This window comes from Piliocolobus tephrosceles, chromosome 2, assembly GCF_002776525.5.
Source record: "Piliocolobus tephrosceles isolate RC106 chromosome 2, ASM277652v3, whole genome shotgun sequence".
NCBI classification, from domain to species: domain Eukaryota; kingdom Metazoa; phylum Chordata; class Mammalia; order Primates; family Cercopithecidae; genus Piliocolobus; species Piliocolobus tephrosceles.
In genome coordinates this window covers 160,349,625-160,408,550 of record NC_045435.1, presented here as the reverse complement: position 1 = coordinate 160,408,550, position 58,926 = coordinate 160,349,625, and the positions used below count along the sequence as shown (strand labels likewise).

General features: G+C 41.5%; 1 protein-coding gene and 1 long non-coding RNA gene across 4 annotated transcripts; one reads left to right on the top strand and one right to left on the bottom strand.

Moving 5' to 3' along the window:
• Nucleotides 1–1,635: 1,635 nt before the first annotated feature.
• LOC111523343 lies at nt 1,636–3,039 on the top strand. The gene is made up of 2 exons (XR_002725505.1): nt 1,636–2,103; nt 2,768–3,039. It is a non-coding gene; the product is annotated as an uncharacterized LOC111523343 (long non-coding RNA).
• Nucleotides 3,040–17,292: 14,253 nt separating this feature from the next.
• CLDN18 (claudin 18) lies at nt 17,293–52,667 on the bottom strand. 3 transcript variants are annotated; one of them, XM_023187860.1, is made up of 5 exons: nt 52,320–52,667; nt 27,481–27,645; nt 26,255–26,372; nt 21,032–21,142; nt 17,293–19,971 (listed from the first exon to the last, which is right to left on the bottom strand). In XM_023187860.1, the coding sequence occupies exons 1-5, from the start codon at nt 52,537–52,539 to the stop codon at nt 19,800–19,802; spliced, it is 786 nt and encodes a 261-aa protein (XP_023043628.1). In that variant the 5' UTR covers nt 52,540–52,667; the 3' UTR covers nt 17,293–19,799. The 3 variants fall into 3 exon arrangements, with proteins under 3 accessions (XP_023043628.1, XP_023043629.1, XP_023043630.1); XM_023187861.1 differs by lacking the exon at nt 52,320–52,667 and adding an exon at nt 40,578–41,017; XM_023187862.1 differs by lacking the exons at nt 26,255–26,372; nt 52,320–52,667 and adding an exon at nt 40,578–40,800.
• Between the last annotated feature and the right edge of the window lie 6,259 nt (nt 52,668–58,926).

Below are 58,926 nucleotides of genomic sequence, written 5' to 3'. Positions count from 1 at the left end.
ACCTCTTACCTCCACCATCAACATCACTGCCATCATTTCACTACCACCACCACCACCACCACCACAACCACCACCTCCACCACTACCACTACCACCTCCACATCCACCACCATCACTACCATCACTCCAGTATCACCATCACCACCTCTATCACCACCACAACCACCACCTTCCACTACAACCACTTCCACCTTCACCACCACGGCTATTACCACCTCCTCTACTACCTCTATTACCATTATTACCACCTTCTTACCACCACCACCATCACTACCACCACCTCCACAAACACCATCTCCATGTATTTATCCAAGTAATCTGAACATTGTTGCCTATTTGTGAAAGTAGCTTCCATTGTAGAATGGGTGAAAGAAACTGAGGATGGAGGTCAGGAGCTCCAATTAAAATCCTGGCAGCCACAAACTTGTTTCATGACTTTGGGAAAGTCATGGAACCTTTTGTTTTTTCATCTGTGAAGTGAGGAGGCTGGCAGAGTCAGTCCCCTAGACTTACCGTATATATAATTCCATGAATGCTGCAGGCTTTAGAAATTCACTTTTACCTTTAAAAAGGTTAGTCAATTTACTAATTATAACCTGAAAGTCTTTTTGATATTTAAAAAATCCTCTTGCTTTTTCTTTGTTCTTTGAAAATTTAGAGCTGCCTCATTTTATAATGCCTGAAGCCTATATTTATAATCAGCATCTATTTCATGGTTCCGAGCCGTTTTTCACATAATTGTCTTTTTTTTTTTTTTTTTTTTTGCTTTAGAATTAGTTCTTTTGTGGCTAATGTATAGCAGAAACAAAATGACTTTTGAAAAAGCCCTTCAGGAATTACGGGGTTCACAGCTATATCATTAGGGGCCCACACAGCTCTGTGACAGAGCTGGGTCTTAGAAGGGGAAGGCCCTGTTCTGGGAGACAGAGGCAGGGGGTGGTGCAGATCTGCAGTGGGTGTAGATGGTGATTTGAGAGTGGCCTGGAAGAAGCCAGAAAACCGTCCTCTGGACTTCAGAGAGGAGAGGGATCAGGTGAGTCCAGGGAGGTCGGCAGGGGGCAGTAGATCACAGAGCACAGGGAGGATGCGCGCGGAGGGTGCAGGTGACAGCTCTGTTGCTATGTGGGGCACTCTGGGACCTCTGGCAGGGAACGTCACCTTACCTAAGACCCACAGATTAGTAGATCTAGGTGCATTTGGGCTTCACATGTCCTGCTGGTGATATTATTGCTTACTTGTGATGCTGAGTCACATGTCAGCCTCCTGTGGATGCTGGCTTCCAAGGACTCCCTCAAATCTTGTTGCTGTGCTTTGTTGTTAAGAACAAATACAAATCCTACCCAGAGTATGCAGAGAATCTGAATGATAATGTTCTGGTCTTGTTAAATTTGCCATTTGAAATTTCATAATGGAAATGTAGCATGACACATCTACAAACCATGTCTTCTCTTTGACTTTTTAGGCCTTAACCCCCACATTCCTAGAATGTGATTTCTTTCAATGTTGACATACCCCTGCCTTCCACACACAGCCACTTGCAGGCTGGGTAGGCAAAAGGCCTGTGAATGGAGTGAGAAGAGTAAAGTATGTCCATTGTGCAAGGCATGACCAAACATTTTCCACCATGGCTTAAAACTAAAGCTGGAGAGCATGATGTCACCATGTCAGCTGGAGGCAAGAAAGGACATTGGTTGGAAGGGACCACTGGTGTTGCAGAGCAACAGTCTTGAAGGCTCTCGGAGGATATGGCTGAGACCACCCCCAGAGGCCTGCTTCATATGTGGCATGCAGCCCATGAGGGGTGGGGAGACTGCCCTGGGAGTCAGAGTTGGGCACGCACAAGGTGAATGATGCCTGCTGCCATTGGATGTCATAGACCTGAGGCAGCACTGTGAACAGAACATGGAAGGGTGAGAGTGGATGCGTGGGTCCACACATGTGACAATGGGCTTTTGATAGCCCAGAGTTCTGAACTTATTCTGTGAAAAATGTGAGTGAGAGTCACCCTAAGTCAGAACCTCAGCACCATTTTAGGCACCCATACCCTAGGATCCACATCCTGGGATTCGTACTCTGGGATCCACACCTTGGGATCTCACCCGGGTAAGCTCACCTCCCCTTTGTGTTTCCCAAGCCACAAGTGAGTGGTGCTGCCATGGGGTTCTCCATCTGAGGTATGTCTACCTGGGGTATCAATTTTATTTGAATATCCGAGGGGATAAAAGTTAAACATTTTAACTGGTAAATAATTTTAACCTTAAACAATTACAACAGATATAGATATATGTTGGAGCAGAATACAACATGCACAAGACTTCATACTTAGAGCTGTCCATTTGAGTCCTGGCCCTGCTGACCTTGCAAGGACATAGGCTATTTCTTCTACGTGTTTTTTAAAAATTTATTATTATTATTAACATCTAATTCATATAACATAACTTCAGCACATAATAAGTTCACAGAGTAAGGTATACAATTCAGTAGTTTTCAGTATACTCATAACGTTGTGTAACTATCCCCACTGTTCCCCTGTGTTTGAGGGGTCCTTTCATGGAAAGGTTCTGCCTTTCCATGTCCAGGAAAGGGCAGGTCCAGAAGTGCTGCCTGCCTGTACCATTCTGCCTCCATAGTAGAATTTGCAGCATCAGTGACAGGAGATAGGGAAAAACCTTTATTAGGGGAGGACTGGGTGTCATGGGGTTGCATTTTCAACTCCTATCAAGTCCTTCCACTTAGGCAACTCTCCTTCTTTCTATATGGGAAACAGATCATTGCTTCGCGTGAGAGCTTGAGTATTCATGCTGTGCTGTGTGGATTATCACCCGAAGAAGCAAGGATGGAGCTTTCCTGCCTTCGACACCACTGACTCACAAAGGACAGCTTAGAAACTGTGAAGACTCCTGAGAGACTGGAAGGGGCTGGACTTGCTTTTAATCAGGTTTCAATGCAGAGACAGGTGTCCTGTCAATTCCCTTATTCAGAGACACATTTGTTGTGGCATTAATAAACAAAGTCAGCATTCCCTGGAGACCAACAAAAGCCTGATCCAATGTGAGTTTGTGCCTTTCTGTAAAGATTTGTGGTGGGATTCCAGGCAGTATAAATAATGGTCTTCTACTCACTGCAGATACCATGGCTATTCCTGGGGGCCAGATCCTTGGTTATGTTTTTGTTTTAAATCACATTTTATGCAAATTCACAGGCAGGCTCAAACAATGGTGAGTCCTCTTGTTATTCCTGGCCAGTACTCAGCTGAAGGAAGATTCAGGAGTAGGAAAGCAAGTCTCTGAACTTGCCTCTGCTTTGAGATTTTTTTTTTTTATCTTGCAGACACTCCTGAGATTTTTGCGACAACCATATACCTTCTCAGAGCCATATAGTAATATCTTGCTAGCTTAGATCCTAAATTTCATAATACACACCCATTGCAAGTTCCAATAATTCACTGTATCAGAAAATAGCTGCTGCCTCTTTGAGAAATGGTAATTTTTTTACATAGCTCTGAATAACATAGCTATTCTTTATAGACCACATACTATGTGCTGGATGCTTTACTCATTATCTTTAATCCTCACAACAACCTTGCAAGGTAGGTATTAGCCTCTGTTGACTGGGCTGCTGAGGCTAAGATAGGTTAATAACTGACCTGCTTTCATACACTGGGCTAGGAAGTCCTCTGCCTCAAAATTTCCCAAGACATCCTCCCCAGCTTGTGAACCATACTTCTCAATTGGTCTCATGTCAGGAGAATTGAAACATGGGCTTTGAGTCAGACAGACACGATTCAGATCTCAGCACCAGTAACCACTAGATGAATGACCGGGCAAGTCATGTAACCGCCACAGGCCTCAGTTTCCTCAGCTGTAACTGTGGTAAAGATGCTTTGGGAGGTAGTTATGGGAATGGAATGAGATGAACGCTTCCAAGTCACCAGAATGGCATATTAGCACATTGCATAGCAGACCAGAATCTCGACAAAGATCCTTCTCTTTTCTTCCTTATTCATCTTTATACCTGTTGTGGCACCTGGCACAAAATAGGTACTCAAAGAAATATTTGTGGAAGTAAATTCAAAGGATTCTCCATGACCTTGTTTCATAGGGACGTCATGAAGTGAGACCCTCTCCAAAAGCTCCCTGGAAGAACAAAAGAAGTTTTGAAGCATGTCAAAGCTACTCATGGTTACAATCTTTAGGATGAGGCAGACAGACAAAAATAATGCTGAAAATAACAATAGTACTAACATTCTGAAGTAAAATTTACTAGGTGGAGTGCTGTTGCTCTTCAAGAAACAGCAGTAGTTGAGGATTGTCAAGTACCCTGAAGCACAAGGGACAATAAATGTGACAAGAACAGCTCCTGGGTTTTGGGGATTGTTCAACAATGATTAGATTGGTTAATTTAAACCAATCTAAAGTGGACTAAAAAGTGCACTTTTGTATGTGTATCCTTGCTTAAGAGTAGAGAAAATAAAATGTAAGATTTTTGAATATGTAACGTGGAGTGTTAGAGTGAATGCATCTTCACTGATGCAGGGAGTATTTGGCCTAGGTCCATCTCAGAAAGGAATTCAAGAGGGCAAACATGTGGCCTGTGTACTGCTGGTTCCCAGTCAGTTCCATGACCGGCATTGCCAGTTGATCATGACAGTCTTCCATTCCTGAGTCCTTCTCAGTATCGTCAGTTGGAATTGGCTTGAGTTGGCATTTAAGATTTAAGATCAAACAATTTGTTGTCCCTGGCTCCAAAAAGGACCACTTTTGTGTACATTTAGTACCCGATATTCAAAGACTCCCTTCCTCCTCGGGAAGCTTCCTTTGGTCTCCTGACATGGCCAGGTCATGGCACCAAAGTTACTAGCACCTTTCACTACACCACAGAGATTTTAGCGAAACAGCCATATATATTTTTATTTATTTATTTATTTTAAACTACTTTTTGCAATGTGTATGCCCTGGAACTCAGACGTGAGTCTATGCACACTAGTTTACAGGACAATAGAATTATCTCTCATCCCTACTCAAGCTTGTTCTTTTTCACTTTTTTTTCTCATGAGATGGGACTTCCCAGGACATTGTTCATTCCTTGTGTTTTCCAAGTCCACAAAACCCCCATGACACAGTAGATATTTCTGTGGGAGTTGGACCTACACGTGATCTTTGATGGAGGACTGGTGTGGGTGTCCATGTTTTGATTCAGATGCATTGGCTTTAAGTAATAGTAAATCCCAACTGAAATTGACTTAAACAATAAAGAAACTTACCACACATAAGGTTGGGCGCGGTGGCTCATGCCTGTAATCCCAGCACTTTGGGAGGCTGAGGCGAGTAGATCACCTGAGGTCAGGAGTTCAAGACCAGCCTGGCCAACAAGGTGAAACCTGTCTCTACTAAAAATACAAAAACTAGCTGGGCATGGTGGCATGTGCCTGTATTCCCAGCTGCTTGGAAAGCTGAGGCAGGAGAATGGCTTGAACCCGGAAGGTGGAGGTTGCAGTGACTCAAGATCATGCCACTGCACTCCAGCCTAGATGTCAGAGTAAGATTCTGCCTCAAAAAAAAAAAAAAAAAAAAAAGAAAACTTACCACACATTATAAAAAGTTCAGAGGCGGGGTGTTGTCAGGTGAGGAACATAAAGTAGAGCTCTGGCTCCATTTCCCCAGGCTTCTTTTGTTCTGCCTTCATCCATGTTGGTTCATCTTTGGGCTGCAGTACTTCCAATGTATCACATGTAGTCATGAGAATGCTTAGATGGAGGAAGAAGGTGTGCACCTGTGTGTGTGTGTGTGTGTGTGTGTCTGTGTATGTTTCCAAGGATGGAGCTGCCTCTTTTGTTGTCTCCTCATTAAGAGTGAAGAAGTTTTCCCTTCAATGAAGAAATGCTGGACTCTTTCCTTTTGAACCACTAGTCAAAACTGGGTCATGTGCTCTTACAAAGCTCACCATAGTCTTGCCATATGATGTAGCCATCATTTTCCTTGGTATTTACACAAAGGAATTGAAAACTTACATCCATACAAAATCCCACACACAGATGTTTATACCAGATTTGTTCTTAGCTGCCAAAACTTGGAAGCAACCAAGATGTCCTTCAGTAGGTGAATGGATAAATAATTGTAGTACATCCAGACAATGGAATGCTATTCAGTACTAAAGAGAAATAAGTTATCAAGCCATGAAAAGACATGAATAAATTGTAAATGCATATTATGAACTGGAAGTAGCTAGTCTGAAAAGGCTACATAGGGTATGATCCCACTTATATGACATTCTGGAAAAGGCAAAACTATGGAGACAGTAAAAAGATCAGTGGTTGCCAGAGGTTGGGGGAAAGGCAGAGCATAGAAGATTTTTATGGCAATGAAGCCACTCTGTAGGATACTACAATGGTGGATATGTGTCATCACACATTTGTCCAAACCCATAGAATGTACAGTGACAAGAGCAAATCCTGTAAATTTTGGGGGATAAATGTAGGTTCATCAGTTGTAACAAAGGTACCACTCTGTGGGGGCTGTTGAAAATGGGGGACTCTATGTACCTGCATTTATGTGGGAAATCTCTGTACTTTCCTTTCAATTTTGCTGTAAGCTTAAACTGCTTTAAAAAAATAAAGACTTAAAAAAAAAGAAACAAGGTCATGTGCTCCATCCCCTACACCAATCACTGGTAAGGAGAATGGGACACCATGACTTAGGCAAATCAGAATATACCCCTTGAGCTGAGGATAGCACCATAGGAGGGAGGGATTGATTTACAATATTATTAAGAAAAAAGTGATAGTGATGGTGGAATGGATGTTGAGTAGGCAAGCCAACAGTTCTTGCTCCACAGGGAAAGAGCTGATTGGATCAGAGGTGGACTCTTGAGACAGGGGATCTCTCTTCAGAGGGGGTGACAAACATTTCACTGGCTAGTCGTCAATAAGATTTTCTCTTTAGAGAGAATTTAAACTAAGAGAAACATAGACTCTGCTTAGGCAGTAGTAGATGCTTTAACTAGAAGTTCACACAGAATTGAATCTGGGTGGGGCAACCATTGTTAGTTGATGAGTAAGCACTTTGCAGGAACAATCAGAATCCTGGAGTGGGTTTTCTGTTCCTTGCATATGAAAATACTTGACCAAGGTATTCATAGATGTATGCGTCTTAGGGTGAGCACAGCTTACATTTAATCTGGGCCCTCTGCTCACCCAGTGTATGTATCTTTGCAGTTCTCAAACTAATGAAGCCATTTCAGATGGGTAAATAATACTAAAACTAAGATGATGACTGCTATTCAAGGCCCACCTGCTCTTGAGTGTCTGGATGGAATCCTCAGTGAAATTTGTATCGGATTCCCCACCTAACAAGGTCAACAGGATCTCCAGTTCTTTAGGTCTGACCCTTTTTTGCTAGGAGAATCCTGAGTGGCTTACATATTCGGAGCATGATGACAGCTGGAATTTCCAGTCTTTTCTATGCTGGTCCCATGAAGGCTTTGATCAGTTGCTGTTGCTACTCTTTATCTTGTCCTTACTTTGGAATGATGATTTAGCTGGGTGTAAAATTCTAGCTTGACAGTCGTCTTCCTTCTGATCTTTGAAGAAATGATTACAAAGTCTTCTGTCATTTTTTTGGTACTGATGTCAGTCTCATTGCCATGGGTATGTAATACATACTTTTTTTCTTATTTTAAGATGTTATTTTTATTGTTGATATTCTCCATTTTCACTAAAGTGTAGCTAAGCATGGTTTAATACTTCTCAGAAGACAGAGTGTTTTCAATACTAGAACGTATGTTTTCAAGTCTAGAGACATTTCTTCTCCTTATTCTGACTGTTCTCCTTTCTTGCAACCTGAATTAAATGCATGTTGAGAAGTTCCCCATCCTGTGTATTATGTCTCCAAAGCCTTTTCAGTCATCATGTTTTTTTCCTTCTCATATTGGGTCATTTCTTTGACTTGCTCTCCTCAGTCACTATTGCTGTGTCTAGTCCACTGTTTAACTTACCTGTGTTTCTTGTATCAGTGTCTATATTTTAGATTTCCAGCATTTTTATTTGGTTTATTTTAAAATCCCACATGTTCCTCCATCCCCCCCACCACACCTTCTTTAGTTTTTTGGACATTTTACATATGCTTATTTTACAGTTTCTTTTAGATTTTTCTATTAGCTATAGATATTGAGATGGGATTTCTCTTGGTTATTACCTTGGGTAGCTTTCTCATCATGTTTTTTTTTTTTTTTTTCACATGCTCTCTAATTCTTGATAGTGAGCTTATCTTTAGTGAGAGGTGTTTTTGTATGGGGAGCTCGTGCATGTCCTGGGGTGTGGATGCATCCATAAGGAGTGCCTACTATGGGACTCAACAGTTTCACCTACTGCAGTCTAATTTTTTCCCTTTATTTCTTTAATTTTTAAAAAATTTGCTACATGGTTCGTAGATATTATATTGTAATAGCAACGTTTCTTCATGTTTTTGCAAAATAGATATTTAATACATATTTGTTGACTAAATGAATACAACTGAATCTTGAAAATATATTAAATGTATGAAACCCAATTTGGAGAATAATAACTGAAGTGCCAGTTCTACTGTTCACAGAAAGAAGAATTAGCTTCTATGAAGAAAAAAAGAATGTTAAGGGGTTGCATGTAAGTGAGGTGACTCATGTTCAGCCTGGTTTTGGAGTTTCCATTTCACTGAAACATGAATCAGGGCAGAGCAGAAGAACTGAAGGGCAGTCAGCTACAGGATCTCACAATAGTGTCTTTACACTCATTGTCTATCCCATCCTACTCTGCAAACCGTACCCTCACTAGCTGCTCTGGGATTAAGTTGTCCACTGCAGGGGCCATAATAATTTCCTTGGGAGAATCTGGCCTAAAGACAACTGCTTTGGAAAATATTTTTCTTTCACATCCTGGAGGAAAATATGCCTGAAGGGAGAGGAGAGTTGAACTATTTGCCATCAATGATGATGACTAATAGATAACTCTGTAATCCTTTTTTAAAAATAGGTGTTAGGTGATTAAATGCAAACAGAGTAGTCTTAGTTTCATTTCTTTTAAAATCTTATCTCTGTACAACTTTCATATATACACACAGTGTCCCTGTTAACCATCCTAGTGTGAAAAAGTTATTTTAGCAGATATTTTTAATCAATCAACTCAATGTACTTGGCATAAAATTACATTTTTTTGCCATTATTCTTCCAGGAGTCTAGAAGTCTCTCATTTTTTAGCACATTCTGATTGAGAACCAAGGATTTTGAAATTTCCTTTATTCTTACCAATACTCAATTCATCCATAAACACAAAACAGAGGGACACACATATCACACAAAATATTCAATGTTAGCACACATAAAAAGAGAGGTCAAAACATAAAAACAAATGTCTAACAAACTGATAGGTTGGGAAGAAATATGAAGTGCACGTATCTTTTTTTTTTTTTTTTTTAGATGATACTACCTCCTAGTATGAGGCAAGACATTCAGAGAATGACCATTGATGAATTCTTTGTTGTTGGTACTGGCTTTGCTTATTATCTAGAGACCCACTAAGAGATGCCTTTGAGATATGCCGATTATGAGGGAATTCTCATCCTGAAACTTTTCGCCTCTACATTAAATATGTACAAAGTAACATTTTCAAAAATATTTTTTCAATTCAGTTTACAAAGTTAAGATTTTCCTGCTTTAGTATTGGGTTTACAGACTGCCAAGACTTACCTATTGCTGTTACCTACTTAATTCTACTGTCTTTCCTCTTTGTATGTACAGCAATATGTGCTTCTATAGGTGGATTCATACTCCCAGTTATGTGAGACAGTAGGAACGCTGACAGCTGCCCGGAACCGCTGTGATGGTGGAAAGCGAGGTGCAATGCCTGACTGCCTCAGATACTCAGGCTTTGAGTCTTGCTTTATACATCTAGTGATATCCAATGTCCTATTCAACAAGGTCTATTTCTGATGCTCTTTATGTCTTCCTGGAGATCCTACTTTTCATCTAGTAGCATTTTCCCTCAGATTGAAGAACTCTTTTAACATTTTTTTTATAGTGAAGATTTTCTGGCAATGAATCTTCATGGTTTCCTTTTATCTGCAAACTATATTTTGCATTCGTTCTTCAAGTGTATTTGTACATTTTTTTTTTCTGTCAGCCCCTAAAAAGTACCACTGTCTTCTGGCCTCAGTTGTTTCTTTTTTGATATTATCCTTCAAGTCCCTGAGGTTCTGTTTTTGCTAAAAATTTTTTTCTCTATTTTTGGATAACTTCTAATGATCTATCTTCAAGTTAACTGATGATTTCCTCTGTTATCTCCACATTGCTAAGTTCATACATTTTTAAATTTTAGATTTTGTATTTTTAGTTTCAGAAGTTCTGTTTTCAAGAATAGTTTCTATTTCTCTGTGAGATCTCTTGTCTTTTTAGTCATTATGAGCATATTTTCTTGTATGTATTTGAGCATAGTTGTAATAGTTGCTTTAAAAGTCCTCATCTGCTAATTCCAATATCTGGGTTATCTTGGGGTCAGGTCTCCATTGATCACCTTTTCTCTTAAAAATAGGCCATGTCACGCACATGTCAGATAATTTTGTATTGCATCCTGGATATTGTGAATATTATGTTTCAGACTCTAGTATAGTCTTCCAAAGAGTATTGATTTTTTTGTTTGTTTGTTTGCTGGAGAAGACAACTAATTTCCTTGTACTCATACAGCAAACTTTGTGTCTTGGGGACATCTAAGGTCTCCATTCAACTTTGGATCCTAAGTCAGCTGTTTGTAGTCAGCCCTATACTTGCATGGCTTAGGGTTTAGCTAGAGACTCAGGGAGGGTTTTTTATAGAAAACTGGGATCTTCTCCCCCAAGTCTCTTTTTTCTAAGATATTTTGCTCACCTTATAGTGGCTATAGTTGCCCTGAACTCTGTCTCATGGTTCTTCAGGCCAGAAAGACTTCAGATTTTCTAACAGATTTTAGGTACTTCATGCCACCTGACTTTGGCTTGTCCTTGGGCCAGAAGCCTCAAAAACAGAAATTTTCTTTATGCCTTTCCTCTCTTTTAAATGTCAACTACCCTTCAGAATATGTCTGACTTTGTTCACTCTCTAGTGGCTTCAAGTAGTTACTTTTTGTATTTTGTACAGAGTTTATATTTGTTATCTGCAGGAAGGTTAGCCTGGTAGGAGCTTACTAAGCCATACTGGAAGCTGGAAGCTGAGTTCCTCCTGCCTAGGTTTTGTGTTAATTTCTGTGAAGGTTTGGTGTGTTACCAAAGAGGCCATGAAGGTCATTTGATGCCAGCCCTCCAATGAATTCCTTTTTGGGTTCTCTCTACTCCATTAGCTGTACCCTTCTGCAGATGGATGGGGTGTGGCCTGTTCGCACAAAAGCTACTGGTGGGAGGGTTCTGCCAGCTGTCATAAGAAGACATAGTTACGTTCACTCACTGCTGACTTTTAAAATATCTCTGTCTGCATTCTGACTCCCCCACCCCTCAACTTTTTTTTTTTTTTGCAGCAAGACATTTCTGTTTTTCTTACTCTCTCTTAATTATGACTTAATTCTTAAGACTTGGGCAAACACCTCCAGTATCATGAGGGGCGTGCTGCCTGGCAGGGCGGCCTGTGCCCGCTGTGATACTTTATTCACCCTTCAGCCAGACTTCATTCTCCTTACCAGAGGCATTGCCGTGGCAACCTCCCTCCTCTGGGCAATAAGTATGGGCGGCAAAGTCCTACATGCTTAATATGTTTGATATTTTACTTTTCAAAACATTCTTTGGGGAAATTCAAGTTGGCCTGTCGAACAAAATAAATAAGCTTTTTATTGTCAACAAGGGCTAAGGGCGGCAGCTTTGATAACAGGGAAAGCTTGAACAGGTCAAAAACTCGAAACCAGAGTGAGCAGGTCACATCCAGTTCCACTTGAGATGAGAAAGGAATGGGAAACCTCTCAGTGCTGATGGAAACTGACTCAGATCCCAGATGCTGCTGGGGAAGCTCTAGCCTAAGGTGGCTGCTGGGATGAAGTGAGCCCTGGTCCAAACCCAACCTTGTAATGTTTGTGTAGCTGCCACCACTGGAGGGAACAGGTATTTCTCCTACAGACAGTCCACCTTGGAGGTACTGGGGCTTTCCTTTCTTTTCTGGGTGGCATCACACCAGAGTCCTCTTTACCCTGGAAGCCCTTAAGAGTGCACACACATCACAGAGCCCACTGAGAGCTTTGCAGAGGCTGAGGGACCGGGTAGCCCAATGTCCTCCCCTATCTCTGCCATCTGTCTATGCACTAGTTACAGACACAGGCTCTTATTGGGCATTTTTAAAAATTTTGAGTGTTAAAAAAATAAAAATTTACTGTAAATTAAGTATTATGCTTCTTGGCTTCATTGGCAAATTTTTTTTCTTTAAAGTAGATTTATATGAGTGTCTCCCTATATTTTGCTCATTTGTTTTTTCTTCTTCCTTTCCTCTGTCTCTCTCCCTTTTTTCTTCCATCCATTTAAAAAAATGTAGTTATGAATTTATTTTGCCCATTTAATGAGATTTTCTCTGGCATATTAGAAACAGAGTGAGATGTGGAGTCAGACAAACCCTGGTTGGAATCCACACGTTTCTATTTATTAGCTATATAGACTTGGCATAGCTGTCCTGGTTTGTTCAGGGCTGAGAGGTTTTTCTGGAACACAGGATTTTCAGTGCTGAACCTGGGACAGTCCTGGACAAACTGGGATGGTTGGTCACCTTACTTGGACAAGATACTTAGCCTCCCTGAGCCTTGGTTTCTTCACCTGTGAGCTGGGGATAATAATACCTGTCTCATTGGGGCTATTTTGAGGGTTGGAAATAGTGTAAGAAAAGGGCCTGAAACTATGTCTGGGACATTGTAGATTCTCAATAATGATAATGATAATGATAATGACAGCAATATTAACATTAATAATCATCTGTATTTTTTAAAGGCTCAGAGTGATTTTTTCTGCCATCAATGCTTTTCTCTTTTTTCCTAATGTTTTTTCAAGGAGAAAAAGTTTATTTTGTTTTCTTCATTTTTACATAAGCCTGGGTATTATGGTTTGAATGTTTGTCCCCTCCAAAACTCATGTTGAAACTTAATTCCCAATGTGGAAATAATGAGGAGTGGGGCCTTTTAGAGACCTTCACTCTCATGAATGGATTAATCCATTCATAGATTAATATATTAGTGAGTTAATGGATTAGTGGGTTATCACCGGAGTGGTACTGGTGGCTTTATAAGAAGAGGAAGAGAGACTTGAGCTAGCACACTTAGCTCCCTCACCACATGATGCCCTGAACTCCTTTGGGACTCTGCAGAGCTCCCCATCAGCAAGAAGGGCTTCACCAGATGCAGCCCCTTGACCTGGACTTTCCAGCCTCCAGTATTGTAAAAAATTTATTTTGTTTCTTTATAAATTACCCACTTTCAGGTATTCTGTGATAAGTAACAGAAAATGACTAAAACTGGGTTCCTGAAGCTTTGCTATGTCCAACTAAAAAACAATAGCTGCTGAATTTTCCCTGATGCCTAATGTTTCTGAGTAGAATCCAGTGATAACACTGGTTGAGATTATCTTTTAGAAACCTCGAAAAACTCATCAAGGACCCAAAAGTCTTCTTCTTTAAAGACAGGCTGCTCTGTGCATAGCTCATACAGAGCCCCTTCCTTATCAGATGCAGGGCTGATGAGTTCCAGGTGATAAACATTTGCGGACTCAGGGTCTGGTCTGGATATTTCCCCACACAGGTGGATCTGGTTGGCTCAGAGCACCTGCGAACATTAGGCCACCCATCCTGAAGCAAGCCCATCCTGCTCTTTCTGGATGGCCCTTCTAGTCAGGAAAAGAAGTTGGAAACTGAGAAGGCCAGTGGATCGGAGGAGATGAGGTCTGCGTGTCCTTGTGGAGCAAGCAAGAGGCTAACCTGGTATGGACTCTAGTCTTTGTTCTGGTTCCTCTGATATGCCTGTGCAAAGGCCTTGAGCATGTCATTTCTCCTTTCTGGTCCTTGTTCACAACAGAGGTATGGGCCTCTGCTTTCCTATCTTCAGAGATGAGTAGAAGTGAGTAAATGGGGAAATGATTGCCAATTGCCAAAGGGTCTCGAGAGGAGAAGAAAAGCTAAAGCAACATAGTGTGAGGTCAGTTTCTGGGCTCATGACCATTTTAATTTATTGGTTCAGAGTAAACAGAGAACTCTACTCAGCCATGACTTAATAACTTCCTCCTTCCAAGCTGCCTGAGATGGTTATGTCTCCAGGTAATGAGCTATATCTGCTCCTGTGGACTTCATGTCTGGGTGTTGTTTTCTATTTTTTAATTCTTCAGTTTTTAGTTTTATTTTTTTTCTCTAGATATAAAATGAAGCTATTCTCATTGAAGACAGTTTGAAAAGTACTGTAAAGTACAAATAAAAAACTATCATCATTATATCTCCAATCAGAAGCAACTACTTAAAATATTTTGGAATATATTTCTTTCCAGGATGTTTTTCAATACACCGTTAAATAGACTTAATGTTAGAAAAATATTATAATAATTTTAATGACTATATAATAGCTTACTTATATATAAAGACTATTAAAAATTTTCCCCTCATTAGATTTTTAGGTTGATCTAGTTACATTATTTTAACAATTGATATATACCTTTGAGCATAAGTATTTATAATTATTTCCTTAGGAGAAATTTAAAGAAGGAGCATTGCTGGATTAAGGAAGAAATATTTCCAGCTTTCTTCCATATTACATTTAATTCTACCTTTATGTTACCCTGAAAATCTAAGTTAGAAGACAGGACAAAGTACTGTATTTTCTATGTATGGAATTTGTATGATCCTTGGTCTGCAAGTAGGACCCACCCACCCCTTGAAGTTTCTCTGAAGAAGAAGTCTATGCTTTCTTTTAGCTACCCACTGTGGCAGGGGTGACTAAGATTTCATCTTATTTGTTATTAGGGAGTAGCTGCATTTAGTATTGAATATTGTGGTGGTATGGATACTAAAAGCCATCACTGATAGACACTTTTTGGGGTATCTAAATTAAATACCCTTACTCCAGAATAGAATTTGGACATATTCAAAACATTTTAACGACATTTTGTCTCTACAATATATTATAGTATCTTACATATTGGATATTAAACCACAAGGAAACTTTTTGCTTATAGTCATCTCTTAAGGGTCTCATGTGCTCATTTCACATTTATTTGGGCTGTTTTGAAGAGTATACCCCTTCCCTTTCTAGCTGTGGGTTGGGAAGTATGAAAAATCAGCCTAACTTTAGCTGAAGGAATGGAATTGTTCAAAAACAGTTCTGAGGCATATGTAAATACTCAAGAGTAGAAAAATCAAAGAAGTGATGGTCCCTGATGAGGCTCTGAAAATCAAACTGACTGTGTGGTAAATGTGTGTATGTGTGAGTGTGAGTGTGTGTGTGATCCTTGAGTGTTTAGGAGTGCTGGGCCACTAGTAGGGTGAGATCAGCATTGTTGGAGGGTTAAAGTATATAAAGCACTAGGTACAGTACTGCTTATCATGAGGACTCAGTACAGAAGTCAGATAATAAAAATATGTTAGTGAATCATTGTAATCGATCCTGAAGGTCACATAATTGGTTGGCAATGCAGTTAGAACCCGAAATCCAGGTTTTTGATTCCAAGCCCAGTGCTGTCTCCAGTGGAACACATCAGCTCAGAGACATCAGGCATTTTGGCAAAAATTGTGGCCATTGCAGTAGGCAACCCTGGATACAGTTGACTGTGGAGGCAAGAAGGGGCTGGATACTACCTAAGTAAAAGGTAAAAGAACTGGGGACTCCCAGGGATTTTTATGAGTAACAGTGCTGAGTCATATTTTGAGCCTGTACTCCATGGCTTGGTTTGTCCATTTCTGTCTTTGCACAAGGAGACTTCAAAATGCCCCTAAATTTTAGAAAATTTAAATTTCAATTTCTCAAAATTACATCACTCAGGACAGCTTTCTACTGATGATTTTTATAATCTCACTTGTTTAAAACTGAATGTAAAGTGTTTTCTTTTTGCCTTTTTTTTTTTTTTAAGTTTTTAGGTTTTAATTATCAGCTTTCTTTGAGAACCAAAGTAATCTCTCAGATCCTTCCTTTCTGCACTATATACTGTTTGGTCAGTCAGAGAAGCTTAGAAGTTATATCTCTGAAACTTGCTCTGCAGTTTCAACCAAAAGAAGAAAATAATGAGGCAAAGCAATGAGTTTGCCTGATTTTTTAAGGACCCTGGGTTGTTAGAATACAAATCTTCATGGCATATGACAAATCTCCATGTTTTGACTGGGTGACCCAGGCTTCACCAAACTAGATACCACTGCTCTGGCTATTGGAAGAGGTTTAGGGATGGGTACATTACTCAAATAATCTAGGGTATTTTGTTAGAATTTTTCTCCTATGGATAGAAGGAAAGAGATGCCTCCATTTGGCTAGGTTTCCCATAGCTGAAACATGGCTTTATGGCTAGAAATATAAGCAGCCAACACAACAACTCACAATCTTCTTGAGAAGCAAACCAACAGAGAAGAAAGCAGAACTGAGATATGGGCAGAGAAAACTAGAGTCTTAATCATAACCCTTGATTCAGCTGTGTCTGAAGCCAACCCTGGCCTCAGATATCCCAGTTACATAAACATTGCCCTCTTTGTCTTAAAGTTGTGCTGCTTGGTTTTCTGTCACTTAAGTGGGTCCTTTACTTGTATTATTCCATTATCCTTATCATCCCTATTTTACAGATAAGGAAACGGAGACGCAGAAAGCTGAAGGGCTTTGCTCAAGCTAACATAGCTGGGAAGTAGTATGACCTGGATTTGATGTTGGGCTGTTCTGACTATATAGCTTATGCTGTTTTTGTAGCTTGATACTGCCTCAGTTTATTGAGCTGGTCAACCCAATCCTTGGCAGCATCAAGAGGGCAGGCATTGGCTCTCTTGTTTTACTGGCCCACAAACAGGCCAATGACGTTAGACACTTCGGGCTGGTGCGCTTAGGGTCAGACAGGCTAAACTGGATCCTTGGACCCCATGCTGCATGCCTGGTTGCTCTGGGAACTCGTTTTCATTAAGGCTTCCAAACTTGCAGAAACCACAAACTGGTCTGGACCAACACCTAGCTGTCCTCTAGGTAGCTAGGCTGCTACTGAGCAGAAACAGATTCTGAAAGCAGAAAAACTCCCATGAAGATGCATCCGGCATTGAGGTGCTGGGACTTCCCACCTCCACTTCCCAAAACTTATGAAAACAGAGCAGAAGCTATTCAACTGTAGGACAACAGTGTTTTTAATATTTAAGTAACAAAACATTCAGGTTAACACTCAATGCATATACAATAAGATAGAGCAACAACAACAAAATTACAAAGCACGATCTAACTATATGGAGACTTTCAAACAATTAAGTGTTGGATGGAGAATGTGCTTATTAAAAACCCAGCTGAGCCACATCGCACTTCCTGAGACCTGACCAGGGACTTTCTGGTGGTAGGAGGGAGAGCTCATTGTGCCCCGTGGCCTTCAGCTCAAATGGATGCTCTTCAACTCAAATCCAGAGAGCACTTAACAATCCCCATGCTCTAGATTGCCCAACCCTCCTCCTTGCTTTTCTTTTTTCTTTGGTTGACTTGTCTGCTCATCCTTTACCCAAACTGAAGGCAGTGAGTTCCACAGATATCTCCTCTGGTTTGGTCTAAATGTTGCTGTCTCAGTGACAAGGGCCTCTGAGTTCACTGCTCTGACTCTTGATGAACACAACTTGTTATTATTTAATGGGGCATAATCCGTTCTTTCTCCAGACATAGTCTATTCAGCCTGAAGACCCTTATGAGTATTCACCAATCCCCTTGGAGGTCACTTTCGTATGTACTATTGATGTGAGGACTTTACTCTCAAATAGTAACCTAATGGCCAAGTTCCCCTGCACCAATGCTGCTCTGGGTAGTTTTTAGAGACTGCTCTTACCTCAGTTTCCTAGGGGGTCTGTCTGGCTTTGGAACTGGGATGGAATTCTAATGTTCTGAAAGGAATTTAGACTTTCTGCTCAAAAGGGCAGTGATGTAAGCTCAGGGAAGGTGTGTGGTTGCAAAGAACTTTCAGTTTTGCCCAAACATCTGACAGTCCAACCACTGTAGGTGAATTCAGAGAAAGGAACAGCTCTCAGTAACAAAACTGACCAGTTTTGATGGCACACGCCTGTGGTCCCAGCTACTTGGGAGGCCAGGGTAGGAGAACTGCTTGAGTGCAGGAGTTTGAGGCCAGCCTGGAAAGTAAGACCCCATGTCTAAACAAAGCAAAACAAAGCAAAACCAACCACAGTGCCAGGAAAGTGCTACTGCCAACTGGCAGTGGCTTGTAACCATGCAAATGTGGATATGTGTCACTCGGAAACATAATATTTAATTCAGGCTCAACATTTTATTTTATTTTTTAAAGAATTGGTTTTAACCTACTTCCTAGGACTTGCTGTATTCCATTATTTATTTTTTATTTTTTAGACAGGATCTCACTATGTCACCTGGCTGGAGTGCAGTGGCCTGATCACGGTTCACTGCAGCCCCAGCCTCCCAGGCTCAAGTGATCCTCTCATCTCAGCCTCCCAGGATGCTGGGACTACAGGTGTATGCCACCATGACTGGCCGATTTTTTCTCTGTATTTTGTAGAGACAGGGTTTCTCCACATTGTCCAGGCTGGTCTTGAACTTCTGGGCTCAAGTGATCCTTCCTCCTCAGCCTCCCAAAGTGCTGGGATTACAGGCATGAACCACTGTGCCCAGACAATATTTAGTTTTTACATAGCTTACACTTATTATCATGTATAATCAGAGTCATAGAAACCTCAAAGGGAGAGAATTAGGATCAGTGAACTTTTCATGGAATTTGTACTTAAGCGTGACTTTACAAAGTACCATATAGACAATGTCAAAGCAATTATTTTTTCATTTCCTTCTATCCACATGTAGGGGTGAGGCTAATTCATAGAGATAGTGTATCATTTTACTAAAATATTATTTATTTTAACTATATTTAGGACTTAGATTAAAAAAAAAATTTCTCATTCATCTAGGGACAATTTCTGACCCGTGACAGAAAGAGGACTCCAGTGGAGAGCTCAGGAAACTCCTAGAAAGGTCTTGCTGGAATAATAAGATGCCAACAGCAGTAGAAAGGCTTGGTTGCCTCAAACTGAAGATCACTTTGGTTTGGTAACGTTTAAGATCACAGCATAAGAAAACCCAGATCATGGGCTGGAGAGATTGCAAATATCTTGCTCTTATTGTTTCTTCTTCAGTAAGTGTTTATTAGTAGCCAAGTTAGGGGTGGGGAGGCAAAAGTCAAACAGCAGAAAATAATGTCTTTCGATCTACTCTTTTTCCTTTCAGAAGTTTTCTTGGGGATAAGCTGGGAACTAGATCATCAATGGGTTTATTAACTAGGAGGAAGAGGGGGGAGTCTGTCTAAATCATTAAAATGTGAGACAGAGATTAAAACCACATTCTCTCATCAGAGTAGAAAGTTATATTTAAAAAAAGAAATAGAGGATTGAAAATGTGAGCTATAGCCTCTAATTCATAAATGATACCTCAGCTGTTTTATGATGGAATATTTAGAGACAGAGACATGAGGCTAAGACCACTTGGCCTCTCCAAAGATGAAATCAAGGCTTTTCTAACTTCCAGCTGTGAGTCAAAAGCAATAAGTCAAGATGGAATCTCCTTGTTTTTTGGGTGAGCTCTCTGGGAGTTTCCTCTGCCCGTGCTGAGAGGTCTTGGAGCATTACACATAGTCGTGCTTGGAAGGATAAGATTGTACCTCGTCCTCTGTGTGGGCACCCCCATCGTATATCTTCTTGTTTTTGGTGTTGGACCCAAAGCCAGTGCTGGCCTTAAAGCCTCCAGGCTTGTAGGCAACACTGTGGCCCGAGGCATGATAAGAAACGGCTTTGTAGCTGAAAGAAAAATAAACATTCCAAGATTGTAGATGTCTTTGTCAGGAGGACCAACCTCCTATTTACCCTAAACTGTCTCAGGCTTGGCACTGAAAGTACAGTGTCCCTGGAAACCCATCAGTCCGGGGCAAACCAGGATAGTTAGTAACCCTGGTTTTTGGTACACTGGTTTTTCTGCCTCTGCAGTGGAACAGAAATTCTTGCATGTTAGAGCTTTGCTGAGCCAAGAACAAAATCTCCTGAGAATAAAATAATTGTGATTCCAAATGGACATTTTTGGATGGTGGAGAGAGGTATCCCCAAATCCTCAGTAACTAATGAGTTCCCTCTGTTAATCAAATAAAAATAAAGTTGAACCAGAAACAATGTCCAGGGGAACATTTTGCATCAAAGGATCATAGAATTTGTGAGCTGGAAGGTACCTACGTTCAGCCCATTGCCTCAAGCTGCTCATTTCATGGATGAGGTGATAGAGGCACACAGAGAGCAAATAACCTGCTGGAGGTCACAGGGCTGGTCAGCAGCAGAACCACACTGGAATCCAGCTCTCCTCACACAGTTCAATGTGGGGAGTTACAGCAGAGTTTCTCAGCAGCAGCACTGTTGACGGTTTGGAACAGATGCTTCTTTGTTGTGGGACAGTTCTGTGCACTGTAGGGTGTTTAGTAGCATCCCTGTCCTCTACCTGCCAGAGGCCAGTATCACTTTCCCCCACCCTCCCAAAATTGTAACAATTAAAAATGTCTTCACATGTTGCCAAATATCCCCTGGGGGGCAAATTGCTCCTAGTTGAGAACCATGGAGTTACAAAACAATCTCAGAAGGAACCAAGAGGGATGGATTTTTCTTTCAAATAGGATCACATTTAAATCAATCTAGGCTGAAATATTCCCATTCTGTCCTTTAGGTTCCCCCTAAAAGAGAAGGTTTGATAATCCTTAAGTCAAATAAAGTTCTTCCATATACCTAGATTAATTTTGTTTTCTTGGCTGCAAGTTATAAATTAAAATAGACCCTGAACAAATAAAACGTCTGGTTGCAGCGGAACAGGGAGACTCACTTGGTTTCTTCTGGTGCCAGGCCCCGGCAGGCGATGCACATCATCACACCCCCAACTAGTGTGAGGCCTCCAGCAACCCAGCCCACGAACAGAGCCGCGCCAAATGTGTACCTGGGTGGGGAGACGGTGGCTGTCAATATGGTTGACTCGACTCTCCAGGCTCCGCCCACTGCACCTGGCTGTGCCTGTTCTTTCTGTCCCCACTTTTGGATTCCACATCCATCCCTGCCCATGCCCCTGAACACACACTCCTGTGGGTCACAGCCAACTGATCAGGTACCCTGGAGAGTAGAATTGGGACTAAAACTAGGGGGCAAAACAGCAGGGGATTCCAGCATCGCTCAACCATAATATTATAAATCTTATCTCTGTGAAACATCTCAAGAAATCTTCTCCTCTCTACTGGCAAAAGAAAGTGTCTTGAAGGTTTGGTAAGAGAAATTTGAGAGATATAAAATCAATCCCGACTGGACACGGTGGTTCACGCCTGTAATCCTAGCACTTTGGGAGGCCAAGGTTCAGCTGAGGTCGGGAGTTCAAGAGCAGCCTGGCCAACATGGTGAAACCCTGTCTCTACTGAAAATACAAAAATTAGCTGGGTGTGGTGGTGTACATCTCTCATCCCAGCTACTCAGGAGGTTAAGGTATGAGAACTGCTTGAACCTGGGAGGTGGAGGTTGCAGTGAGCTGAGATTGTGCCATTGCACTCCAGCCTGGGCAACAGATCGAGACTCTGACCAAAAAAAAAAAAAAAAAAAAAAAAAAAAAAAAAAAAAATCAATCTCAAATTATTATTTCTGAAGGAATTTTAGTTCCTTGAGTTCTCAGTATGGGCCAATAAGCAGTCATCTTAACTTATCTCAAATAACCCTTACAACCATCCATGCAGGCAGAGCTATTACCTTCAGAAGGAACTAAGTTGAAGTGACTATCCCTTCTTTTATTGATGTCTTTACTCATTTGTTCAACAAGTCTTTATTGAGCTCCTACAATGTACAGAGCCCTGCCCTGGTACTGGGACACTGGGCGAACAAGGTAGACAGAGACGCTGTGCTCATGGTGCTTCTGTTCCAGCTCACAAGAGAATTCTAACTTGGGGTGGTCTGACTCCAAAGTTGGTGCCCTTCGCCTGGGGGGTCTTCCTCCAATGGGACTCAGTTACATCGGATCAGGATTGAGAACAAAATCTCCTGAGAATAAAATAATTGTGATCTCAAATGGACATTTTTGGATGGTGGAGAGCAGTATCCTTCTTCAAGTGACCAAAAACTGTTAGGATGTCAGTGCACATTTTAATGCCAGTGGATAACTTGATTTCCAGCTCCACGAGCTCTGCAGAAAAGGAGAGCTCAGCATGGAAAAGGAGTGCCTCTCCTTGGAAGTTTCCCTTTGCATTCCCCAAAGAGCACAGGGACTGTTTGTAGAACTCTATGAATTACTAATATGTTTAAAGTCTACGACACAAGCTAAGAACATTATACCAACAATAGGAAGACAAGTAATATGTGTGCAGACCTCTGCAACCTAAGAAAATACAATACTTTAGATGTGCTTTAAAAGCACACACATTAGCTGGGTGTGGTGGCTCACGCCTGTAATCCCAACACTTTGGGAGGCCAAGGCAGGCAGATCGCCTGAGGTTGGGAGTTCGAGACCTACCTGGCCAGCATGGTGAAACCCTGTCTCTACTAAAAATACAAAAATTAGCTGGGCATGGTGGCAGGTGCCTGTAATCCCAGCTACTTGGGAAGTTGAGGCAGGAGAACTGCTTGAACCCAGGAGGTGGAGGTTGCAGTGAGCCGAGATGGCACTATTGCACTCCAGCCTGGGCAACAGTCTCAAAAAAAAAAAAAAAAAAAAAAAAGCACACACATTTAGCAGGATTAAAGTAAACAATGTAAGCTTCATGACGAAGTATAGTATTAATATGTAGAGCAAAACTGGTTGACTGAGTTCAGTCCTTGAAAAAGTTCTGGGAGAAAATTTACCTATAGGCTATTTTTATTTCCTTGGACTGGGAAAAAGACAGAAATTTGGTTTAAGGGCTTCTGCCTTGGCACGAAGAGCCCTGCCCCGTCATCCTACCCGGTGTGGCTGGGGACTGAACAGCAGATCTTTTCCTGGGGTGCTTCCTGGGGTGATTTCCTGGTGACAGCCCTGGTCCGTGGGCCCTGACACAGACAGAGCCCCTGTGCTTGATACCCCTATGGATGGTTGAGTGATTGCTTAATGCTAATAATGATAACAACAATTGCTACCATGTATTAAGCCCTTACTGATACAGTGATAAGTGCTTTTTACCACTGTCTTGTTTAATTTTCCCAACAATCACTGTGATAGTATCTGTCACTTGCATTTTACAGACGAAGAGATTGAAGCTCAGCGAGGCTAAGGAACTTCTCCAATGACCCAGGAAGGACACGATATTGTCAGGATTCAAATTCAGGTCACTTTGCCTTCAAAGCGCTCATTGTTAATGAATCTTCTGGGCATGAGGGACGAAGTCCTTTTCCTCAACTTAGATACTCTGGGTCAAGGTTAGCAAACCTAAATACTTACCTGGGACAGGCAAGAAACTTAAATGAGTGAAGTGAGCTACATAGAAGAACATAATTTTGTTTTCTCAACTGTAATATATGGAAAAAATCCCTATAAGCATGAGTTGGGCTATTCGGGCAGAGTGGGGATTGTGGTAAACCGGACAGAATGAGTCCTAGCCAGAAGGGCAGCTGCCTCTCTGCTGCAGAGATGGAGGTCATATGAGAATGAGGGCCCAGGGCAATGCTGCCAGATCTTCTGATTTTTTACACAAAGCTGGAAAAACAGAGTATGTGTATGTGTGTGGGGGGTGAAGTCTCCTTGTCGTAGGCCCTAGTGGTGCTCTACCATTTAACCGTTTCTGTGGGTCTCTTCCCCTGCTTGTGTATTCTTTGCTTTTACCTGCTGGCCCCTGTGGCTGCCTCTGGAAATCTAGCTTTGGTTTAGCCACTGAAGCCACTCTGCCCACAGGGACTGACTGGCACCAAGGTATGAAAGCTCAGCTCTTTAGTTTGGGGTCGAGACAACTCTGGCATCTAATTCGCACTGCACAGCTCTCCTCAGGATCAGGCTGAGTCCCAGGGCTTCACCTGAAATCATGCCCGTGCTTGGCTTCCCTTCCTTCCCGGCCCTGCTTCCCTCACCCACTAACCCATCTCCCTTTTCTTAATGAACTCTGGCACTGGGATCCTCTTCTCAGGATCTGTTTCTGAGGAACCCAGTTCTTAACCCTTCTAATTTTTTTTTTTTTTTTTTTTGAGACGAAGTCTTGCTCTGTTGTCCAGGCCGGAGTGCAGTGGCGTGATCTCGGCTCACTGCAACCTCTGCCTCCCAGGTTCAAGGGATTCTCCTGCCTCAGTCTCTCAAGTAGCTGGGACTACAGGTGCCCACCACCACGCCCAGCTAATTTTGTATTTTCAGTAGAGACGGAGTTTCACCATATTGACCAGGCTGGTCTCGAATTCCTGACCTTGTGTTCTGCCCACCTCATCCTCCCAAAGTGCTGGGATTACAGGCGTGAGCCACCGCTCCTGGTCTAACCCTTCTAATTTTTAAAAGTTGGTGATTGGTTTAGATTATAAAATGAAATGTTTTATACAAAATACCTTGCAGACTGTGTACAGTGTGAGGGCAGGCAGTTTGCAGCTCTAGTCTGGGGCTTAGGCTCTGCCATTGTTACATACAACATGGCAATAATAGAGTCGGGGAACAGGAGAAGGAGGGGGGTCCCAGGACCAAGTGGGGCACGGGAACCAAAGCTCCATCAAGGTGACTGCCAAGGTCTTTCTTGGCAGCTGGGCTGTCTTGTAAGACTTCTGGGTGGAGAAAATGAGAAGACAAAAGAAAGGGAAAGACAGCTGCCCATCCATGGAGGGAGAAGTTCAGGAGGCCTTCTATAGTCTTAATTCCAGGACTGAAGCTCCCTGCCCACAAGACAGGGGCCGGTGCTGGGGAGATGGTGTGAGAGAGTGATGGCAGGTGTTAGTGCTAAGTGCAAAGTGGCTGGTAGATGGCTCCTCTGGGCAAGCGCAATGACCCCAGGTACCCAAATGCTCTGGGAAAGGTGGGCTCTTGTAAGTAGCCTGAGCAATCATTCTGGTTTGCCCATGATGGAGGAGTTTCCCAGAATGTGGAACTTGCAGTGCTAAACCTGGGAAAGTCTCAGGCAGACTGGCATGAGTTGGTCAACCTACTTCTAAGTTGCACCTGTAATTAAGAGACCATGAGAGGAACATAGAGTAGGATTGGGGGAGTTTTTGGGGATCGCTTCCTTTACATTCTTGAAATAAAGCAGAAAAATGAATGGGGATTGGAGTTCCAGGGAGCCAGAGGGTAATGGATTTATCACACCCTCACTCTCCGTCTGTCCCTCGTGTTAGTGTGGCTGGAAAACATGCCAAGTGCATGCGTCCAGAGATGACAGGTCACTGAGGTCTAATATTGATATTTCTTCCCAAGAACAAGATCTTTCTTTTTCAGGAATTTGCTCCAGCTTCTTGCTATGAGATATATCCGTTTAAAGTGACTAAATGAATATGGGCATTGGTATTGTTTTTCCGTCTTTTAAAAGTTCTACTCTCCTTCAGACACCAAATTGTAGTGGGGTTTCATCTCCCTCTGCCAGACTGTACCCCCTGTGAGAGTGGGCATTTTGTATCTCCAGCACTCTGAACACGTCTTGGCTTACAGCAGGTGATCAATACATTTGTAGAATAAATGAATTAATGAATGAGAGAAAGAGGCAGCTATACCAGAAAGGAACACCACTTTTCTCACCCATACTGCACCTTGCTGATTTCTATTCAAACGTTTACCTGTTCCTAGCCAGGTCCCAGTTATGGACTGTAGATGTAAGTTGATGTTCATTTACTTGCCTGGGTTAATAGTGCCTGTTTCATTGCCTCCACAATGGGGCTTGTGTAAGAGTGTTAGATAAATACTATGAACTGTCACCGTATTTCAATGCAAATGTCAGATCAGCCTCAAGTCATATCACCAAGGATATTTCACTGAAATGAAGTTTATGAATTTACAGGTGATTGTTGATTTATGATACGGCATGGTTGTCTCTGATAAATTTTTGGTATTTCAGGCACTGACAGTCACATTAGGCGCATGTGTTTAATCAGATTCTTATAACAATATTCATCATGGTGAATGACAAGACCTAGATGAGGAGGTTACCTGGTCTGAATAGTCTGCACCACCCCACTCACGCCGCTGTACATGTTGGCTGTGGACATCCAGAAGTTAGTCACCAGCATGTTGGCAAACACAGACACTCCAGCAATTGCACAAAGACCTGTGGGCAAAGAAAAAGAAATCTCCAGAGTTAGTTTCAAGGGATTACAGTGTTTCTGAGGCAGGTTATGCCTAGATGAGTTTAGATGAGTAGGCTGCAGAATATTGTAACCTTATAACCAAGCATTGATTACTGAATTCTCGCTATGTGCTAAACATTGTGATAGGTGCTTAGAATGTTTTATCTCGCTAATTGTGGAAGGATATGTATGTGTACAGAAAGAAATTTTTCATGCATTTTGGGACCAAGGCTCAATAGTCCAAATATTTTTGGTCTGTTTCTTTGGTAATGTCAAGATATCGTCCCTTAAAATCACTTTCTAAAGCCTTGCCAAAAAAATGCCTTTTAGCAATCAAGTCACATGACTCTTTTAGGGTTGAGAACCTTTTTTTTCAAGCTGAATTTAAGATTCAAAAGCTAAGTTTTTTTTTTTTTTTTTTTTTTTTTTATTAAATAAAAAACCATTTCTTTTAATCAACATGGGGTGTCACAATGCTGCCTAGGCTGGTCTTGAACTCCTGGACTCAAGTGATCCTCCTGTCTTGGCCTCTCAAAGTGCTGACATTATAGACATGAACTACTGCATCCAGCTAAGAACCTCTTCTATTGGGGTTGGAGTGGCAGCTAAGACGGACCTTAGTACTCATGATACGCAATTGGGCCTCCACACTCAGATTATGAATCTCAGTATGAAAAGTTCTGGCCGGGCGCGGTGGCTCAAGCCTGTAATCCCAGCACTTTGGGAGGCCGAGACGGGTGGATCACGAGGTCAGGAGATCGAGACCATCCTGGCTAATACGGTGAAACCCCGTCTCTACTAAAAAATACAAAAAAACTAGCCGGGCGACGAGGCGGGCGCCTGTAGTCCCAGCTACTCGGGAGGCTGAGGCAGGAGAATGGCGTGAACCCGGGAGGCGGAGCTTGCAGTGAGCTGAGATCTGGCCACTGCACTCCAGCCTGGGAGGCAGAGCAAGACTCCGTCTCAAAAAAAAAAAAAAAAAAGAAAAGTTCTGAACCACATTCAGGAGTAGGGAGGAGTCATACTTTCTCTACCAGAATGATTTTGCTTTGACATTCCAGAAGTGGGAACTCCAGGCTCTGTGTTTACCTGAGACAATGAACATGATCCCGGAGGTCAGTGTCATGTTGGCTTTGGCAGAGTCCTCCATGCTGCCAATGCGGATGCATTTCAGGGCAAAGATGGACACTAGGAGGCCAATGGCACCCAGGACGATGCCTATGATCATCAGGGCTCGCACTGCCTGCAGCATGGCTGTGGGACAAGGGGCAAGACACAGCAGACAAATCAGACCAGCTCAGCACGCTTGATTCGGCTCTGGTTTAATAAAACAAAGCAACCACAACTAACCTGCACCAAACCTCTGAGAGACAGCAAAGTCCATAAACTGTGAACCTTGCCATTGTCAAAGGATGTGGAATTGTGGGAAATACAAAATACATCACTTACAATTCTCTGACTGATGAAGGACATGCACTCAGATGTCTACAGAATCAGAGAATTATGGATGGTTGGAACTGGGGAGGTCCTTGGATTGTACCTATTTCAGCTTCCTCATTTTTAAAGCTTGATAATCTGGGATCCGGAAAGGGAAAATAGTTTGTCTAAGGTGAGAGTTCGAATTACTGATAGAGCTTATAGCTGTGACTTCTAACCCAAATATTTTTCTTCTCTTGTGCTTCCGTATGTGATAAAAGTTTTATATAGTTGTGTCCACTTTAGGAAACCAAGAATTCATTTATAGAATATGATGAAGCCAAGGTTGCTAAGTGATATACCAAGGATACTCAACTTCGTCCCTTTCCAAAAGGAACTGCTAAGATTATGGTGAGCTGTAGGTTTCAGATGTATATAAAAAGATCAATATAACAATATTAGGCCTTTCAACTGGACCAGTTTATCAGCAGTTTATCCCTTTCTAGGAATCAGTCGTAGGTATAGGCCCTACAGGGACTCTTCTGCAGTGTCCTTACCTCCAGATATATCCAAAGTTGTTTCTAGTGCATCCTTAAATTGCTGTGACTCATCGCAACCATTGTTTACTGAGCCCTCCTGACTGGCCATGGGATGACAGTAGTTAACAACAGATCAGACATGGTCTCTGTTGTCATGGAGCTTATGCCAAAGTGGGGAACGACAGTCACTAAGCATGTCTATTACAAGTATAAATAATTTAACAAGGAAGACAAATTAGTCCTTCATGTGTTCCAGTAGGCAAGGCCCCTAGTGTGAGTTGGTAGGGTGGAGCTGAACTGCAAAACTGTGTGGAGATACTTATGTGCTAGACACCAATTATTCTATCCCTCCAGTATATCCCCTTTTTTCCTAAGTCCATGATTTTTGAAGGAGTTGCCATGTCTTACATCAGTGTTTTTCAAACTACTTAAAAATTTAAATTTCCAATCTGTCACAAATTGACATCCTGACAAAATACAAAATCACCTGCTTGAGTGTCACAGACATGTCAAATTGTTATAAATGTTTAGAAATATTTATTCTCGATTTCGGTACCAGAACTCTTCAGGTGGGTAACACATAGTTTGTTCGCCCGCTTGGTACACAGGCCCTATTTTGAGTAGTGATACTGACCTTGATCTTTCAGGCCCTGACTTTATACCCGGTGCCTTGACCAAGGCAAATTAATCCAGCATGGGCATCTGAGTCAGACCAGGCAGATGAGACACTTATACAGAATGTCTGTGCTGGACACAGAGAGCATCCGGCCAGTCTCTCTCCAGGGGCTGAAAGTATAAGATGCTGTCCTGGGAGTCCATGGTTTCCTTCAGGTGGTGAGCTGCTGTATAATGGTAAGCAGACCAAACCCAATAGGAAGGTAGAGAGCCCTGACAGTCAGTGTTTGAGCTCCTGACTCCAGCTTTTCCTATGGTCCACATACATCCTTTCCTTAGGTTTCAGGTGCTATCCCAGCACCATTATTATTATTATTATTATTATTATTATTATTATTATTTAAATCCCTACCTGTTTGAACTAATTCAGGTTGGGGTTCTGTTACTTGAAATCAAGTGTTTCTAACTTATGAAAGATGGTTTCATCAGTGTCTAGACATGCTAACCTTTAAAGTCTTATTGTTTTTGGAGAGTTTCCAGCCCTCCAGGTTCGAAGTCATGACCAGAGTGCTGCTGAAGCCCCTTGCAGATGTGAGGGGACCTCTCACACCAAGTCTTACAGCTGCAAAGACATTGCATTCCACAGTGTGGTATCAGAGAAGAGGTAAAGGGCATCATTTTTCTTTTTTGGGAAATTGCTGATTTTTTTCCTAGTTATATAAACAATAACTCCTCAATATAAAAATTTCAGGATGTATAGAAAACTATAAACAGGAAATAAAAAACAATAACCTGCTATTCCAACTCTTGGAGATAGCCACCTTTAGCATCATGGTGGGTAGTTTTCCAGGAAGGAATTTTTTAAAAAGGAGAAGGAAAACCCTCATGAGGCTCCCCCTGTCACCTGGACCAAGGGAGCAAGTCAGGAGCCAGCTAGAAATGCAGATGGAGACCTTGCCAAGTTTTAACTAGAAGGGGATTGTGGGGTACACTCAAAGGAGGTGTCATTCCTACCCTCAGTGAGACCAGTTATTAATACCCAGGCAAAATTGAAATTTGGAAATGGAAAAGAAACAGGAGAAATGCTTATCAGTTTTTTTCTCTTTGAAGGAGATACTGAGGGAATCTGCCTATAGGGCTATAGGCAAAAGGCTCAGAGGAAACTGTGAACAAAACAAAGTTCTGTCCTTCCCTAGTTTTCACAGGCAGTTGCTACTTTTGAGTGAAAGCTAGTAAGGAATTTTCAGACATTAAAAAATGTAATCCATGGGGAAAAAAAACCCTACGATGCAGATAATATAATTATCACCCATTTTATGGTTGAAGAAATGGAGACTCAGGTGAGGTAACTTGCCCAAGGACACACATCAAGGGAAAGGAGGCAGAACTGGGAGTCAGATCCAAAACTGCCTCAAAATCATTACTTTTCCATCACAGCACATTGTTTTGAGGCACCTTATTCTGGAAAAACAGGTCCTGCCTTCCATCAGGTACAAGGATCTGTAAACTCTTACAAAATGTATCCTCCAAATTTGGAGACTCAACCATAAACAATCATGCTCCGAAATGGATGCTAAGAATGTGGAAGAAAACACTCTCCAAATCGTCTTAGGGAATAACCTGGCCTGGTGGATTATTTATAAATGTGACTCTCAAGATGACAGCATTCCCATCTCCTCCAGCAGTCCTGGGAGAGGACTCTCTCCAGTCACCTTGGGAAGATTTCCCTCTCCTACAACAGCCAACATCATGGGCATCTGAGTCAAACATCAGTGGAGCTGTCAGCATATTCACTCTAAGGTATGTTTGTATCATAAAGCAATTTGTCATGCCAGAAAAATCAGCAATCAATGAGAAATTTTGAAAAAGGAGAGTTAGATAATGTAGAACTTGTTCAAGTGCCTCCTGCAATGTCTGAGGAACAGAGGCCCTAGCAGCCTTCTCACCAGATATCTGTCTGAAGTATGAATGACAGTGTCCACCTATTCTAGTTTTATCCCATTGATCTCTATATACTTGATTCTGATTCTCTTCTCCCTAAAGAAACTTCTGATTTTAACTTTGCTTCTCTGCTGGGAAGAGAATTCTACAAACAACGATCGTCAGTCTTAGTCCCACTGGCAACTGTCATGGGGGCAGGTGCCAGTAAGTGGGAGGAAATTGGCTCCACTGCTTATGGCTAGAAACCTCCTATGTCTAGTAATGACCATGGAGATTCATGGTGGTAAACTCACCTTCCCCTCCACCTGCACGGTCCACCTGGGATCCTAATCTTCTCTATAGATAAGTAAACAGAGAAAACTGCCACAAAGTAGGTAGCAGGTAGGTTTCTCTTTTAGCCATTTTGTCTCTTACTTGATATTCTGATCAAGAGGCTTATCAGCTGATAACAGGTGAGTCAACAGGCTCTAAAGCCTGATTCCCTGCACCAAAAGTGTGACTACAGCATTCTTCCCAATGAACAATGAAGTGTTATCAGACCTGAAGGGTGGGCAGGATTCAGGGCTGAAAGAAGCAAACAGAAAAATGGGAACTCAGTGTTCCCTCCCTGTTGCAAAACACCTTAATTCCCCAAGTAGCTCTGAACTGACAGGTGAGGTGCTCTTGGGTGTGGTTTTTTCCAACACAGGCTGCACCTGAGCATCTTCTGGGGGCGCTTTTAAAGAAATATTAATGTTTGTTCTCACCCCCAGAGATTTTCATTTAATCATTCAATAACAAAATTTCAAGGAATAATGCGAGACAACAGCTTTCAAGAAGGGCTCAGCAGAGGTACTCGGAGTGGAGAGTTGGGCTGAAAGAGGGTTCTCAGGGGCTGGCATCACTAAGTGGAAGTGGGAGTGAGGATGATGGGACAGCAGTTCACCAGCAGCCAAAGGCCTGGACTGGGGCCCTGGTGGAGTAGGGGGATGGGAGGAGCCATACCTTCAGGCATAGCTTGGTCCTAGACTGGAGACAAGAGAGCTAATGGAGGAGTCCAAAGGAGGGGAGCTCAGAAGACCGTAGTCTGAGGCCAGACTCCAGAAGAAAGGCTCTTGAGAATAAGATGGGGGACGCTAGATTCTCTAGAGATTCCAGGAAATCGACACAGAAGTCCTTAGTACCTTGTAAAATTCTACAGAACAATGTGACACCAGGTGAGTGTTATTAGGTAAGTCATTTAAGCTCAATGAAAACGAGTCCTCAGTTCTGGAGGGAGTCAAAGATATCTCTTGCATAGATATGTGAGGATCAGATGCTACTTGGCATAAACCTAAGCCAGGCTCAATAAATATCAGTTTCCTCTCCTTCCCTAAAAACAACGTATCCCTTGGCAACTCCACATAGCTTTGACTTGTACTAACTGTATACAAACATGAATCCTCTCACATGATGATAAAATATGGTTGAGGATTTGAAACAGCCATGTGTGTGAATTGCTATGGGCAAGAGGGGAAGAAAATTTGAAAAGAGGAAGAAAAGAAAGGCTTGGACCTAGCAGCACCTAAGTAGTGGGGAAGATCAGGAAAAATGAACACAAGACTCTGAATGAGCAGGGGAGTTAGCTGATAGGAGAGGCAGCATAGGTGGGTTTCTATCTTCACTGACCTTCCTCTTCACCTCTGCTATGATTTGAATGTGTCTTTCCCTCCAAAATTTATATGTTGAAACGTAATCCCCAGTGCAGTACTACTGCGAGGTGAGGTCTGTAGGAGGTACCCTCAGGAACGACATTAGTGCCCTTATAAAGGCCTTGAGGGAGCCTGTTTGTGTCTTTTGCCCTTCTGTCCCTTCTGCCATATGAGGACACAGTAAAAGGCACTATCTTTGAAGAGCATGAACCCTTACTAGATGGAATCTGCCGACACCTTGATCTTGGACTTCCCAGCCTCCAGAACTGTGAGAATAAATTTCTGTGGTTTATACATTACCCAGTCTAAGGTAATCTTGTTACAGCAGCACGAACTGTCTAAGACATCCTTTAAGGTGAGATCCAACTACAACTCTGATGATGTGTCTCCCCACCAAGAAATGATGCTGCACCACTGACTAGGCCATCCTAGGGCATGACGCTTTGTGGTAGCTGCCCCTGCCATCTAAATGGGGACCACCACAGCTGCAAGCTGAGCAGGCATTTTGGTTCCTAGCTTTTCAATCAGGGCAAGCAGCCTCATTTACCTAGGTTGCAGGTTCTCTTGAGCTGTGTAGACCTGTTCTCAGCTCCCTGTGGTGTCTTCATCATATACAATAATGTGTAACTTTTAGATGTTTGTCCACGTATTTGAAGAGGCATGCTGATGCTGAAATATCTTTCTCTTTTGAAGAGAGAGAAAGCAGCTTTACTGAAAACCAATAGACTCAACTTTATAACTAACTTATAATCACTTCACCTTCTAGGGCTGGTTTCTTCTACCAGAAAATGGGGAAAGACAAACTGTTTTCACAACCAGTGAAACCATTCAGCCAATAGCAAGAAATAAACAGACAAGCTCCTTTAAGAAGGATACTTATGAGAAGTCTCATTTTTTTCCCTTATGGATTTTTGATTTAGATTTTGTGAAGGTTTTGTGAAACTGTTCTCTGGATTAAATGTGGTCTGGTTTAAAACTTCACTCCTGTGTGTGTAAATGTGATTTATAGGTTGATAAGAAACTCTGTGACTCTCCAGTGGCTGTTGTTTTTACACACTGAAGCAGAAAGGGGAAAATGTAGACAGTCATATAAAAAAAAAAAATCAAGGCCCTCGGTGCCTGCAGCGGGGCTGAGATATAGTGAAGTGTACAGAACGTGGGTAGGATGGGGATGGGAAGGGAGAACACAGGGCCTTAAGTGATTTTGCCTTTGGATATTTGAATTCATAAAATGTTTTTGAGTTTGGAGGAAAAAAGGCTAGAAGATCAAATGTCCTAAGTGTTTGAGAGCCCTGAGTGATGTAGACACAGCAGTGATGATTTAGGGATGCCAAGAGCTAGATCTTGTAAATGGGTCACAGGGCACTTTCTTTGTTTTTTTGTTTGTTTGTTTTTGTTTTTTTTTTTGAGACAGAGTCTTGCTGTCAGCCAGGCTGGAGTGCAGTGGGGTGATCTCAGCCCACTGCAACCTCTGCCTCCTGGGTTCAAACAATTCTTCTGTCTCAGCTTCTCGAGTAGCTGGGACTACAGGCGCACACCACCATGCCTGGCTAATTTGTTCATATTTTTAGTAGAGACAGGGTTTCACCATATTGATCAGGCTCGTCTCGAACTCCTGACCTTAGGTGATCCACCCACCTTGGCCTCCCAAAGTGCTGGGATTACAGGAGTGAGCCACCGTGCCTGGCCCAGCACTTTCATATAAATGTCTTACTGTGAGGCATTTCACAAATGGGGAAAGTGAGGTCCAGAGATGTAGGTGGCCAAGCTGTGTCCTTGATTCCAGCTCACTTCCCTCTAACTGTAAGGCTTACCACTTTACCAAATTTAGTCAAAATGTTTGCAAACACTTTAGAAAAAGCATTACTTGACTGTGATGTCAAGGCAGGGACATTATAGAGCCAGGGACATGAGTTTGCCATATCTTTGCCCCCTCTCCATTCTGCTTATTGTTGGCCCTTTACTCGTCCTTTCCACTGTTTCCAGGGAAGGCAAGTGTGAATGGGATGCAAGTCATCCATGCTTTAAACTTAATTCATACTCCTAATTTCACATCATTGATGATATTGTTACAAATGGATCAACGCCCATATACCCTCTGCGCTTATTGTGCTCAAGCCTAGACCAAGCTTTTCAATTCTAAAGGCAGCCCATTCCTGCATTTAGAAACAGGTTCTGGGCAGGGGAAAAGGATACAGACTTGGAAGTCTTTGCCTTATGTTCACATCCTGTTTCTGCCATCTTCTATCCACAAGGACTTGGGCATGTCCTTCCCTCACCCCCAGCCTCAGTTTCCAACTTTTTAAACCTAAAGCTAATACACATTTTCCTGATTTTTGTAAAGATTAAGCTGAAGAGCCAATATGCAGCTCAATAAATAGCAGTTATTTTACTTCTGGCACTGTCCTCAGAGCACTGCATGCTGTATCAACTGTGTGGAATACAATGAAATTGAATCTTGAGCTATCAGTTATATAGAGCTGGTAACATACAAGTATGCAGTCCTGCTACCACCACCATTTACTTCATTAATCTATCTTTAGTTTACACAATACAGCCTGTTGCATTGAATTACATTCTTCTGCAGCTGTAAGTTCCAAAGAGACATGATACGTTTTTGTCAGATGAATGAAAAGTTAAGTGAGATTTTGCAAGAACAGAGATTGTGCTTAGGAATAATTTAATAACTGGTAATGATTATTATCATTTATTTATATTTATTTTTCGAGGTGGGATCTTGCTCTGTTGCCAATGCTGGAGTGCAGTGGCATGATCACTGTGGCCTTGGTTCCTGGGTTCAAGTGACGATCCTTCTGTCTCAGCCTCCTGCGTTGCTAGGATTACAGGTGCAAGCCACTGTGCCCAGTGATAATTATGATTATTAACTAAAGTATTATAGGTATCTGCCTTTTGCCTTTCTGTAAATACTTTAAGGCTTACTTCCGTGCTAAAAAGTGATACTTTTCTGGGTTCTAGGTCAAAATTAAACTCTCTGGGAGAATCATTGCAAACTTACATTTCTCCCTCCAGGCATTTCATCCAGCTCCTCTGCTTCAGGTCTGTCTTCCCCAGGTTCCTCGTCAAGTGCAAGAAAATACTTTACACAGCTGTTTCTGATAGGAAGTTAGGCATTAGGTCCTGGCTGGTTGTTATTCCTTCCAGCTCCTTTAGGAGCCCCACAAATGTCCTCCTGGGCTGTTTTATCTCCTTGCATTGTTGCCTTTAGCTTTTGAGTTTCTTTGGAGCCTTTTCCTCCTGGTAATCTTCCTGCCCATTCTTACACTCTTCAAATATTTTATTTTTAGAGATGGATGAAGTTTCACTGTGTTGCCCAAGATGGAGTACAGTGGCATGATCACAGTTAACTGCAACTTCTAACTCTAGCTCCAGTGATTTTCCTGCCACAGTCTCCCGAATAGCTGGGATTACAGGCATATACCACTGTTTCCAGCTAGTTTTAAAAAATTTTAAACTTACTGTAGAGATGGGATCTCATTTTGTTGCCCAGGCTGATCTTGAACTCCTGGCCTCAAGCAATCTTCCCACCTTGGCCTCCCAAAGTGCTGGGATTACAGATGTAAGCCACCACTCCCAGCTCCTGCCCATTCCTTATCTAAGTCATCAAATAGATATTTGTATTTTGGGGTGCCAATTTGTAGCGTAGCCACTCCTGCTGCATGGGGACTGTCTGCTTTTAAGGCCACACTCTTCTTGAAGGCCACAGATTTTCAGTGATTTAAAGTACCTCCTTTTCTGCAAACTCAATCCCAAGAAGTGTTTTTTTCTGGCTTTTGGTGAAATCCTCTTCCCTCAACTCAGATAGGCAGAACTGGGGTACACTTCTGTGGTGGCTGCTGGGAACTGTCCCCCAGTTCCCATGGTGGTTCAGCACAGCTTGACTTTTCACAGCACAACTAGGAGACAGGACGCAAAGCAGCACCCACTTCCTACTTCCCCAATCCCCTATGCTTGTTGTGGGCCATGCTGGGTTTTGTGGGAGATGAAAGACAGGCATATCAGAGTCCTCTGGCCACAATCTTACCACCGACAGAGCTTACCAACAGATGATCTTGTGACCAACAGTTTCCAAGAGCCCACAATGCATTGCTACTGGCCCTGACATTCACATTTGCTGTCCTCCAGATAGGATTTGAGGAAGTCATTTCTTCCAGCTTCCCTAAAATCCTTCTCAGAGAGCCAAGGACCTCTCCTTTCGTGGGTCTCAAACATCTCAGATTTCCAAAGTGGCAACTGGGTTCCCTCTCTAAGAGATCTTTGTCTGGCCTGACATGGAATAAAAGTACCTAGCATCACCAATTCTCCCACCTCTCTTCCTCTCTCCCTCTCTACTTTCTTCTTTCTCACCTTCCCTTCCTCTCTCCCTCATCCACTGTTCCTTTCTTCCTCTTTGCCTTTTGAAAAAAATATCCTTCCCCCCCCCAGCCCCGTGGCCATATTTACATTCCTCTGTTATTAAATGCTAGGGAATTTTTACATTGTAGAAATTTACCTCAAACCCCTCCTCTTTCCTGATTCCAGGCCATCCCCACCAAAATGTCTAGCTCTGAATTACACACTATATATTATCTTATATCAGATGATAGTTTACACATATAATTCAATCATATTTGTTTGAATATAAATTAATGGTATATCTTCTTCTGCAATCTCATTGGTTTTGACTATTTGATGTTCAGGGAATTATCTGTCTGGCAGAACTGAAATAAGTGTGGTTGATGTGTTGCAGCCCAGGCAGTTACTATTCAAATGCTCCCTGTGGTAGAGACAGTAGGTGCTCACCAAATAGCTATGTGCTCCTACATCTCCCAGCTCCTGGGGCCATATGGCCAGTTCTGGCCAATGCACTGTGAGTGACATGTGTTACTTTCAGATTGAAGCAGTTAAGAACTGTTGTGCCTCCTTCAAGCCTTTCTTCTCTTGCCCCAGCAACTTTGAATAATGTAGCTGCAAGGAGGCTGCTCTTCCTACAATGGACTTTATGTGGGCAGGAAGTAAACTTTTGTTGTGTTAAGCCATTGAGATGTTTAGGTTTGTTTGTTGCAGCAGCAGACCTTAACTACTCTGACTAATAGAGTCTCTGAACTCTAGCCTCTGCAACACAGTAGGCATGCAAGAGATATTTGTTAAATACATGATTGGATGAACAAATGAATCTGTTCCAGGCAGGAGGAGGACCAGGTTCTTTTGTATATGTGGAGCCATAATAACAAAAAGTTTGTAGTACAAAAATGATTTACTGTCCTTTTTTGGGGTAGACCTTAACCTGTTTTTAGTTCAATGGCTTGCATAAACACTTAAAATGAACTATTCGTACTAGTTAATTCAACTTAGTTTATCAATCCTTTGCTGAATACTCACTCTACCAGGCCCTTTTCTGGGAACTGGGGAAATAATTCTTATCTAGCTGAAGGGAACCGTCACATAGAAGCTGAATGAGACAAATGTAAAAATAACCAAGTTAATAAGCTAAAGTTCCAACTCAAACAGAACTCCCTTACTGAAACTGTCCTGATTTTCCCCACTCCTGACTCTTCCTACTGAATAACCACTTTCTTTCTGGTGCTCCAAACATCTGTGTCAAAGCCTCATGCCATGTGTTGCCTTTGCTTTGATATTCACGCACATGCCTGTCCCCTCCGCTGGAATTTACAGTGCCGACAAGGCCAGTTTTGTGTTGTGTACTCTTTGTAGGTATGCAATAAATGCTTCTCAGATTTGAGAGCAGTGTCACGAGGAGTGAATATGCTCAATGCTATGAGAATGCTCTGGGTTTGGTACAGAGACTTGTGGAATTTTTATTCAATTTGGAGGCTTGAGGAGGTGTGGGGGAAGATTTGTGAGAGGACAGTTGGGGTGGTGGAGGGGGGAATTCAGGGGAGCAGGAGCAATGGGTGTCCAGGACCAAGTCCAGGGTATACTGAAAGGACAGAAGAAACAGGAAGGAGGAGTAAGAGACCGCCAGGGAAGTTAGGTGAGGGGTTAGGAAGGTTTGGTGTCAGGCTGTTATGTGTGTACCTAATTAAGCTGGGAATGGGGAACCACGGAAGTTGGTTGGGTTTTGAAATGTCTAAGGGGATGAGAACTGAGAACTAGCAGTTAGTGACTGAAAGACTCCTCTTCATCCTCTGCTATGGTCAAAAAAACAAACATTCTAAAGAGATGAAGGATAGAAACCAGACTGAGAAAGGTTAAGGGTGAGAGGTAGTGGAAAAATTTAGTCTTTTAATTTGGTTTATCAGTGACCCAGGAGAGAGACAGAACTTGGCAATGATCAGGATCAACAGATTTCCCTGGAAAGGAGGCCATATACATAAGTGAGGAGAAGAGATGAAAGAGCCAAGGAGGAGAGAGGATGACCAACAGGGCATGATCCCAGACAGGTGGCATGAGGCCTTCAGAGCCCTGCTGGGGAGGTTGACCTTAGCAGGAGAGTTTGACCTTAGCAGGAAAGCAGGGAGGAGAATCTTGTTCTGTCAAGGGGGAGAGGTGGAGCTATTCTAAGAGGGTGTCATGGAGATAGGATCTGTTGATAGAATAGGAGTGACAAGTCACAGTGGAGGCAATGGGGTTTGCCCATTTAGGAGAGTGGGAATATTCAGGAGCCCCATGTATGGAGACTGTGATACAGAGTGAGCAAGAGATTGATAATATGTAGTAGGGCCCTGGGGAGAGGTTATTGAACATGAAGTCATAAGATAGCATGCCTTAATTTTGAATATGAGGACAATCTTTTTCTTTATATGATAGTTAAAATTAGACATAATTAGCAACTCAACACTCCGTGTCGCATTTCCTGAGTCTCACCTCTCCCCTCCCACTACAGCATAATCCTTCCTCAGTCTGGTTCTCTTTTTTCTGGCCAGGTTCTACCTCCCTTGCTTCCCTAAGCAGATCTTTCCACAGAGTCAGTGATCCTATTGGTCCTGCAATGAGTGGCTTCCAAAAAACGGAATAAATAATCCAGTTCTTCTACTCTGACACCCATCTTCTATTTCTTTCTGAAAATGAACTTGGATTAGTTGAATTGCTTTTCACAATTCAATTCAGTTTCAAGGGCTCTGCAGCCTCTTCACAATTTCTTGCAAATTTATTTCCATCCACTTGTTTATAAAAGGCATTTGTTTCAGAGAGGCAAAACTTAACATTGTTCTCCTTTCTCCATCATATTCACATCTTGGCCACCCCTTAGAGCCACTAATTAGCTTGATCTATTATTTTCTTGTTTGCATTTAAAAAATACAAATAGAGCTCCCATATTATTCAGAATGCAAAGTTGCTGTGATGCATATTTGAAGTAATTATCTGTATTAAAAGCAGGGGTTTAATTTATTTCATCTTTAGGGGTGAAAGGATGTCACATTTGTAATTATATTTATATTTTGACATAATATAATTATAATTCTGTAATTATATTTTGATATACATTGATTTTTAGGACAGTATACCAGATATTCTTAATACAAATGCAGAGAAAGAATATTTATAATTTAATGGCAACATTCTTTTTGGTACCCACAGAGACTCCAACTTTGAAAAATTTAATTGAAATGGAAAGAAAATGAAATCAGCTCTCAATAAACTTCTCCAGATATAACAAAATACTCAGCATCCTGCTTCCCTGCTGCCATGTATGTGCAGGCAGGAGCAAGCCACATGCATGTCATGCACACAATTTATTTTTTCCTTGAGAAACACGAGTTTACTCCAGGTATCATGAACATACCCTTACAGTAGACCCATTCCTCTTGAGGCCTGCCTCCTTACTAGCGATTCCGTCACCTTCAGTATTAATCCTCCGATTTTCTCCTGTATGACTGTTGCCCTATTTGACGCGAGCCAGCTTCTCCTCTTATTCACACCTTTTATGCTGAGCCAGAGCTGCCAGGGTCCTCACCCAGAGGCGGGAGTGGGGCTCAGCACAAACGCCCCCTTCCCTGCGCTCACCTGGCTCACCTGGCCCTGCCCCGGGGTGTGCGGTGCCTACCTGGAAGGCCTAGGATGGTGAAATAGGGCCTGCACTCGGTGAACCCTGAGCTCTGCCTCACGCAGCTCCTCCAGAGCCCTTCGTACTGGAACACGGAGGTGACGGGGTTGTCGTACAGGTCCTGGGTGCTCCACATGTCCATCCCGGTGGCCGCGATGCAGCCCGCCAGCCCCACGATGGACAGGAGGAACGCCACCGCTTGGCATGTGGTGGTGGACATGATCCCGGCCGCCCGCCCTGCCGCTGCGAGAAGCTGCCGCCCTCCTGCTGCAGAAGGCGTGCAGCTAACGCGCTCCTGAGGGGAGCTCTTCTAATCAGATGGTTTCCCTAGGCTCTCAGTATTTGCTCACAGTGTTTTCCTTAGATAGCTTAGTTTCACTCCTGGTTCAAGGGCATTATTTTTACATTTGTTAGAGAAGCGGGCCCAAGAGGCACTTGTCCTCGCTCTGCATGCCGGGTGGGTTCGGCGCAGAGCCGTGCCAGGGCGCAGAAGGACTCCCTGCTCCAGGCCGGACCGGCCTCCCTCCAGCTCTGGTTCCTCCGAGAGTGCCGTCTTCTGGAGAAGAGGCTGACGTATCCCCACCACTGGGAACGTGACTGCAGACCACTTTGGCTGACCTTGCTTAAGATGGCCCTGGGAAGCACCCACCGTGCCCTGTCTTAAACCAGATTTTTCACATTTTCTCTTCACAACTCATAAACGACTTTTCACTTACATCTTTCCATTTTGATCTTACAGAAATGGGTAGGGTAGGTACTATTATCCCCATTTTTTCGGTTGTGAGTCAAGAAAAGTACAGATAAGTTAAGGGACTTGTCCCAGTGCCTGGAACCACAGATACTCTAAAAACGGGCAGGGGTGGGGCTCCCACCTCAGCTTCCAGTCCAGCGCTCTTTCTCTATTTCCATATGGAGCCGCAGGGGCAGGCAAAGTTGCCCCCACTTTTGACAACACAAAACCAAATCCTAGAGCTATGCTCTTGGTCCACAAACATTGGAACTGGGATGAGAGGAAGCCAGGGATCCCATTGATTTCCATCTCATGCTTTCACTGGTGCCACAACAACCACATGAGGACTCTGTGGCTGGCACAGAAGGTCCCACAAAGGCCAGAGGAAGGGCCAGGGCTAGCTGGACTGAAGTCCTTCGCCTGGTCACCAAGAGGCTTAGGATCTGTTCCTGACGCTGCCCCTAACTTGCCATGTGCTGGGCATGTTGGGGGCAAACTCCTAAGCCCTTGTAGGTCACAGGTTCTTCATCCACAACATGTGAGATCTAAACTAGAACACTCCAGAGCCTTTTCAGATCTCATACACTATCTTCTACATTTCGCAGAAAAGTTTTCACTAGAATTGGTCAAAATATTAGGAACTGTATAATCACAGTAGAGAGACTTGGCTGAAGACATCAGGTGTTGTGTTTTGTCTATACAATTAAATTTTGCTAGAGAATTGGTTGATGGATGTGGGGGTCAGGTATGTCTGGCCTCTGAATCCAGAGCCTTTTTTTTTTTTTTTTTTTTTGAGATGGAGTCTTGCTCTGTTGCTCAGACTGGAGTGCAGTGGTGTCATCAGGGTCACGGCAACTTCTGCCTCCCGGGTTCAAGCAATTCTCATGCCTCAGCCTCCAGAGTATCTGGAACTACACGTGCATACCACCACACCCAGCTAATTATTGTATTTTTAGTAAAGACAGGGTTTCACCGTGTTGCCCATGCTGGGCTCAAATTCCTGAGCTCAAGTGATCTGTTTATCTTGGCTTCCCAAAGTGCTGGGATTACAGGCGTGACCCACTGTGCCCAGCCTCCAGAGATTTTTTAAAATTTTATTTATTTATTTTTTTTGAGAGGGAGTCTCACTCTGCCACCCACGCTGGAGTGCAGTGGCGTGATCTTGGCTCAGTGCAACCTCCACCTCCTGGATTCAAGCAATTCTCCTGCCTCAGCTTCTTGACTAGCTGAAATTACAGGCACCTGCCACCACACCCAGCTAATTTTTGTATTTTAGTAGAGACAGAGTTTCACCATGTTGATCAGGCTGGTCTCGAACTCCTGACTTCAAATGATCTGCCTGCCTCGGCCTCCCCGAAGTGCCTGGATTGCAGGCGTGAGCCACTGCACCTGGCCCTCCAGGGACATTTTAATGAGACTCTCCAAAATCTGGACCTCAAGGCCCTGAAACACACACACACCCACCCACCCACCCACCCACACACACACATACATACTCCAATCTTTAACCTTTATAGCTCTTTACAGGTTCTCCAGGAAACGAGCCTCTGTGCCTGGACATTTTGTTATCTTGGGTGCACCCAGCCACCGCTCCCACAGCATTATTCCCAGCAAACACAGAAAGCAAATAGGGAAGAACTACCCATAATTTGAACAGAGGCAACACTTCCCTTCACTGCACACCTTACTTTAGGTTCTGTGATCAGTGTTTCTAGAGAGTGAAGCATGAGCCAGAAAGCCTAAAAGAAGAGGGTAAGCAACAGTTACATGATTTACAGTGAAGGAGTGTTGATGGCTGTGTATCCCTTGAGTTGAGTTACAAGGCCAGTTCTAAAAGGAGGGAAGGGGACAGCCATAAGTGACACTGGTTTCTGCTGGTGGGCATAGATTGACCAATTAGGTTGAAAACTGTTGTTGGAATAATTCAGGAATGATTCTACCACTGTTTCCATGGACAGAGTCTATCTTACTTTTATTTCAACCAACAGGCAGGCTTTTTATCCTCATTTTAAAAATTTATTTCATTTAAAAAAATTTATTTTACTTTAAGTTCCAGGATACATGTGCAGGTTTGTTACATAGGTATACATGTGCCATGGTGGTTTGCTGCATCTATTGACCCATCATCTAGGTTCTCTCCCCTCATCCCCCTAACCCCTAACAGGCCCCAGTGTGTGTTTTTCCCCTCCCTGTGTCCATGTGTTCTCATTGTTCAGCTCCCACTTATGAGTGAGAACATGTGGTGTTTGGTTTTTGGTTCCTGTGTTAGTTTGCCGAGGATGATGGCTTCCAGCTTCATCCATGTTCCTGCAAAGGACATGATCCCATTCCTTTTTATGGCTGCGTAGTATTCCATGGTGTCTATGTGCCACATTTTCTTTATCCAGTCTATCACTGATGGGCATTTGGGTTGGTTCCACATCTTTGCTATTATAAATAGTGCTGCAATAAACATACATGTGCATGTGTTTTTATAGTAGAATGGTTTATATTCCTTTGGGTATATAACCAGTAATGGGATTGCTAGGTCAAATGGTATCTTTTTAATTCTTTTTTTTTTTTTTCTGTCACCCAGGCTGGAGTGCAGTGGTGCGATCTCAGCTCACTGCAAGCTCCGCCTCCCGGGTTCATGCCATTCTCCTGCCTCAGCCTCCTGCCTCAGCTGGGACTACAGGCGCCCGCTACCGAGCCCGGCTAATTTTTTTGTATTTTTAGTAGAGATGGGGTTTCACCGTGGCCTCGGTCTCCTGACTTCGTAATCCGCCCGCCTCGGCCTCTCAAAGTGCTGGGATTACAGGCATGAGCCACTGTGCCCGGCCTCTTTTTATTCTTAAAAAGCTCTATCGGTTTGATTTTCAGATGTTCAATTTATGACATTTATCTAACCCTACCCCGACGATACATGTACATGTGTTAGAATACCACCAAAAACATAGATTGAAGATGGAAAAATAAAAAGCAATAGTTGATTAAAGTTATCTATTTTTCATCTGTGGCAGTTCCTCCCCCAGTTTCCCTATGCAAATGTTTTCCTGCAGAGTTTCAAAATAGGGAAAAATGTTACTCAGATAATAATGAATTAAATTTTCTTTCTTGGCTGAAATGGAGACAGTGTCACTTTTTTGAAAATAGAAAAAGTTAATTTTAAAGGATAAACTAAGATTATCTCTTCCTAGGCAGAAGACTGAACGAGAGGAGGGAAATTGTAAATCTACAGACTTCTTCTGTGTGAAATAAATATTGACGTGTTTTAAAACACCTGGAAGATAGAATTTTTTACTTCCTGGTAAGTTTTCTGGGCTCTGAGCAGACTACTATTTTAGCCGAATTAGCCAAAAAATGAATGGGGGTCTGCAGAGGAAAATATGACTTTCTCATTTATGGCAATAGGCTTTATTGAAACATATCGATGTATCTCTACCAGATAAGTCCGGGTCTCATTCTGTTTAACAATAATAGGGTTGGTACAACTTTGTTTAATCACCTTTAAAATGGAGCTAAATTTGTTGCTGACTTCCTAGGGGAAATCGTCCCTGGGACGATTCAGGTTTAGATACGGCCCCGGCAGCGTCATTTCAGGTTGTAAGCTTCCAGAAGCTTATATTATTTTACTGACATTGGAGAAAACATTTCCTCCACTTTTTATAACACTATCTATGGTAATTAGGCAAAAATGGTGGCATAGATAACAATAGAAAATATTATAGCTAGGAATTAGGAAGAAGTAAAATGAATATACTAGTGAGAAAAACAATTGACACATCTATTAATTTTTTTCTTCAAAAATATTACTACATTATATATCCCTAATTTTTAATTTTGCCTTTTGGTGTTCATAATAGAAAATTTGGAGAGAATTTGAACAAATTGCTCACAATTGTAAACCCTAGACAAAATATTTGGCATACTTCCTTCTTATCAATTCTCTGTATGTATTTTTTACATAATTAAAGGATAATATAGTTTGATGTTTTGTTCTTTTCATTTAATCGTATTAGTTTCACCAAAGCTCTTGTAAACATCATTTAATATGAGTGTGTTAGTATTTCATTATATAGAAGTGCTATTATTCACCTATTTTTGTATAGATTGTACCTTCCCCCATTTTTTTGGAATAAAAGGCAGTGTTATGATGAAGATCTTACAGATAACTCTTTGTCAGCATTTCTGATGACCCTTTTAGGATAGATTCCCAAGAGTGAAATTAAGTTGTCAAAAACTGTGAAGTTTTAAAACATCTTTTTTTATACACAACCATATTGCTTTCTATGACTTTTATCCTAACAGCAGTGTTTGAAAGTTCTTATCTCTTTACATCCTAGTCCACATTGTGAATTTGGCAAGTTATATATGTATATGATTACTTGTTTTAACTTGCATCTCTTTAATTACTGAGTTTGAGTCTTTAAAAAAAAAAAAAAAACGAATATGAGTTCATGTCCTTTGCAGGGACGTAGATGAAGCTAGAAACAACCATTCTCAGCAAACTAACACAGGAATAGAAAACCAAACTCTGCATGTTCTCATAAGTGGGAGCTGAACAATGTGAACATATGGGCACAGGGAGGGGAACATCACACACCAGGGCCTGCTGGGGGTTGGGTGGCAAGGGGAGGGATAGCATTAGGAGAAATACTTCATGTAGATGGTGGGTTAATGGGTGCAGCAAACCACCATGGCACACACATACCTATGTAACAAACCTGCACATCTGCACATGTATCCCAGAACTGAAAGTATAATAATAAAAAAAAGTTCATCATCAAAAATAGAAAAGAAGAAAAACAAAAACCCAACAAGTTTGTATGAAGCATTTGATTTTTGTTCTTTTCTTGAATTATCAGTTTGTATTCCTTCCTCATTGATTTACTAGAATTTTAGCACTTTTTCTGTCAGTTTATCTGAGCTACGTATTTGTTAAGGATTTTAACACATTGCTGTAATTACTAAAAACATCTTTTCCCATTGATTATTTGCTTTTAAATTCCATTCATGATTTAGGAAAAAACATATAATGTATTTTATTTTATGTGTTTCCTGGTGCTTGGTACATAAAGTATGCTCAATAAATATTTGTTGAATGATGTAGTCAAATCAATTTACTTTTTCTTTGTGTTTTCCTTCACTATTTCTATGCTGAGAGAATAGTTTCCATTTAGGAGATAGTTATTCTAGAATTATTTTGTAATTTTAAAATGTTTAAAATTATCTTATATTTTAAAATATTTAATTAATCTAGGATTTATTTTGGTATATTTGTTAGTCATACTGTAATTACTTTTTCCTTCCACAAAAGCTAGTCAATAACTTCTGCAGCATTAACTAAATAAACTTCCTTTTTCTTCACTGCTTTGTAAAACCTTCTCTATCTTATATTCAACTCACATATATGTCTTTCTGATTTTAGATTTTGTTCCATTAATCTGTTTGTCCATCCTTATGCCAAAGCATACTTTTAACTTTCAAAGCTTTAAAATTTGGTTGAATATCTGGCAGCGTTAGCCCATCACTTTATTATTCTTAAAAAAAAAAAAAAAAAAAAAAACTTTTGTCTTTTTGTCTGCTTCTTCTTATACCTAGACACTTTGTCAAGTTCCCACGGGGAAACTCTTACCGGTATTTTGATAAGAATTCTTGTAAAGAAGAAGAGCTCAGGCTCGGAAGAACGCCTGTATGGTCTGAATCTTCATCCTGCCATTTACTATCACAGTGCCATTAGGCAAATATTTTAACCTCTTTGTGCTTGTTTCCTCACCTATAAAATAGAGATTATACTACTACTTACTTCATAGGGTAGTTGCAAAGATTAAAGTACGTATAGGTAGTTTATCTAATTTTTTTTTTTTTTTTTTTTTTTTTTTTTGAGACGGAGTCTCACTCTGTTGCCCAGGCTTGAGTGCAGTGGTGCAATCTCGGCTCACTGCAACCTCTGCCTCCTGGGTTCAAGTGATTCTCTTGCTTCAGCCTCCTGAGTAGCTGGGACTTCAGGCATGCACCATCACGCCTGGTAATTTTTTTTGTATTTTTAGTAGAGACAAGATTTCACCATGTTGGTGAGGCTGGTCTCGAACTCCTGACCTCAAATGATCCACCACCCGCCTTGGCCTCCCAAAGTGCTGGGATTATAGGTGTGAGCCACCATGCCTGGCCTAAATTTTTATAAGTTATAAAATTTTATAACTTAAATTTTATTTATGTATATTAATACAGGCATATATTAATTTCTTTAAAGAAATTTTTATTATTCTGTCTCTCCAGTTAAATCACAACAGGCATATGTTAATTTCTTAAAACAATGCCTGGCACATAGCAAGGTCTTAATAAATTGTATTATTATTGTTACATGTTAATTAGAGACAAATTTACATTTTAATAACATTCCCATCTAGAAACTTGTATTATATATTTCTACTAAGTCTTTAAAAAATTTCTTAGTAAAACTTTTTTCACTTTGATTTTGCCAAATATTTAAACATATTATTCTTAAGTGTTTAACGTATATCATTGTACTGTGCACTCTACCTTCCCTAGCCCATATCACACATAAGCAGAACTAAGTTCTTTTAATTTTCCTAACATAGTACACTCTCTCATGCCACTGTGATTTTCCAAGATGATGGTCTCTCTTTCTGGAAAACCCTTTGCCTCTTTATCTTCTTGGGTAATTCCTATCTGTTGTTACTGACTCAGTGCAGCTGTCATTCCTTTTGGAAGCCTTCCCTTTCTTCATGGTCTGCACCCTGTACCAGACATGGCACTTACTACAATTTATTGCTGTGGTTCTTAACCAGGGATGATTTGCCTGTTAGAGGACATTTGGCAATGTAAGGAGCCATTTTTGGTTGCCATAACTGGTGTGGATGGGTACTGATGCTACTCTTATTTGGTAGGTGGAGGCCAGAGATGCCTTTAAATGTTCTACAGTATGCAGGAGAGGCTCCTACAGAAAAGAATTATGTGGCCCACAATGTCAATAGTGCTGAGGTTGAGAAACTCTAAGTTGCAATGATCTGTTTACTGTATGTCTGTCTTCCTAGATTCATGAGTCCTGTGACATCTATATTCCCCATGTGCAGACTGCCTGGGACAGTGTAGGTATTCAATAAATGTTTGTTGAATGAATAAATATTTCTTCTAATGCCACAATTTCTATATTGTTGTTTTATTTCCTTATTCGTTCCATGTATGTGAAAGGACCAAAGGCCTTTCTTTTTGTTCCTTGATCCCTCCAAGAAGGGACCTTGTCTAAACCCAGTCAGTCCAGAAAAGGTCGACTACTGGTTACGGGCCTAGTGAAATGACTTTGCCCGGGAAGGTGACTACCAGTTAGTTCCATGCCTAGGGTTTCTCTGGAGGATTTGGTTGTATCTGTCTTCTTCCCTCTGAGCCTGAGGGTCTGTGTTTCCATCCTCAGGGTATGTTAGCTTTTCAATGAAAATTTTAAAATTCCATACTTTCATTTCAATGTAAATGAGAAACAAATTAAAACAAGAATGTTCCAGATCCTTTGGCTGACTACTTACGGATTATGTTTATGTTGGTGTTTATGATCATATTTGCACCAGAGGACAGCCAAATGACATCCTCAATTGTTAATGAACGGAGTCATGTAGCTTAAACAGAAAACAGAACTGGGGGAACTCCAAACGTAAATGCCTGCATGCTGGCAGTCAGTACATTAGCATCACCTGCAAGCATTTCACAGGCCTGTCTTTGGTCAGACCTGATTGCAACAATTACTGGTAGTAAATACACAGCAAACAACTTTTTTTGTCTAATTCTAGAAATAAGTGGGTTTAAGATAGCCATTAGAGCTGGATTTCAGGAGCACCACAATACAACCTTTCCTTAAACAAGCAACACTATTGCAGAGAACTATCAAGTCATAGACACCTCATTACCCCAGACATGAGAGAATGCTTTGCTGAGAGGGTGGTGGCTAAGTGTAAGGCACGATTACCTTAAAGTTAATATTATTTTGTAAAACACTTCTATGTGAATAGAGAATCTATGTTGTTAATATCAAGGTTGAACACTGAAACAGGTGAAATTAAAAAAAATCCACTTGTTTGAGGCTGTATCTTTGTCCTGTTTCACCCCAAATGAGAATGAGCACTATCTCTCACACTCGGTTGTATTTTACATATGGGCTTATTAGTTTTTTAGTATTACGTATCTTACATTTGCAAATGTGGTTTTTGTACTTGTATAAGACATACACATAAGGAATTTAAGTCTATTGTTATACTTGTATATATTAAAATAACATTAAAATAAGTATACTTTAGATCAACCTTGATGGTATGCAAGAATTATTTCTTTTAAAAGAGACTCTATAATCTATAATATTCTCTTTGAAAAATACTTCTATAAACTATCTATTAAATAGTCAAATAGTTTTATTTTACACACACACACACACACACACACACACACACACACACACGTTTTAAGAGAAGGCATAACAGGTAGATTCAGTCTGGTTCATTTTTAGATCTTTGAGCCTGGGCAAGTCACCTTGCTCCTCTGAGCCTCCATCTCTCTATCTCTCCAGCATAGGAATGGGGGGATGTTGCCGGGCGTGGTGACTCACGCCTGTAATCCCAGCACTTTGGGAGGCCAAGGCGGGTGGATCATGAGGTCAGGAGATGGAGACCATCATGGCTAACACGGTGAAACCCCGTTTCTACTAAAAAAAAAAAAAAAATAGGGGGATGTTGACAGCTATTGTTAGTCCAGGACCCCATTCAAGGAGAATTCTGTATGGGCCTGCAGCATCAGACTTAGGCAAGAGATGAGAACAGGAAGGTGCTTCTGCACTCGGAATTTCTACCTTGGGTCAGGAGAGATTTCTGCTTTGTGTCTTAGGGCTCGCTATTAGGGCTGTAAGCCAGGGCTTAGGTGCAGAGAGGACAGGGTTTTAGCTCTGGCTACATCTGTAAGTGTCCTTGGGCAAGTTACTCAGAATCAGTTTTCTTGTCTTAAAAAGTTATAATTGTAGTACCAAACTAACAAGGTGGCTGTAGAGATAATACAAAATATTGAGGCAGTTGCCTACTCAAGTGCTAGCGCATGATTTGTCATTGTTATTTCTCCTTTGTGAAGCAGAATGAAGCCCTCAGATGTCACTGTGGGTGCTGTGTGTGGCATGAGGTCAGCCATAGGCTGATTCTCCCCACTATGGCCTGTAACTGCATGGACCCAAGTCCTAGCCACTGGGCAGGTTTTGGGCACTTTGTATCTGCAGTGAGGGAGAATCGCAGTGGCAAGTGGTTAGACCAAGAGCTAAGGAGGGGTCAGCAGGACATAGGAATGTGGAAGTGGTTCACCTTCCTTCTGGTCCCTAGTGGAGGGAGACCCCACTGACCAGCTGCCAGTTACTCACCCATCTGGCTCACGTTCTGCTGTTTATACCATCTGGCTCACGTTCTGCTGTTTATACCCAGTCCCTCCTTCCCACTTTGGTTCTACTGCCTTTGCCTTCGACTGTCCTACTGATTCAATCTCTTTTGCATCTTCTTGCCAGATTAATATCCTTGAAATATCACAATCCCAAACCAACCAACCAACCAACCAACCAATCTCTCAATGACTTCCAAACATCTCAGCCTGGCATCCATTGCTCTCCATAATCGTCCCCACAAAAACTTTCTTCCCCAGCCAAGGTCATTTTTTCATTGCCCCTGAGTAAGACTTGGGTGGTGGCACCCTCATGACTTTGCCTATGCTGTTTTTCCTTTCTGTATTGCTGCTATCTCCAAATCTTAACTCCTTTTCACAAGACACTTGTGGTTTTTCCACCTTGATGGAGTCTTGCAGTTTCACCCTCCTCTCCTGCCGCACTGGCCCTCTGTCCCCCTCACTTGGCATATTGTCATACTCAGCCTGGTGCACTCTTTTATATTTTTGAGAATGGTAGGCCCATAGATTCCTGAGGTTATAGGAAGCTCTCCATAAATTAAGTGTTGAATGTATAAAAGAATAAATCACCCTATGATTCAAGTCTTCCCTTGTTACCTTTTTTGTATGTCTAAGTCTTGACCCTGGAGTCAAATGGCAAATTCCTGGAGGAGAAAGCCCCATCTTTTCTATTTCTGATCCTGTTTACATTGCCAACCTTAGGTGAATGCCCCTCTCAAGACTTCAATATGTATTTGTGAAAGAAACAAATAAGCAAAATTAAAAACAAGTTTATTCATTGTCTTACTCTCTGAGTGAAAGACATTTTTAACATTCTCTACTCTTGTGACTTGAATTTTTCTCTTAGTTAAAATGACCAATCTACTAAGCGAGTAAACACAACCCTTGTGTAGTGAATATGCCAACCCCTGGAAGGGGGCAGTACAGCCTGCAACACCTTTCCCCGCGTGGCAGAGCCCATTTGCCACAGCAGAAGCCCCTGTGCAAAGAGCGCCCTGAGTCTGGTTCTTTGTCGCCAGTGTTTTCTGGAGGTCAGGAACCTGGAGCCCCAGAGCAGGGGCCCATCTGACGTCCCAGGGAAACACAGCCACCTAGTTCTTTTTCTCTGCCTTCTTCCTCTGCCCCATTTCTATTGCTGCTGCTTACTTAGGTGTCCCTGGAAGCTGAGGTCAGGCACAAGGAGGCCTGAAGATGGAACTCTGTTCAGGAGATAGGCAGTCCCCAACTCAGTGAGGGGGAATCCTGGGGCTGAAGGAACAAAGCGCCCGAAGTCTGGGCCTCCTGAGTCCTGTTCCTATGGGTATTGAGACTATGCCATTGCTCACATAGGAGTCATTGAAAAAATAAGTTCCTTTGGGAGAATTGGGCACCATCCAGTTAGGGAAACAGGAGCTCAGACAGCTCCAGAAATTTCCTCTCCCTAAGGTTCCTGTCCTCCAATTCCACCCTGGTGCTGGTGGCTGTTGCCCCTGTCAAACATGAATCACAGTTCCTCCCCCCCAGCAGTCTCTGTCATGGTGCCCAGGCAGAGACTGCAGTTTCCTCTCCACCTCCAATCTCTCCCTCCAGCCAGCCAGGCACCTGGCCCTTACCTGGCAGCCCCAGCAGGGTGAAGTAGCCCCGGCACTCGGTGAAGCCGGAGCTATCTCGGACACAGGAGCGCCACAGCCCCTGGTAGTTGAATACAGCTGTCACAGGGTTGTTGTACAAGTCTTGAGTGCTCCACTGGTCCATGCAGGTGGCAGCAATGATGCCCGCAATCCCAATCAGTGAAACCACGAACCCCAAGCCCTGACAGACGGTCACAGACATGGTGGCCCACAGTGTCGACACAGAGCCACACGACAAGTGGACAGCGCAGTTCTGAGACTGCCGAGTGTACGGATGGGGTTTTCTCCGAGAGGCTGGTGCACACGTCAGGAATGGACCATGTAATGGAGGCGGTTACTCACCAGTGCCACCTGGGCTTGCCCTACTCCTTTATCTATTGAAGCGAGATAATTCCCACAACATGGTACCAAGAGTCATTTGTTTTCCGCCATATGTACACTCTACTCACTGTTTACCTTTTGAGGGAGTTTCTTTCCTGATTAACCAGGTTCCCCTCTGTAGAGGGTAAAGCAAGTGCAGAGGTGATTGCCTGGAAGGCACTGTAGATTGATCAGGCAGGGCTTCCAGTAGTTAAGCCACAAGATACTTGGAGACACAAGGGCTTCATCCATGTGGCCCTGGGGACTGAGATACATGCTGCCACCTTAGTTACAAATCTTAGGTAAGGCCGGTTATGAGGCATAATAAAGTATAGTTGATTCTCATTAATCATGGTAATTACATTCTATAAAGTCACAAAGAACACCGAATTAGTGAATACTGAATCATTGCCCATAGGGGAAGTACAGGGTCAGGCTCCCGCAAGCCTCTGCTCACAACATTTTCATCGTCAATAGATAACCTTACTTTGTGTGTATTTCTGTTTAAAAACAGCTTATTTAATATAAATTGTTGGTTCATTAGCATTGAACTCACAGCCAACAGCAGTGAAATTCATGCCTGAATGAAGCTTATCTAACACACATATTTTCTCCATGAGGCACAGCACACAGCCTGCTTGTGCTTCTAAACAGTAATCAGTGCTTCTGTACTATGCTTGGGGGCCATTTTAAACAGTGAAATCAACAAAAAGCACAAAAATGTGAAAAATGTGGCAGTAAACACACTTCAAAAAGGACACTTGTTTACAGTATGAGAGCTGAAAAAAGAAGGCAGAGTTTCACCTTATTGGGCCTCAGCTGGGAACATGCAATTTGGGCAATGCAAACTTTTCACCCTCTGAACATGTTGTTATGACTGCAGCAGTGCCACGAGTATTGATTTTGGAGTTAAAATAAGTTTTAGCAAGTAGGCAAATTTGAAAATATGGTACACATGGTTAATGAGAATCGGCTGTAGTAGTTATTTGATGGACTTCACTAGTTAATGTGGTTAACAGTTTGCAGCTTCTGTGGCCCTGACTGCCTTAATCAATAGAGAAACCATGCAGGAAGGAAGACAGCAAAGGTAAGAAGCAAGAAGGCCTTTGGACTCTGAAACTACACAGCTCGGGTTCAAGCCCCACTCCATTGCTTAGTAGCTGTGGAGGGGGAGCAGCTAAATACTTAACCTCTTTGAGCCACGTTATCTTCATATGTAAAATGAAGTAATAATAGTGCTTATCTTTCTGGATTGTTTTGTACACTAAATGTGTGAAATACGTGTGAAATGTTGAGCATTAAATGTGGAGCACTGTACTCAGAAAATACTAGCAAATATTACTAGGGCAGACAGATAATATAATTGAAAGCTGTAGCTATTGATGATCACTTTCACATTGTGTTTCTTCACATTTATCAGAAATTAAACTGCAGCTTACTCACACAAATTGTCTCTAGTTACAAAAAGGCTTAAAGGTTTTTTTTTGGTCCAAATATTATTCCTACTTATTTTGAACCTGGACTCAAGTCTCAAATTTTTTCACCAACTCACAGAGCTATATTATATGTTGTTGGCTAACATCTCTGTGTTGTAGTCTCTCCATTTCTAAAGTTAAGATTTTGGAATATCTTAGAAAGTTCATAATTGTTAAAAAGAGGTATCCCTTTCTTTGACTGTGATATTGTCAGGAAGACAAATATATTGTTTAGATTAAAATTGTGTGTGTGTGCCTTCATGTGTGTGTACATGTATATGCTTGTGTGGCAGTAGAAGGGCGGGAGGAAGGGCATGCTACTCTGATTTATAGGATGAAGAAACTTTTCTCTTGCTCCATGAAGTAGCCTCTAAGAGCATTTATTAGAATCCCACAGGGATCCAGGGAACATAATTTGAAAACCATTGACTTAGATTCCCTCAATAATCTATTTAAAAAATTCGTACAGTGAAGAAACGAACTAGAAAAATCAGCTCACTGGCCCAGAGAGAAACCAAGCAAGCTTGTTAGGCTTTGCCTGAGCTGGTCCATGTGTGAAAAAAATGGAAAAAAATCTTCTGAGACTATATTACCAAAAGCCTCTTTCTGTAATGTGACTGGGGTTTGAATTTGTACCCTGAACATCATGGCCCTGGAGTTCCTGCACTAAGAAAGTAGCTTTAAAAGGTGATTCCAGGCTGATAACACATCTAGAATGATTTGCAGAGGCAACTGCAAAACCCTCAATACAGGTTGCATAAGATTTCGACATTTAAAGTCCTGTCAAACTTGAGCTCGAAACCCAAAATTCAAAATCTGCTATAAACAGTGGTATACTAGTAAACCCAGTGGTATACTAGTAAACCAACTCTAAAAAGAAAAAAAGAATTACTCTGATTTGTAGCCTTTGCCAATTCTCATAGTATAAATACTCCTATCATGACTGATTTCAAGCTACTAATGTGAATGTAAAGTCACTAAATGTAAAGTTGGGAAGAGATGCATGGAATCAACTCTTGCAAGCTGACTCCGGCACATTACTTATGAATACTATCATAAGACTTAACCAGTGCTTACAAGAAACCCCTTCTTGAATCAGATAATACAGTTAAAGACAAAAGAAGGAACTAAAACCATAAGTAAATAAAAGTCACCATAAAAAAAGAACAGGAAGATCTGACAACTTCCCCACTAGAATTTCTAGAAATTAAGGATATAGATAATGAAACAAAACTTTAATGGATAGTGTGGTAGGCACAATTTTGCCCTCTTCCCCAATGATCTCCTCCTATGGCTATAAAATATTACATAGCAAAAAGAATTTTACAGATGTAATTAAAGTTACTAATCAGCTGACCTTAATATAAAGAGATTATTTTAGATTATCCAGGAAAGCCCAATGTAATCATATAAACCCCCAAAAGCAACAGAAAAAGGTAGAACATGGAGTGAGAGAGATGTAGCAGAAAGTTAAGTTACAGAGATCTCAAGAATGAGAAGGATTTGATGCACAATTCTTAGCTTGAAGATGAAAGGAGATCACATGACAGGGAAGCAGTAACTTCAGCCCTGCAACTGCAAAGAACTGAGTTCTTCCAACCAGCAGTGAGTTTGGAAGAAGCCTCCAAGTCCCATATGAGAACCACAGGCATGGCAAATACCTTAATTGAAGCTCAGCAATTCCTTAAACAGAATATCCCAAAACTAATTGGGCCTGTATCTTACACCATACACAATGTATCTTACACCATACACAAAAATCAATATCATGCTAGACATCTGATATATAATAAATGGGTGTTGTTTGAAGCTACTAAGTTTCTGGAAATTTGTTATGACAGCAGTAGAAAACTAAAAACAGATAATTAACAGATTAAACACAGCTGAAGGTAGCACTCAAAGTAAAAAATAGAACTGAAAAAATTATGCAAAATGTCGACAGAGAAATAAAGAGGTGGAAAACATGAAACAGTAGTAAGAGAATGGAAAAATGAGAAGTTCCAACACACATCTAATAGGAGTATATGAAGAAGACAATAAATTGAATGAAAAACAATATTTGATGAGTTATTGGCTAAGGATTTTCAAGAATGAGTGAAAAGCATAAATTCCATGTTAATGTTGTTAAATGAGTTCCAAGAATGGTAAATAAAAACAAATTCACACCTGGATGTGTTGTAGTATTGAAAAACACCAAAGTCAAAGAGAAAAACCTTTAAAACCTTTAAGGTCAACTGATTAGTAACTTTAATTACATCTGTAAAATTCTGAAAGAAAGGCATTGCAGCTATTACATCAACTGCAACAACTGAAGTCAGAAGGATAGAATTATGTATTTAAAGACTGATAATAAAAATTATTACTAACTCAAAACATTGAGAATACAAGCCACAGACTGAGAAAATATTTGCAAAAGACATCTGGTACAAGACTCTTATCTAAAATATACTAAGTACTCTTAAAACTCAACAATAAAAAAACAAACAAGCTGATTTTAAAATGGAAGAATTAGCATGAGCAATCAGACAAGGAAAAGAAGCAAAATACATCCAATTTGGAAAGAAGCAGGTAAAACAATCTGTTTTCAGATGATATGATCCCATATATAAAAACTCCTTCAGACTCCACAAAAAACCTGTTAAAACTGACAAATGAATTCAGTAATGTTGCAGGATACAAAAGAAACACAAAAATTAGTTGTGTGTTTTTACACCAATCATGATCTACCCAAAAAGGAAATCAGAAAAAAATATCATTTATAATAGCATCAAAAAAATAAAATAAAATTTTTAGGAGTAAATTTAACCAAGGAGGTGAGAGATCTGTAGCCTGAAAACTGTAAAACATCAATGAAAGAAATTGAAGACACAAATAAATGGAAGGATATCTCTTGTTCATGGATTGAAAGAATTAGCATTGTTAAAATGTCCATACTACTCAAAGTGATATACAGATTCAGCATAACCCCTATCAAACTCCAGTGCCATTTTTCACAGAAATGAAAAAATATTCTAAAATTTGTATTAAAACCACAAAAGACCCTGAAGAGCCAAAGCAATCTTGAGGAAAAAGAACACAGTTGGAGACATCACACTTCCTGATTTCAAATTATATTACAAAACTATAGCAATCAAAACAGTATGGCACAGACAAAAACAGACACATAGACCAGTGGAACGAAATATGGAGGACAGAAATAATTCCAAGCAATATACAGTCAACTAATTTTTGACAAGGGCATCAAAAATATACAAAAAGAAAGGATAGTAAATTGTGTTGGGATAACTGGATATTCACATACAAAAGAATAGAATTGGGCCGTTACCATACATAAAAATAAATTCAAATTGTTTTAAAGACTTAAACATAAGGCCTGAAGCCATAAAACTACTTAAAGAAAACATCAGGAAAAAGCTTGTTGACTTTTGTCTTGATAATTTTTTTTTATATGACACCAAAAGCTCAGGCAACAGTAGGAAAAATAGCCAAGTGGGACTACATCAAGCTAAAAAATTCTGCACAGCAATACAAACAATTAACAAAACGAAAATACAACCTAGAGATTGGGGAAAATATTTGCAGACAGTATAGCTGATAAGGGGTTAATATAAAAGATACATAGGGAACTCACACAACTTAATAGCAAATAAACAAACAACTGGATGAAAAAAATGGGCAAAGGACCTGAATAGACATTTTCCCAAAGAAGACATACAAATTGACAACTAATATATGAAAAAATGCTCAACATCATTATCATCAGGGACATTCAAATCAAAGCAATAATAAAATATCACCTCACATTTGTTAGGAAGACTATTGTTAAAAACATAAAAGATAGCAAGTGTTGGCGAGGATGTGGAGAAAAGGAAATTACTGTACACTGTTGGTGGGAATGTAAATTGTTACAGCCATTCTGTGAAACCATTCTGGAGTTGCCTCAAAAAAATTAAAAATAGAGCTACCATAAGATCCAGAAGTCCCTCTTCTGGGTATATATGCAAAGGAAATGATATTAGAACCTCAAAGAGATATCTGTGCACTCATGTTCATTGCAGCACTGTTTATAATAGCCAACATGCAGAAACAATCTAAGCATCTGCTGATGGAAGAATGGAAAAAGAAATTAAGGAAGTTTGATAAGAGAGTAGATTTCAGGTGCTCTCAACATACAAAAGTGTAACTATGTGAAGAGATGGATATGTTAATTTGCTTGACTGTAGTAATCATTTTACCAAGTATATGTGTATGGAAACATCATGTTGCATACTTTTTTTTTTTTTTTTTTTTTTTGAGGTGGAGTCTCGCTCTGTCGCCCAGGCTGGAGTGCAGTGGCTGGATCTCAGCTCACTGCAAGCTCTGCCTCCCGGGTTCACGCCATTCTCCTGCCTCAGCCTCCTGAGTAGCTGGGACTACAGGCACCCGCCACCTCACCTGGCTAGTTTTTTGTATTTTTAGTAGAGACGGGGTTTCACCGTGTCAGCCAGGATGGTCTCGATCTCCTGACCTCGTGATCCGCCCGTCTCGGCCTCCCAAAGTACTGGCATGTTGCATACTTTAAAATAATAATAGAAAATGGGTAAAATATCTCAACCGACACATTACCAAAGAAAATATACAGATGGCAAATGAGCATATGAAAGGATGCCCAACATCTTACATCATTAGGGGAGACTTTAGTAGGGGCAGGGAGTTGAAATCAGAGGTGTCCATAAAAATATAAAATTCCTGGGTATTCTGAGAAATCTTGGGGA

Excerpts from the sequence above, each read along its gene's own strand:
- CLDN18 (XM_023187860.1), bottom strand. The coding sequence starts at position 52,539 with ATGTCTGTGACCGTCTGTCAGGGCTTGGGGTTCGTGGTTTCACTGATT. Across the intron at positions 27,646-52,319 it reads CACCCTGCTGGGGCTGCCAG|CCATGCTGCAGGCAGTGCGA; the intron begins GTAAGGGCCAGG and ends CTTGTCCCACAG. Across the intron at positions 21,143-26,254 it reads GTGCAGACTATTCAGACCAG|GTACACATTTGGCGCGGCTC; the intron begins GTAACCTCCTCA and ends CTCCCCACCCAG.